This window comes from Phocoena phocoena, chromosome 3 (genome assembly GCF_963924675.1).
Source record: "Phocoena phocoena chromosome 3, mPhoPho1.1, whole genome shotgun sequence".
NCBI lineage: Eukaryota > Metazoa > Chordata > Mammalia > Artiodactyla > Phocoenidae > Phocoena > Phocoena phocoena.
In genome coordinates, this window is record NC_089221.1 from 60,210,192 (window position 1) to 60,282,280 (window position 72,089).

A 72,089-nucleotide genomic window follows, 5' to 3' on the forward strand; every position below is an offset into this window, starting at 1 on the left:
ACATCAAAACATCAGTTCTGTACCTCTAAAAAACAAATAAAACCTAGTTCTAGATAGGCAGAACTCTGTAGGCCTCAGCAGAATCAAACCTCGTCTACTAATTACCATATCTGTGTCAGCAAGTATTCTTGAACTTTGTTCAGGGATGCAGTTAAGCTACTTAGGAACAGTTTGATCCTTTGCATCTTGTTTTAAGATGTGTTAGGTGGGATTGGTTCAGTGCTCACCTAGGGTTAATTATTCTTTGTTACTGAGGCAAGCTCCTCTATATGCTTTACCCAGTGTCCCACTACTCATGAGGCTTTCCATTCTGGCCGGTGGAAAGAGGCATTGTTTCATGTCCTGTGTGAGCTTCAGGTACTGTTACCTCTAATCCTCTCAGGTGGTTCTTTCCGCCCCCCAGCCTCCAGGTGGTTCTTTCCCCCACCAGAAACCCTCCCCTTGTTTTCTCATATGCATGTGATGATCAGTACTCAGCTAAATCCTTGAGGGGATTCCTGGGCAGATTTCTATAGTTCTCTCTTTGTGGGGCATTCTCCTCTCTGGTACTCTATCCTGCAAAATGTAGCTGCTTTGGTCTTCTTGAACTCTAAACAATGTCTCCTCAATTCAGGAAGTCTGCTGGGTATCACCTGCATTTTCTCTCCCTTTATCACAGCTTAGAAACTCTCCAGGTTACAAGTTAGAAGCAGTCATAGGGCTCATCACATTTGTTTTTATTTTCCCTCAGGACGTCTGTCCTTTGTTGCCTAATGTTCAGTATCTTCAAAACTGTTTTTTTCATATACTTGGTCTGGGTGTTTTGTTGTGGTCATTATTTCAGACGGGAAGGTAAATCCAATCCCTGTTGTAAATGCATCTTGATTGGAAGTGGAAGTTCACAGTATTTTTTTAAGGATGGTAAGTTGTTTATTAAACAATAACATCTGGACTATTGGTTAATTGAGAATGTAGAGATAATCCAAAACTAGTTTGGCAATATGGCCTTATTTATAAAATCGTGTAGGTAGAGTCACCAGATCATGTCACTGGGGACTTTTTATGGCACAGATGTTGTTCACATTGTAAAGCAAGATTTGTTTAACCCTAACATCTAATGATCACAGCCCACAGATTCATGTTCCAGCTCAACTTTTAAGTATAGATGCACATTTGTCAGACAGTAATTTGGAGGATGTGGGTATTTGCAAAGTTTCTAGGTAATTCTGGTGCTCGGCCTGGTTGAATGGATCAGTACAGTGAAAATCATGGTTTCTCAAACTCAGCACTACTGACATTTTGGGGTGGACCAGTTTTGTTTCTGCCAGGGAGAGAACTGTGCCCTGTAGGGTGTATAGCAGCTTCCTGGCCTCTATCCACTAGATGCCACCCCTTACCCCCCGTCATGACAAGGAAAAATGTTTCCACAAATTGCCAAATGTCCCCTGGGACATTTTCAGCTGAAAAAACACTGGTGCAAATTAAATCTAGACCTTAACCTGCTGGAGAACATAAACTGTATTCTATTTATTTCTATATTCCCAGTACTCAGGAGAATGCACTCAATAAGTGGCAATGGAGCGAACAAGTGAATAAATGAATAGCGTGAATGAATGAATTTCATCAGTCCCTGTCTTAAAGAACAGATATTCTCAAATCTCACTGTTCTTAATAACTACTCTGATCTCATTAAAATGCAGATTCTCCAACTCCACTCCCAGAGAATCATTCAATATATGTGAGGTGGGGCACAGGAATTTTTATTTTCACAAGCAGCCCGGTGATTTCTCAACCAGAATCTGAGAAAGCTCTAAGTCTGACTACAATGTTAAAAAGCATTTATTAGAGGAAAAAAACCCCACTATTTCCCTTACACCAATTACAAAGTCTCTAGCCATTTCTATCTACCATACTCAATAAGCATATGTAGTTTCAAGGGCAGGTAAACAAATATTTGGCTCCTTCACAGGTCCAAGAATAATTTACTTTAAAAATATTCAACTTAACCTGCAACTCTCCATTATAATGCCTTTTACCACGTGATGTTTGCTTTGGGATAAAAATTAGAATGTCAGCTTAGAATTCAATCTGGCACCTTTTAACAAGAGGTCTGGGTAGAACCATCAACCAGGGTCTGTAATCAGAGCAGGTTCTTGAAGTGGGTTCAGTCTGCATCAGTCACTTCTTTTCAGAACTTGATTGAACAGAGCCGTTCAGTTCCAGAGTCAGATTTCCATCCAGGCAACCTCAAACCCAGTTTCTATGGTGATTATTTCATAGGGTTGTAGGGACAGGAAAATCACTTCAAAGGTAAAGATTTTAATGATTACCTATTTCTTTAAAAAATTTCAGTAAATTCTGTGTAACCAAAAAATACTTTATTTCTTAACATAGGCTACTGTCAAGAGACCCTATATAGGAAAGAATGTCTATATATTTTGGTTTGGTTCAATAATTTTCCAGCAAGACAGATTGCTTTGCTCAGAGGCTTGGTTTCCTTTATTCCTGTAAAATTCCTTTTAAAAAAATTCCACCTTATTTGTTGAAGGAGTAGGAATTGTTTGTTCACACACCCAAGAACTTTTGAAGAAGAAAGGAGCCTTGGAGCACTTCACAGACTCACTGGTCACAGAGCATTCTAGAATTAATGGCTCAAGGATTCAAAGAGGTAGTTGCCATCTACGAATTATTACCTTAACAATGAAAGGGATCCATTTGCTCTAATAATGATGTCATATGCATTAAGAAAGGATGCATTTTTTAGTTGTTTGGTCATTTATTGTGTTTATATGTATGATCTGTTGAATATAGAAATGACTCATCTTGAAATAACTTCTTACTAAATAGGTGCATATGTATAGAAGACCAGCTTTTACCTAATCAAATTAAGGATGCATTCTCGATATATATATGGCTCAGAGCCATCACTTTGCACAGTTCTGGGAGGCACCCTGTGTGTGGTTGGCAGCCCTCTTCTGATTGACTCTCTTAGGGCAGTCTCGCTTAGAAATATGCCTCCTTCTGGAGTGAAGACAGCCACTGGTCCTTTTGCTGGCTCCAGTATGGGGCCTTTCCATGAGTGATATTCAAAATACTTAACAATAAGCATGGTAACATAAATTAATATATGAATCCAATACTTAAAATTGTTTTTCTATTCTCTAAATCAATTAAATGATGTAGCATACAACTGCTCACCAAGCCAAATAAATTGTGCAAATTATTCATCAAATCATTCTAATATTTTGGAAATGATTCGTTGAATTTTAAAAATTGCAGGTGTGGTCTTTTGACCTGGCTGTTTCTGGCCAAATGGCACTCCTGTCTGAGACACCATCTGATGAACGGATTGCATCAAACTCTTCCAATAATTTCCCCATTAAATTGACCATCTTTTGGTCCCTGCCTCCTAGGGCTCTGTTGCAGTCACTGGGTACTTTGCCTGCTCATCACAGTTAGATGTACACTTGATGCCAGTGCTTTCCACACAATCTGCACTCAGAGAAACTCCTTCTCCAACTCTGCTAATGATGGCACCCACTTCCCATGTCACCAACCCCTTTGTCTGGGCTGAACCCCAATAATCTTGGCTGGCTCTGGAACAACAGGCAAGCCCCGCCTTCTCCCCGACTGCCTCTGTCACCTTGATCTCTCCCGCGCCTGCCAAGGGCTACTCCCAGACCCAGTTACCTGACTGCAGTTGGACAGTATCATCAGGTGAATTGCAGTTTCAGTAGGTATGAAATTGCACTTGTCTTTCAAGATGCTGAATCCTCTCCAAGCATCTACTGATCAAATAGCAATTGTATTCCAAAATTGCCTACCTCATAAAAGACAGCCTGAGGTGTTAATATATTCAAGACCTCTATTATTACCTAGGTCACGCTGCAGCAGGAGGCCCATTTGTTAATGGTCAGAGTGACATTCTACAACAATCAGCTTGAATGAATGAGCTGACATTTGAAATTATATTATTAATTACATCTACTGCTTAATTCAGCTACTGTAGTGTTCTTTTTGGTAGGTATAAGAGGACTTCAGTATTTTAGCAACTTACCCAGAGCCTTTCCCAACTATTTGGTTTTCAGTCTCCCAAAAGCTGACTTGCTTCCCTGAATTTCCTGAGATATTATATTATATGGACTGTATCCGCATAGCCCAGTCTGAGTAAGATAAAAGGTAGTTTATTCGTCAGTTCATAACACCCAAAGCAAATCTAGTGAAACGGAAGTCTCTAAATATATTTGCTTCTGTTTTTGAAAGGAGCCTCCTAAAATCTTTCCTTTGGGATGAGATGGAATATAAAGACATATTATTAAGTAATGTAATTAACTTTAAATATTCAAGGAACAGCTATTTTATTATTATTGACTAACTATTACATGGAAGAAAATAATGTGACTTCTCTAGGGGTAGGGACTATATCTTATTATTTATTCCTCTTCTTACACTGTATACAAGACCTGGTATACTACTTGTGCAAACCAGATATTTGAATGAATGAATGAATGAAAGTTTCTTTCTTAGGCTGGAAGTAGCAGGATTGAGCGTTGGGAGAAAGTGCTCCGAGGTGGAAATGGCCTGGGTTTTGGAGCCAGGCAGATCTTGGCCAGAATGCCAGATCTACCACTTACCTGTCATGTGGCTTTGAGCTTGCCACTTAACTTTTATAGGTCTCAGTTTAAAAATCTGCACAATGAGGGTTGTGTGATGGTAATAATATTTATATTGCAGAGTTATCATATAAATGATAAATAAGGCACATAAAGCTCCAGGTACGTAGTAAGTGATAGCAATGTGGAAACTTTATCACATTACCGGTCACTCACATAATTCCCTGAAAATATGAATCCCGAAGAGCAGTTGAAACTCTCTCCGGATACAAGGGAAAATATGCTCAATATACCCTGAACTGATGGCACAAGAGTAAGATGGGAATTAAAGCCTTTTATGTTCTGCATAATTCTTGAATAGCTTGTGAAATATCTCTGAGAAGATTAAAGCTTTCTGCAAGGCAGCTCAGACTACATCTATCACCTTCCCTTTGTATTAATGAAGAACTCTGTGACAGCTTAGAAGAATCAGACGATCAAGTCAATATACAGCATTTGCTTTGTAAATGCTCAGATAAGGACATGAGAAACTTCAATTAGGTTTCCTCTTTTCCAGGCAGCATGAGATACTATACAAAGCTTCATTTCTCAAGGGCTCTCATTTTAGTGTTTCTAGAGTGATATTGGCTATTTTTTTAAGCAACTGCTTTACACAGGGCTAGGCATTCAGGTCAGCAGAAGATATGGCCACACCCTGGGGAAAGAAATGGGACGGCTCTGGCCCCAAGTCTACTACCCAAGCTTGGTCAGCACGGGCTCCTGTCCTATCCTTTGCTTCCTGATTAGCCCTCAACAATGATGACAGGTTGATGCCTGTGACATGACTCAGTTCCTGAACTCTTGCTGTCCCAATTCTGGAAACACAGCTCATGTCTCCTCCCTGGGAAGGCTGACCCTCCAGGAGCATGTCAGATGACCAAACTGGAAAACCAGAGGTCATCTCATTTGTATGCAATTTATTACCTCTAGTTGGTCAAGTTTCAGGACATGGAATAGAAAACATTGAAATCAGAAGGGATCTTAACTGGTCCAACACCTTCCTTGTATTGATAAGAAACTAAGGGGTAACTATTTATGGGGGATCATGTCAGTGATTAGAACTATAGCCAGAGACTGAATCAGGAAGAAATAGAAAATATGAACAGACCAATCACAAGCACTGAAATTGAAACTGTGATTAAAAATCTTCCAACAAACAAAAGCCCAGGACCAGATGGCTTCACAGGTGAATTCTATCAAACGTTTAGAGAAGAGCTAACACCTATCCTTCTCGAACTCTTCCAAAATATAGCAGAGGGAGGAACACTCCCAAATTCCTTCTACGAGGCCACCATCACCTTGATACCAAAACCAGACAAGGATGTCACAAAGAAAGAAAACTACAGGCCAATATCACTGATGAACATAGATGCAAAAATCCTCAACAAAATACTAGCAAACAGAATCCAACAGCACATTAAAAGGATCATACACCATGATCAAGTGGGGTTTATTCCAGGAATGCAAGGATTCTTCAATATACGCAAATCTATCAATGTGATAAACCATATTAACAAACTGAAGGAGAAAAACCATATGATCATCTCAATAGATGCAGAGAAAGCTTTCGACAAAATTCAACACCCATTTATGATAAAAACCCTGCAGAAAGTAGGCATAGAGGGAACTTTCCCCAACATAATAAAGGCCATATATGACAAGCCCACAGCAAACATCATCCTCAATGGTGAAACACTGAAAGCATTTCCACTAAGATCAGGAACAAGACAAGGTTGCCCACTCTCACCACTCTTATTCAACATAGTTTTGGAAGTTTTAGCCACAGCAATCAGAGAAGAAAAGGAAATAACAGGAATCCAAATCGGAAAAGAAGAAGTAAAGCTGTCACTGTTTGCAGATGACATGATACTATACATAGAGAATCCTAAAGATGCTACCAGAAAACTACTAGAGCTAATCAATGAATATGGTAAAGTAGCAGGATACAAAATTAATGCACAGAAATCTCTGGCATTCCTATATACTAATGATGAAAACTCTGAAAGTGAAATCAAGAAAACACTCCCATTTACCATTGCAACAAAAAGAATAAAATATCTAGGAATAAACCTACCTAAGGAGACGAAAGACCTGTATGCAGAAAATTATAAGACACTGATGAAAGAAATTAAAGATGATACAAATAGATGGAGAGATATACCATGTTCTTGGATGGGAAGAATCAACATTGTGAAAATGACTCTACTACCCAAAGCAATCTACAGATTCAATGCAATCCCTATCAAACTACCACTGGCATTTTTTACAGAACTAGAACAAAAAATTTCGCAATTTGTATGGAAACACAAAAGACCCCGAATAGCCAAAGCAATCTTGAGAACGAAAAAAGGAGCTGGAGGAATCAGGCTCCCTTACTTCAGACTATACTACAAAGCTACAGTAATCAAGACAGTATGGTACTGGCACGAAAACAGAAAGATAGATCAATGGAACAGGATAGAAAGCCCAGAGATAAACCCACACACATATGGACACCTTATCTTTGATAAAGGTGGCAGGAATGTACAGTGGAGAAAGGACAGCCTCTTCAATAAATGGTGCTGGGAAAACTGGACAGGTACATGTAAAAGTATGAGATTAGATCACTCCCTAACACCATACACAAAAATAAGCTCAAAATGGATTGAAGACCTAAATGTAAGGCCAGAAACGATCAAACTCTTAGAGGAAAACATAGGCAGAACACTCTGTGACATAAATCACAGCAAGATCCTTTCTGACCCACCTCCTAGAGTAATGGAAATAAAAACGAAAATAAACAAATGGGACCTAATGAAACTTCAAAGCTTTTGCACAGCAAAGGAAACCATAATCAAGACCAAAAGACAACCCTCAGAATGGGAGAAAATATTTGCAAATGAAGCAACTGACAAAGGATTAATCTCCAAAATTTACAAGCAGCTCAATAACAAAAAAACAAACAACCCAATCCAAAAATGGGCAGAAGACCTAAATAGACATTTCTCCAAAGAAGATATACAGAATGCCAACAAACACGTGAAAGAATGCTCAACATCATTAATCATTAGAGAGATGCAAATCAAAACTACAATGAGATATCATCTCACACCAGTCAGAATGGCCATCATCAAAAAATCTAGAAACAATAAATGCTGGAGAGGGTGTGGAGGAAAGGGAACACTCTTGCACTGCTGGTGAGAATGTGAATTGGTTCAGCCACTATGGAGAACAGTATGGAGGTTCCTTAAAAAACTACAAATAGGGCTTCCCTGGTGGCGCAGTGGTTGAGAGTCTGCCTGCCGATGCAGGGGACACGGGTTCGTGCCCCGGTCTGGGAAGATCCCACATGCCGCGGAGCGGCTGAGCCTGCGCGTCTGGAGCCTGTGCTCCGCAACAGTGAGAGGCCCGCGTACCGCAAAAAAAAAAAAAAAAAAAACTACAAATAGAATTACCATATGACCCAGCAATCCCACTACTGGGCATATACCCTGAGAAAACCAAAATTCAAAAAGAGTCATGTACCAAAATGTTCATTGCAGCTCTATTTACAATAGCCCGGAGATGGAAACAACCTAAGTGCCCATCATCAGATGAATGGATAAAGAAGATGTGGCACATATATACAATGGAATATTACTCAGCCTTAAAAAGAAATGAAATTGAGCTATTTGTAATGAGATGGATAGACCTAGAGTCTGTCATTCAGAGTGAAGTAAGTCAGAAAGAAAAAGACAAATACCGTATGCTAACACATATATATGGAATTTAAGGGAAAAAAATGTCATGAAGAACCTAGGGGTAAGACAGGAATAAAGACGCAGACCTACTGGAGAACGGACTTGAGGATATGGGGAGGGGGAAGGGTGAGCTTTGACAGGGCGAGAGAGAGTCATGGACATATACACACTAACAAACGTAATAAGGTAGATAGCTAGGGGGAAGCAGCTGCATGGCACAGGGATATTAGCTCGGGGCTTTGTGACAGCCTGGAGGGGTGGGATAGGGAGAGTGGGAGGGAGGGAGACGCCAAGAGGGAAGTCATATGGGAACATATGTATATGTATAACTGATTCACTTTGTTATAAAGCAGAAACTAACACACCATTGTAAAGCAATTATACCCCAATAAAGATGTTTAAAAAAAAAAAAAAGAACTATAGCCAGTACCTCTGGTAGGTCATGTGGCTGTATGCCCATTCTTCTGCAGACTTTTATAACTTAAAGGAAACAGAAAAAGAGAAAACGGGTGTCACTGTTTAACTCTTTGCTACCAAAATTCAAGCTACATGTTCTCTTAAGAGTTAGTAATAGCATTTTTTATACAAAGGATAGTGTATTAAAATAAGTATGCATATGCTTACGTTTATTTATTTATAGCAAGATGTATACATCTACCTGCTTCTAAAAAACGGATTAACTCTTTTTTTTTTTTTTTCTTTTTGCGGTTTGCGGGCCTCTCACTGTTGTGGCCTCTCCCGTTGCGGAGCACAGGCTCCGGACGCTCAGACTCAGCGGCCATGGCTCATGGGCCCAGCCGCTCTGCGGCATGTGGGAACTTCCTGGACCGGGGCATGAACCTGTGTCCCGTGCATCGACAGGCGGACTCTCAACCACTGCGCCACCAGGGAAGCCCAGGATTAACTCTTTTAACTTTAACTTTTAACAGTAAAACACATACAACAGAATAGTTAAAAAATAAAGGTGAAATAAGTGAGACTAGTATCATGTCGACTAAGGAACACAGGAGATAATTGAGTCAGGAAACTAGAATCTGATAATAATTATGAGTATTAAATTACTCTGAGATTCTTAGCAGCCAATGCCAAAAAGGAAAAAGAACGGTTTAAAAGTTCAATTGTTACCTCTTTCAGTGAATCATTGCAGCTCTTCCAGTAAAGCAAACTGTTTCCTGACACTGAATTGGAAGAGGAATTTATTGCACTGGTTTTTCTTCAAAGGAAACTGAATAATACAACAGAAAATACCTTTGATATCATCAAGTAGAAGATACAGAAATGGTACCAAATTAAAATATTCACTTGAATAGAAGTGCAATATTAAGTCCTGTAAAGACTTTTTTGAATTACATTTGTAGGCTGGTATGAGGGAGTTGGCACAAAGATAGAAGCCCTGGAGAGAAAGAATGATGTGATCGGGAGGTAACATTTTAAATCCTGGACGTGTCTTTCGAAGCAAATGGGCTAAATATGAACATGTGCACCTACTAAGTGTGGAAGCCAAATTTCCCTCAGCCTCTGGAAAGCTGATGGCGTAGGAGTGGTGTGGTGAGAAGAGCTGAGCCCTCATTCACCCCTCTGTAACCTTGTAATGCCAGCTACCTTGAAGGTTGCAGGGATTCTGAACGCTACTCTTTTGGCCCTGTTTTTAAACTGAGAAACTAGGGATACAGCACAGTTAAAATTCATCTGCTTCAGGAAGCAGGTAAGTTGTGACAGCATAGCTTTCCAAAATAGTCAACTTTCTACTCACCTTAAGGAGCATGGTCAAGAACTCTCACCGTCACGCCTGGGGAACTGGGGTATGGCGTGCTGTTGGGCAGAGTGACCAGTGAGTGGAGCTGGCTGGGAGGAGCAGAGGGGAGATAGCATGTCTACTAAACAGCCCCTTTCACTTTGTGCCAGGATTCACAGGCCCATTCCTCTGGGGATTTGGGTGAGAAGACAAATAGAGTCCTATATTCTGTATATCCCAAAATTCAAAGTTATAGATAAACTAACCAAAGATGGATAAAATATACTCCATCTTCCTACCTTCATAAATATACCTTCAGAATATCAGACCAGGTTCTGGAAAATCAGGTTCAATTTTAGAACCTCAAGTTCTATGAGTTTTGCCCAAGTCCCCAGTCAGACCCCCTTCTCTTCCTACCTCCAGCTTTATCCTTCCTTGCAAAGGGTTCATTCACATGTGTGTGGACATCCTAGTCTGCATGTTCAAGCTCCTTTTATGCCTCCTTAGCCAGCTAAACAAACTGTAGCTTCCTGGGTCACCCCTCAGTCCAAAGGGTGCACAGAGCACTGGCAGAATTCACCCTAGGGAAGAAAAGAAGGATCCAGATAAGAGGATTGTGGAAACCCTGAAAGCAAGCTCAAGACATCTAGGAAGTTGATCTGGCTGTCCGGTGGGGATCTTGTCCTTCCTCATTGTTCTATACAAGGTCTTCCTAAAGCTGCACCATTAGTCGAAGGAAACAACGCTCACAGGTAGAGGAGGGTCTAGGGTCCTCCCCTATGGGAATTCCTCTCAAATCTTTTGTAGAAGACTTCCTCTGCTCTGCCTTTGCATCCAGGGCAGCTCCTCTGGCTACCTCTACCAGCTCCCTCAGCCCATGTTTCCACAGGCTCCAGCGTCCCACCTTGTGACCCTGGAGTGATGAGCCATGCCTTGTGTGGAGTGCAGCCCACCTACTCACAGCTACACCTGGTTCTGTCCATGGTGCTGCTCATGTGGTTGGTTACTCTGGATGTAATGACCATCTTGACTACCAGTCAGTTCTTTGGGTCTACCTCATTCAGGTGCCTCTTCTTAATAACACCTGAAAGATTTCTTTCTCTTGGGACTTTATGACAACAAATAAGTCCATTGAGAGGATGGGGTTCAAAGAGACCTGGGTTAGAAGCCCAGATCTGCCTTACTAGCTTTGTAAACTTTGGCAAGTTACTCAAACTCCCTAAGCTTCAATGTCCTCATCTGAAAAATGAAGAAGATATACTCACCCTGTAGGCTTAGTATAAGAATTAGATGAACCAATGTTTGTAAAATACTTAGCCAAGTGTGTGGCACATGGTAAATGTTTCATAAATGTCAAAGTTCTTACTACAAAAGTATTTCTAGGGCACCATTTCCCCCCAAATCTATACAGTTTCCTTCTAAGTGTGGCTTCTCAGTTTATCATTCAGGGCCTTTGGAAGTTGTCTTCATCCCTGTCTCTTGTCTGTCCCTGATGTGACTTTCCTGTTTCTGCCAAGTAAATTTCCATACATCCTCACAAGTGACTCACACTTTCCGGCCTCGTGGCTCTGCTCCTGTCATTACAGCTACAGTACGTTCAGCCTCTGAACAGCTTTCGGCATTGGACCTCCTCTCTCCAATTCCAGGTTTCAATTTGTGTCAAAACCTAGCTTAGTATTAACCTCTTCCAAAGAACCAGTGCCACTCTCCTTTACCACACGTGGAGGATTGTGTTTCCAACAATAGCTGTGATTGACCTCTCGGATCCAACATCATTTCTTGCAAAAGGGTTTTCCTACCCTTGAAACTGGGCAGACTCTGTGACTGCTTTGAACAATAAGATGACGTCAGATGTAGTTTCCAGTATTTCTGAGCCCACGCCTTAGGAGGACTGGAAGTGTCCGTATTTAGCCATAGAATACTCACTCTGGGTAAGGCAGATTACCTTGTTAGAAACCAGATCACCTTGAGATGACCATGTGATAAGGAAGCCCAAGCTAGCTATGTGGAAATCCCATTTGGAGAGACAGAAATGCCTGCCGAACCCCAGCTCTCACCCATCTTGGAGGTAAGCAGTTTTCATGATGGTCCCCAGTCATCCCCAGCTCCTGGTATTCATACTCTTGTGTAGTCTTTTTGAACTAGGATTGGTCTGCATGACCTTCTGAGAATAAGACATAAAAGACTGCAGCTTTCATCTTTCTCTCCCATCATTTGCTCTAGAGAAATTCAGCTGTCATGGAGCTTAGGTAAGTTGACAAAAGGCACTCACAGGTAGCAAGTAGTGAAACCCAAGTTCAAGTTCAGGCTACAGGATTTCAAAGCCCAGGTGATTAGACACTATACCTTCTACTTCTCCTAGAATTTATGAGAGCTCAAAATATACTTATTGCTGGGACTTCCCTGGTGGTCCAGTGGATAAGACTCCATGCTTCCAATGCAGGGGGCCCGGGTTCAATCCCTGGTTGGGGAACTAGATCCCGCATGCATGCCACAACTAGAGTCTGCATGCCACAACTAAGAGTCTGCATGCCGCAGCTGAAGATCCCACATGCTGCAACTAAGACCCGGCGCAGCCAAAATAAATACATAAATAAATAAATATTTTAAAAAATATACGTATTGCTTAGCAACAATCCCCAAACCCCACACCACTCTTGTACATGAGCCAATGCATGTTTCATTTTCTTTTCTTTTCTTTTTTTTGCGGTACGCAGGCCTCTCACTGTTGTGGCCTCGCCCGTCGCGGAGCACAGGCTCCGGACGCGCAGGCTCAGTGGCCATGGCTCACGGGCCCAGCCGCTCCGCGGCATGTGGGATCTTCCTGGACCAGGGCACGAACCTGTGTCCCCTGCATCGGCAGGGGGACTCTCAACCACTGCGCCACCAGGGAAGCCCGCACGTTTCATTTTCTAAGTGAAACTGCATTAGATTTATTACACCGCAAATCTTCATTTAGCGTAAGCCAAAAAACACAGAGTATAGTCACTTTAATTATTTATTTTTATTGTTTCCTGTGCTTTGTCCAAATATTTTGTTTCATTTCTTTATATACACATGCAGGATATTCCTTCTTCTATAGTATAAAATTTTTTTTTAAAAGTAGGAAAAAAAGTTTCATTTAATAACACCAGGCAGTTCTCTCTTTTGGCTCTGATTTCTTTCCTCTTCTCTCACATTTCTATACTGATATGTATTGAGAGGCTTAACTGCAATCTTAAGTCAAACAACACATACGTTCATCCACTGTGCCCCAGGGTGCTACTTTTGGACTAACGTGTTAACGTTCTTTTACGCTGCTAATGCCAAGGTTTTGTCGCTTTCAGCTGCATTGTTTAAATCTATTATATGTTGCTTTTATGTATGAGTGTTAATAGCAAGGTAACTTGCTGTTGACTTCTCAATAGCCTCCTATTTGCAAGTCACTAGGCCATGCTCTGTGGGAGCTAAAATAAGCTGCATTGAGGAGGCTTCCTGCCCTCAAAAAGCTTCAAGCTAGTGATGTTGATAAATCTAGCAGGCTTTCTTGGTGGGACAGCATGAGGGGTGAGAAAGAATTCATTCTTTCATATCCCAAATATTTTTGGAGCACCTACAATGTTGCAGGCACTGTTCTAGGCATTTGGAACTCATCTGTGAATAAAACAAATAAGTGTGTAGAGCTTATGCTCTAGTGGGGAGTGACAGATACTAAATAATAAACCTAATATATGAGAGGTATATTAGAAGGTGATGCACGTTACCTGAAAAAAACAGAGCAGGGTGAGGGAGAATCATATGTCTTCTTTTGATTGCTTCTCTATTCCAGGTGTGTTATAGGTGCTCCTAATCTTCAAAATAACCCAATCCTGTAACTGGAAAAATAAGAAAATTTGGGCTCAGAGAAATTAAGCAACTTTGATCTTTATAATTTGAAGGCCACATGCCACTATAGCCATGTTATCTCAGTTTAGAAAAGCTAAAATAAAGATACAAACAAAGTTCACTAGAAGGAAATGAGAAAACAGTGAATTCTTAAGGGGCTTTGTGGAATTCTAAAGGGGCTTTGTGGAAGGCTTCAGGGAGGAGGTGGCATTTGATTTGGGTCTTAAAAAATAAACAGAGAGGCTCCAGAAGCCCAGGTACAGGCTGGCCGCTGAGGCCGAGGGAGGCGTTTCTGAAGGGAAAGCCATGCCAACAAAGTACCAATGTATAGTGGATTAGAAATTTAAAAAAGAAAGCCAGGAGAGAGAGGAACTTCAAGATGGCAGAGGAGTAGGACATGGAGATCACCTTCCTCCCCACAAAGACATCAAAAATACATCTACATGTGGAACAACTCCTACAGAATACCTACTGAATGCTGGCAGAAGACCTCAGACTTCCCAAATGGCAAGAAAGTCCCCCACGTACCTGGGTAGGGCAAAAGAGAAAAGAAAAAACAGAGACAAAAGAACAGAGACAGGACCTGCACCTCAGGGAGGGAGCTGTTAAGGAGGAAAGGTTTCCACACACTAGGAAGCGCCTTCACTGATGGAGAGGGTGTGAGCTGCAGCTATCAGCGTGGACACCAGAGATGGGCATGAGACACTAAGCCTGCTGCTGCAGCCACCAAGAAGCCTATGTGCAAGCACAGGTCACTATCCACACCTCCCCTCCCAGGAGCCTGTGCAGCCTGCCACTGCCAGGGTCTCGGGATCCAAGGACAACCTCCCCGGGAGAATGCACGGCATGCCTCAGGCTGTTGCAATGTCATGCTGGCCTCTGCTGCTGCAGGCTCGCCCCACATTCCATACCCCTCCCACCCCCTGGCCTGAGTGAGCCAGATCCCCCTAATCAGCCGCTGCTTTAACCCTGTCCTGTCTAAGTGAAGAACAGATGCTCTCAGGAGGCCTACATGCAGAGGTGGGGCCAAATCCAAAGCTGAACCCCGGGAGCTGTGAAAACAAAGAAGAGAAAGGGAGATCTCTTCCAGAAGCCTCAGGAGCAGAGGATTAAATCTCCATACGCAACTTGATGTACCCTGCGTCTGTGGAATACCTGAAGAGGCAACGAATCATCCCAAAATTGAGGCAGTGGACTTTGGGAGCAACTGTAGACTTGGGGTTGGCTGTATGTGACTGACTAGTTTCTGATTTTATATTTACCTTTGTATAGTTTTTAGCACTTGTTATCCTTGGTGGATTTGTTTATTGGCTTGGTTGCTCTCTTCTTTTGTTTTACTTTTAAAATTCTTTTATTTTAATAATATTTAAAATTTTTTATTTTAATAACTTTATTTTATTTCTTCTTTCTTTTTTTTCTCACTTTTCTTCTGAGCCATGTGGCTGACAGGGTCTTGGTGCTCTGGCTGGGTGTCAGGCCTGAGGCTCTGAGGTGGGAGAGCCGCGTTCAGGACACTGGTCCACCAGAGACCTCCCGGCCCCATGTAATATCAATCAGCAAGAGCTCTCCCAGAGATCTCCGTCTCAACGCTCCACAAGACCCAGCTCCACTAAATGACCAGCAAGCTGCAGTGCTGGACACCCCAGGCCAAAACACTAGCAAGATAGGAACACAACCCCACCTGTTAGTAGAGGGGCTGCCTAAGATCATAATAAGCTCACAGATACCCCAAAACACACCACCAGATGGGGTCCTGCCCACCAGAAAGACAAGATCCAGCTTCATTCACCAGGAAACAGGCACCTGTCCCCTCCACCAGGAAGCCTACACTACCCACTGAACCAACCTTACCCACTGGGGGTAGACATCAAAAACAATGGGAACTACGAACTTGCAGCCTGTGAAAAGGAGACCCCAAACACAGTAAGTTAAGCAAAATGAGAAGACAGAGAAATACGCAGCAGATGAAGAAGCAAAGTAAAAACCCACCAGACCAAACAAATAAAGAGGAAATAGGCAATCATTGAAAAAGAATTCAGAGTAATGAAAGCAAAGATGATCCAAGATCTTGGACATCAAATGGAGAAAATACAAGAAACATTTAACAAGGACCTAGAAGAACTAAAGAGCAAACAAACAATGATGAACAACACAATAAATGAAATTAAAAACTCTCTAGAAGGAATCAATAGCAGAAAAACTGAGGCAGAAGAACGGATAAGTGACCTGGAAGATAAAACAGTGGAAATAACTACTGCAGAGCAGAATACAGAAAAAAGAATGAAAAGAACTGAGGACAGTCTCAGAGACCTCTGGGACAACATTAAACACACCAACATTTGAATTACAGGGGTCCCGCAAGAAAAGAAAAAGAAAGGGACTGAGAAAATATTTGGAGAGATTATAGTTGAAAACTTCCCTAATATGAGAAAGGAAATAGTCAATCAAGTCCAGGAAGCACAGAGAGTCCCATAAAGGATAGATCCAAGGAGAAACACACCAAGACACATATTAATCAAACTATCAAAAATTAAATACAAAGAAAAAGTATTAAAATCAGCAAGGGAAAAGCAACAAATAACATACAAGGGAATCCGCATAAGGTTAACTGGTGATCTTTCAGCAGAACCCCTGCAAGCCAGAAGGGAGTGGCAGGACATATTTAAAGTGATGAAAGGGAAAAACCTACAATCAAGATTACTCTACCCAGCAAAGATCTCATTGAGATTCAACAGAGAAATTAAAACCATTGCAGACAAGCAAAAGCTAAGAGAATTCAGCACCAGCAAATCAGCTTTACAACAAATGCTAAAGGAACTTCTCTAGGCAGGAAACACAAGAGAAGCAATAGACTGGCAATAACAAACTCAAAACAATTAAGAAAATGGTAATAGGAACATACATATCTATAATTACCTTAAATGTAAATGGATTAAATGCTCCAACGAAAAGACATAGACTGGCTGAATGGATACAAAAACAGGACCCGTATATATACTGGCTACAGGAGACCCACTTCAGACCTAGGGACACATAAGGACTGAAAGTGAGGAGATGGGAAAAGATAATCCATGCAAATGGAAATCAAAACAAAGCTGGAGTGGCAATTCTCATATCAGACAAAATAGACTTTAAAATAAAGACTATTACAAGAGACAAAGAAGGACATTACATAATGATCAAGGGATCAATCCAAGAAGAAGATATAACAATTGTAAATATGCACCCAACATAGGAGCACCTCAATACATAAGGCAAATGCTAACAGCCATAAAAGGGGAAATCAACAGTAACACAGTCATAGTAGGGGACTTTAACACCCCACTTTCACCAATGGACAGATCATCCAAAATGGAAATAAATAAGGAAATACAAGCTTTAAATGACACATTAAACAAGATGGACTTCTTTGATATTTATAGGACATTTCATCCAAAAACAACAGAATACACTTTCTTCTCAAGTGCTCATAGAACATTCTCAAGGATAGACCATATCTTGGGTCACAAATAAAGCCTTGGTAAATTAAAGAAAATTGAAATCACATCAAGTATCTTTTCTGACCACAACACTATGAGACTTGATATCAATTACTGAAAAGAATCTGTAAAAAATACAAGCACATGGAGGCTAAGCAATACATGACTAAAATACCAAGAGATCACTGAAGAAATCAAAGGGGAAATCAAAAAATACCTAGAAACAAATGACAATGAAAACACGACCACCCAAAACCTATGGGATGCAGCAAAAGCAGTTCTAAGAGGAAAACTTATAGCAATACAAACCTACCTCAAGAAACAAGAAAATCTCAAATAAACAACCTAACCTTACACCTAAAGCAATTAGAGAAAAAACAACAAAAAAAAACCCCAAGTTAGCAGAAGGAAAGAAATCATAAAGATCAGATCAGAAATAATTGAAAAAGAGTTGAAGGAAAGGATGCCAAAGATCAATAAAACTAAAAGCTGTTTCTTGAGAAGATAAACTAAATTGAAAAACCATTAGCCAGACTCATCAAGAAAAAAAGGGAAAAGACTCAAATCAACAGAATTAGAAATGAAAAAGGAGAAGTAACAACTGACACTGCAGAAATACAAAGGATCATGAGAGATTACTACAAGCAACTATATGCCAATAAAATGGACAACCTGAAAGAAATGGACAAATTCTTAGAAAAGCACAACCTTCCAAGACTGATCCAGGAAGAAATAGAAAATATAAACAGACCAATCACAAGCACTGAAATTGAAACTGTGATTAAAAATCTTCCAACAAACAAAAGCCCACGACCAGATGGATTCACAGGTGAATTCTATCAAACATTTGGTGAAGAGGTAACACCGATCCTTCTCAAAGTCTTCCAAAATATAGCAGAGGGAGGAACACTCTCAAACTCATTCTATGAGGCCACCATCACCCTGATACCAAAACCAGAAAAAGATGTCACAAAAAAAGAAAACTACAAGCCAATATCGCTGATGAACGTAGATGCAAAAATCCTCAACAAAATACTAGCAAACAGAATCCAACAGCACATTAAGAGGATCATACACCATGATCAAGTGAGATTTATCCCAGGAATGCAAGGATTCTTCAATATATGCAGATCAATCAATGTGATACACTGTAATAACAAACAGAAGGAGAAAAACCATATGATCATCTCAATAGATGCAGAAGAAGGTTTTGACAAAATTGAACACCCATTTATCATAAAAACCCTCCAGAAAGTAGGCATAGAGGGATCTTACTGAAGATAATAATGGCCATATATGACAAACCCACAGCCAACATTGTTCTCAATGGTGAAAAACTGAAACCATTTCCTCTAAGATCAGAAACAAGACAAGGTTGCCTGCTCTCACCACTCTTATTCAGAAGAGTTTTGGAAGTTTTAGCCACAGGAATTAGAGAAGAAAAAGAAATGAAAGAATCCAAATCGGAAAAGAAGTAAAACTGTCACTGTTTGCAGATGACATGATACTATACATAGAGAATCTTAAAGATGCTACCAGAAAACTACTAGAGCTAATCAATGAATTTGGTAAAGTAGCAGGATACAAAATTAATGCACAGAAATCTCTTGCATTTCTATACACTATTGATGAGAAATCAAAAGAGAAATTAAGGAAACACTCCCATTTACCATTGCAACAAAAAGAATAAAATACCTAGGAATAAACCTACCTAAGGAGACAAAAGACCTGTATGCAGAAAACTATAAGACACTGAGGAAAGAAATTAAAGATGATACCAACAGATGGAGAGATATACCATGTTCTTGGATTGGAAGAATCAACATTGTGAAAATGACTATACTACCCAAAGCAATCTGCAGATTCAATGCAATCCCTATCAAACTACCAATGGCATTTTTCACAGAACTAGAACAAAAAATTTCACAATTTTTTTTTCTTTTGTGGTACATGGGCTCTCACTGCTGTGGCCTCTCCCGTTGTGGAGCACAGGCTCTGGACACGCAGGCTCAGCAGCCATGGCTCACTGTACTAGCCACTCGCGGCATGTGGGATCTTCCCAGACCGGGGCACGAACCCGTGTCCCCTGTATCGACAGGCGGACTCTCAACCACTGCGCCACCAGGGAAGCCCTAAAATCTCACAATTTGTATGGAAACACAAAAGACCCCAACTAGCCAAAGCAATCTTGAGAAAGAAAAACAGAACTGGAGGGATCATGCTCCCTGGCTTCAAACTATACTACAAAGCTACAGTAATGAAGACAGTACAAAAACAGAAATATAGATCTATGGAACAGGATAGAAAGCCCAGAGATAAACCCACACACATTTGGCCACCATATCTTTTAGAAAGGAGTCAAGAATATACAGTGGAGAAAAGACAGCCTCTTCAATATGTGGTGCTGGGAAAACTGGACAGCTACATGTAAAAGAATGAAATTAGAACACTCCCTAACACCATACAAAAAAGTAAACTCAAAATGGATTAAAGACCTAAATGTAAGGCTAAACACTATAAAGCTCTGAGAGGAAAACATAGGCAGAAGACTCTATGACATAAATCAGAGCAAGATCCTTTTTGACCCATCTCCTAGAGAAATGGAAATGAAAACAAAAATAAATGAATGGGACCTAATGAAACTTAAAAGCTTTTGCACAGCAAAGGAAACCATAAACAAGATGAAAAGACAATCCTCAGAATGGGAGAAAATATTTGCAAATGAAGCAACTGACAAAGGATTAATCTCCAAGTTATACAAGCAGCTCATGAAGCTCAATTTCAAAAAAACAAACAAACCAATCGAAAAATGGGCAGAAAACCTAAATACACATTTCCCCAAAGAAGATATACAGATTGCCAACAAACACATGAAAGGATGCTCAACATCACTAATCATTAGAGAAATGCAAATCAAAACTACAATGAGGTATCACCTCATACCAGTCAGAATGGCCATCATCAAAAAATTTACAAACAATAAATGCTGAAGAGGGTGTGGGGAAAAGGGAACCCTCTTCCACTGTTGGTGGAAATGTAAATTGATACAGTCACTATGGAGAACAGTATGAAGGTTCCTTAAGAAACTAAAAATAGAACTACCATATGACCCAGCAATCCCACTACTGGGCATATACCCTGAGAAAACCATAATTCAAAAAGAGTCATGTAACACAATGTTCATTTCAGCACTATTTACAATAGCCAGGACACTGAAGCAACCTAAGTGTCCATAAACAGATGAATGGATAAAGAAGATGTGGCACATATAGACAATGGAATATTACTCAGCCATAAAAGGAAACAAAATTGAGTTATTTTGTAGTGAGGTGGATGGACCTAGAGTCTGTCATACAGAGTGTAGTAAGTCAGAAAGAGAAAAACAAATACCATATGCTAACACATATATATGGAATCTAAAAAAACCAAGGTTCTGAAGAACCTAGGGGCAGGACAGGAATAAAGATGCAGATGTAGAGAATAGACCTGAGGACACGGGAGGGGGAAGGGTAAACTGGGACGAAGTGAGAGTGGTATGGACATATATACCTTACCAAATGTAAAATAGATAGCTAGTGGGAAGCAGCCACATAACACAGGGAGATCAGCTCGGTGCTTTGTGACCACCTAGAGGGGTGGGATAGGGAGGATGTGAGGGAGATGCAAGAGGGAGGAGATATGGGGATGTATGTATATGTATAGCTGATTCACTTTGTTATACAGCAGAAACTAACACACCATTGTAAAGCAATTATACTCTAACAAAGTTGTTAAAAAAAAGAAAGAAAGCCAGTCTTTCACCATGTGTGCTTGGGGAAGTGCTGGCTAAAACGTCCTCCTCTGCTTCTCCCACAAGGCAAGTTTCTATTCATCCTTCAAGATTCCGTTCTATTCATCTCCCCTGGGTGGAGGCCCTGGCAGCTTGCTTTGCCCAGTCCCTCCTTTGTATCCACGTTGACATTTACGATGTTCAGGCACCTCTGAGGCTGAGTGAATGCATCCAGGCGACCAGGCCCCTTGATAGCAGAAACAGTGCCTACTTATCTCTGTATATCCCACAGAGAAGCCAGCTCTTAAATATTTGTTAAACCGAATTGAATTTAATTGAATTTGTAAGGCAGAAGTTAGAATCCTGACTTCTATTCTATTCTTGCTTTGTGACTTTTGGCAATTTTCTTAATCTCTCTGTGCCTCACTTTCCTGTAAAATAATGATCATGACATAATAGAGTAACTGTGAGGATAATGAAGCCTAACACATAGTTGATGCTCAAAAAAATCAGCAGAAAAGAGGAGGGGAGAGGATGATCATTGAGGGAACTCTGAGTACATGATTCTATGTCTGTTTCAAAACATTGACCATTCAGCTCAAGTCCACATGACTGTAGGAAGGTTTGCTATCTAGAATATAAAGCCATGAAAGGTTTCTGTACTGAATAACTTAGTTTCTAAAAGTCTATGTGCCCTCTGTAGCACAGAGCAGTCAAATAAAATGCAAAGAACATAAAGCAGTGCTTTCATAATAAGGAATGGAGCTGCCTAGTCAGCGTTTTTAAAATAAAAAAGCCTGTAGAGCCAGAAAGACCTCCCCTGAAGAGGGGGTGGCCTGGACCCAAGCTTCGGCTCCCCACTGTGCTCTCAGATGGTCTCTGGGCAGCATAACTCCTCAGATCTTAGGGAAGATCTGAATGTGGCCACCCTTGTTCATTCATTTTATGTGGCAGAGCTCGGCTGGTGACTTTTCCCATTACAGAAATTGGGGCTATATTTTCTCCAAGACTATATTTATGGTAATGCCTTGGCTCTCTCCCAATCCGTCTTCTGAACTAAGAGCTTATATGCATTCCACTGAAAAATGTAGGTTGTTTTTTTTTCCATTTTCTGACCTATGTTCTTCTTAAGCCTGATGGACTTTTATCTAATGTTTCTAATCATGGCTTTCTTTTTGTGTACTTTTGATTTAAGTGTAATGTACATACAGAGAACTATAAAAATCTAGAATGTACAGATTGATACATTTTCACAAAGTGAGCACATGTGAGTAACCAGCATCCCGATTAAGAAACAGAACTTTCCCACACCCTCGAAGCCCTCTCATGTCTCTCCTGGTCACTATCCCCAAAGGGACAGTGGTAATCCCAAGGGTAACCACAGTCTGATTTCTAATAATTGCGATGTGTTTTACCTGATTTGAACATTGTATAAGTGAAATCATGTAGTATGTACTCTTTCTTGTTGGGCTTCTTTTGCTCAACATTGCATCTGTGCGATGCATCCATGCAGTTGCCCGTGGTTGTACCTTGTGCATTCTCAGGTTGTGCAGTATTCCCTAGACCATCCATAGAGTGATTAGACCACCTTGTATCTATTCATTCTGTTATTGATTGCATTTGGGTTATTCCAACATGGAGTGAAAGCACTTAGCTGATTTCTTTAAAAACGATTTATGAAACTTGTATGTGATTGATAAGAACAATCATTATGATATTAATGGATACACTATCATTACAAGCAAAAGTCTAACTTAAAAAATATTGTACTAGATATCATATGATATTTGTCTTTTGAGTCTGACTTCACTCAGTATGACAATCTCTAGGTTCGTCCATGTTGCTGCAAGTGGCATTATTTTGTTCTTTTTTATGGCTGAGTAATATTCCATTGTATATAGGTACCACATCTGCATTATCCATTCTTATGTTGATGGACATTTAGGTTGATGGACATTTAGTGCTGCAATGAACACTGAGGTGCATGTATCTTTTTGAATTATGGTTTCCTCCAGGTATATGCCCAGGAGTGGGATTGCTGGGTTGTATGGTAGTTCTATTTTTAGTTTTTTGAGGAACCTCAGTACAGTTCTCCACAGTGGTTGTACCAATTTACATTCCCACCAACAGTGTAGGAGGGTTCCCTTTGCTCCATACCCTCACCAGCATTTATTGCTTGTAGATTTTTTGATGATGGCCATTCTGACCAGTGTGAGGTGATACCTCATTGTAGTTTTGATTTACATTTCTCTAATAATCAGTGATGTTGAGCGTCTTTTCATGTGCTTTTTGGCGATCTTTATGTCTTCTTTGGAGAAATGTCTATTTAGGTCTTCCACCCATTTTTGATTAGGTTATTTGTTTTTTTGATATTGAGCTTCATGAGCTGTTTGTATATTTTGGAGAGTAATCCCTTGTCGGTTGCTTTATTTGATATCACCTATATGTGGAACCTAAAAAAGGGGGTACAAATGAACTTATTTATAAAACAGAAGTAGAGTCACAGATGTAGAAAACAAACTTATGGTTACCAGGGGATAAGGGGGAATAAATTGGGAGATTGGGAATGAAATATACACACTACTATATATAAAATAGATAACTAATAAGGACATAGTGTATAGCACAGGGAACTCTCCTCAGTACTCTGTAATGGCCTATATGGGGAAAGAATCTTAAAAAAAAAAAAAAGTGTAGATATATGTAGTATATGTACAACTGATTCACTTTGCTGTACACCTGAAACTAACACAACATTGTAAATCAACTATACTCCAAAAATTTTTTTTAAAAAATATTATACTAGAGAGTAAACTCCTTGAAAACAACGTGTATATTTTAGTCCCCAGAGATTTCCCAGAGGCTGTTTCATGGTGAAGGCTGACATGCAGAGGGGTTCAGCAAACATCTGATGAATGCATAAATGAACTTTACAAATAGTCACATTTTATCTTTAGGTAAGAAATCTACCCACCAAAGAGGCCATCTTCCTATTAATGAGCTTCTGTCAATGTGGGTGTTACATCAAGGGCTGAACGATGGTTGGCAGGGCTACTGACAAAGGAATTTTACAGTGGGTTGGAGGCAGGTAAGATTAGATGATCCCAGTTCTAAGGTGCTAGGATTCTATTTAATATGTAGTAATTACATAAGTAATATTCCTTTGGGTTGAAACTCAATAAGAACAGGAGGAAACAAATTGTTTTATTTTTTGTTTTCTGGTTATTGGTTTTGGTGGAGTTTTGTTTTTGTTTTCTGTTTTGGGTTTTTTTTCTGCATTAAATACTTTCCCAGGAGCAGCAGAGGAAGCTGGTGTTTCAGTAAGTAGCAGCTTTCCCTATACATTTATTTTGCTTAATTCTCATGTTTATTTTGTAACAAAGGCTTCAGTAGTTATGTCACATGGATTTAGTGATATTATTTTTTCTACTCAAGGCAGAGCAGAATTCTCAGGCAAATAGTACATCATAACCCTAAAGAGCAGAAATTCAGGAGCCAGACAGCTCAGGATGAATCCTGCCTGGTTCCATCAATTATTAACTGTCTGATTTGGGGCCATTTATCCAGCCTCTCTGTGCTTTGATTTCCTTATCAGTAAACTGTGGCCAATAATGGTACCTACCTCATTGAATCATCATAGGGATTAATATATGTAAGGCACTTGAAATAATTCTTGATATATAGTAAGCACTCAATCGGTGTTTGCTCTTGTTATAAGTACCATCACTCACATTGTAGATATTGGTTAAATGCTGCACAGCTTATTCAATTAGTAGTCATTAAAATGTTTAGGGTTGAAGAGATGCTGTTAAGTGATATTATTTATATGGTCTCAACACAGGGCAAGGACCGTGATGTTCCTTTTCTTCCATGATAGAACACATGGACCTTTGGATGTAGAGAGGTTAGAGAGGAGGAGTATACAAAACCTGCAGAAAGATGTCACCGGCAAACAGTAGAAAGAATGCGCAAAAAAGTCCTGGGGATTGTCTCTAGGGGATCCCCATTGTCAGAGCTTTGGGGATCCTGACCAGAGGAGATGAGGCGGAGGCGAAAATGGAGTTCACCCAGGTCTGGAGAATGTTAAAATCTACATAGATAAGGCAGTGTTCCTTCACTCATTTGTTCATTAGCCAATCACCCATTCCTTTATTCCTTTTTTTTTTTTTTCCTGTAAAGGATTTACCACTTAGTATTCCTTCACCAATTCCTGATCAAAATCCTCCAGAGCATTTAAAACTCTGGTTTAAAAATATGTTTATAAGCCCCTGTTCTCATTGATTTTTTTTATCTGTATACACTGGAATTAAAGCATCAAAAGAAAGTGATCCATAACAATTCAGAATTGTACCAAGTAATAGAGTAAAGCCAAGATGAACCTTAAATTTGGAAATATGTATTTTTCTTCCCACTCATCAAATTTAGATAAGTTACTTCTTTAAAGGAAAGCCACAGGGAGGGAAGCATCTAAACTTCCTTGCTCCTTGTCTTGATTAAAAAAATATAATATGCAGGCTGGATCTCAAAGTATAAATACATATGACCACATGCAAATTTAAAATGTTTGTAGTTTTTTAAATTAAAAGCACAATCAACACAAAGATAAATTAAACAATAGAAATTTACAATAAATGTAACAAAAAAGTTATCTTTATGAAATATTCTCACAAATCATTAAGGAAACATGTAGACTTTTACTATTGGAGTAAGAAATTCATAGAAAATACCGTATAAGTGTTGAGTTAACATACCAAAAAATGTTTAACTGCAGTACTAATTTAAAAATGCCAATAAAAACAACAAAATAACACTTCTCTTTATCAAAGCAGCAAGCGTTTAAATGATAATACCCAGAGCTGTTGAAGATGGAGGATGTGAAGGTGTCAATCAGAGACTAAACTGGTACAATCCCAATAACCCCACTGTGGAAATTCACTTTAAGTGTTCAAACATCTAGTAAAGCTTAGTCAACAAAGATATCCATCACAACATTATTTAGACAGTGAGACATTTAAAATCACCCCAAATTAGCAGACTGATTATGTATTTTGTTCAACACAGTGATGAAAAATAATGCTTACATAATTTGCAATGTAATGGAAAGGAGTTCTGCAATAATGTTAAGTGAGGGAAGCGGGTTATAAAATACAGCATGATTGTAATTATGTAAATACCACGTTAAAAACAAAGTTTAAAAAATCTATAAATATCTGGGCATCACACAAAAAGGCAAATGAAATATATCAAAATAGAAACTAAACAGTTGTTTCTGGGTGGTAGGACTAGGTATAAGGTTTTCCTCCTTTCAGTTTATCTGTGTTTGTATACATTATCCAAATGATCTGTAATAAGGATGTTTACCTCTTATATTGAAAAAATTTTGGGTCATTGAAAATGTAAACGTGTAAGGAAAAGAAAATGTGGGAACTTTTTTTTTGTCTTGTCTCCTCCCAACCAAGGTTTCCCCTTGTGATAGCATCTTGGCCTGCAAGATCAAGTCTTCAAGCCATTCGAGGCCGTATTAAAAACTAAAAGGAAACCCCAAACCTTTTAGTGCTTGATTTTCTTGGACATTTTATTTTGTTCCAGTCAAGTCTGAGAAATTTTTAAAATTCATTTTCTAAAACATTAACTCTGATAGCAGTTATATAACTGATTAAGTACCTTTTGATTTTGAGATCACTATGCTTGAGAAAGCTTTAAGCATATTCATATTGAGGTATTGTGAGCAAGAGGTAAGATTCTCCTGTCTTATTTGTTATATGAGTTGCCCTCACCAAAGGCAACCTATCACTAGGAGGTAAATGAAGATGGAACTGCAATTTAAAAACGTAAAAGACTGGTGACTGGATTGTAAAAGGTTCTAGGCTGACTTCAGTGGAATGATGGGCTCTGTGAGTCATCAAAATCTCCTAAAGATTCTGAAGCCCCAGTGCAACAGCTACCAGGAATCTGGGACCTGGGACCAGGAAGAATGCATGTCTATTGTGTTTCATCCTTTTCAGCCCATCTGACCGCCAGGGCACTAGTCCAGCTCATCATGCTGCTGACTTCTCAGACTCTCAAAGTAGCGTCCCAACCAGAGGTTCTTATTAAAACTCAATCCCTACAATTTCTCCCTTTGAAATCTTCTTTCTTCCAACAGACTCTAATTCTAAAGCAGCTACTACTTCAAAATAAAATACAAGAAATAAATTCTGGCTAGTGTAAAAATGCTTATTAACCTTTCTTGGAGAGTTTATGTTACTATAAATTAAATCATATATTATACATAATATAATACTATACTATTATAATAGTATATATTAATACTATACTGAACTATTATAATCATATGTATTAAAATATACTAATTTTAAAATATTAGTCCCAGAAAAATAAAACATTTGAGTGGAATTTCAGGCATTGTTTTTAACCAATGGGGGAGAGATTTTAGGACTTCCTACATATTCCATATCACACTCCATTGACTTATAAGGCTGGCCTAGGCTGGAGACTGTACAAGATATTTTAATTCCTAATTTTTTAATATGGGCCAAAAAAAGTAGAACACTCAAGAATTTCAGATAACTATCGTGGATTCTAAAATTTATAACAAGCGTCTGTGCCTGAAGAAAGATGACCTTTTTTGTTTCAGGTGTCATTTGTCTTTTCAGTTCCACACTTGAGGTCATGAATATATGTCACATTGTTCAACAGAACTCCCCAATTGACGCGAACTCTGTGATACAATGCTAGTCTCTGGAACTGAAATGAGAGAAATATATTTTAGTCTGGAATGTACCAGCCATCAGATCAAATAGCAGATATTTTGATTCTGTGGTTCGGAGGTCACATATTCAGTCTTCAGTCATGGACCGGGAGAAAGTTAATTGATCAATGAGTGATGCTGTAAGGTTGATCTGTTTGCATCTGTGCCAAATCAGTCAAAGACCAAGTGTGACATTTTCATTGTCCAAAATCATTTTGCAGGAAATAATTTTACAATGGCTTTGTCTTTTACAGTCTAAAAAAATAGATTACCATAACCAGTTCTGGTCTGGAACTATCGTTTTGTCAAATACGCACAGTTTTTGTTTATTTGTTTGTTTTGTTTTTAGGTAGTTCAGTTGTGCCTCTTTAATACCCATTCTCTGTTAATGTTGAGGTGTGCTTCAATGAGGCGGTTTGTGTTATGAAAAGATCACTGGATTCTGAGTCCATACCAGCTTTGTGACTCGGGCACGTCCAAACTTCTGAGCTTGAATTTCCCACGTCTATGAAAAGAAGGTCCTACTATCTTCCCTACAAACCTCATAGGATATGGTGAGGATCAAATGCAATATTACCAGTTAAGATACTATAGAGATGGAAACTATTAATCATAATTAATGAGAAGAAAAAAGGTGGAAGGAATTTTTACATAAAATTAGCTTCATAGTATAACCAGAGCTGCAGTCCTACACTCATGTTAAATGTAATAGGTTTTAATTTTGCTTCTGCTGCTAACTAGACATGTGACCTGGGACAAGTTATTTAATCTCTGAGACTCAGTTTCCCCACCTGTAATGCATATCAGTGCCTATCACTTAGGGTTTTTGTGAGTGTCTGGGACTATAATGAAAGTAAAAGTATAGAGCAATGTGACTGGCTGAAATTACTTTTATCATTATTCTGGGTTAAGTTAAAGTCTCACTAATTGGTCTAATAGTTTTGATCAAGGTTTATGGTCATTCTGGAAGATTATGGCAAACAAAAAAATATTTTTCCTTGAAACAAGGTTAATGTTTATGAGTGATTTGAATTATTCATTTTTTTCTTTTTGCTGTATCCTTTAGAGATATACTTTATAAGGACTATTTAAGGATTATATCTTTCTTTTAGGGAGAATATTTATTTTCGGTTTGGTTAAAATTTGTTCCACACAGAAGTATTGTTATGGCATATTTGATGTCTCATCTTGCTTGCATTTATTTTTTGGATAAATCAACTATGAGCCAGGCATTATGTCTGGCTTAATGCCAGGAGTGCAAATGCAGACAAGAAATTGGCTATGGTGAGAAGAAAGGTACTAAGGAGAGCTCTGAAACTGTCCCTTCCCCTGAACTACCTCCATTGACATGACCATGAATAACCCAGACGTATTCTGAGTCTGAGGTGAGAATTATGCCCTGTTCCAAGAGGAGCCCATTTCAGATCTTTGATCTATCCTGGGGTACACCAGATCCCCTCCATCAGTCCTGAGCTCATTGCAACACTTGGGCGAACTACTGCCAGGACAACTCCAACCTAATCATCTCCTGTCCAATCCTATTCACACCTGAAGCCAGCCCAGAGCCAAACCAGGTTTATTTGTTGTAACTGTCATGGCTAATTAAATTCTCTTGTCTATGGAGCAACAGCTTAGAGGGAAGAGAAATAAATATTGGTAAAGACATACTTTTAAGTGCTTATTAGAATACAGACACAGATTGTGAACTTCCTAAGAGCTGAAGGAGAATATTCCAACAAGCACTGAACATTCTATTTTTTTATTACGAAATTAAATTTGAACAGAATAAATTGGAAGATGATTTGCCTTATGAGTGTGACTAGAAGTTGAAATTTGATATTAGTATTACAAAGCAAATCTAATCACAGTTTAAAATATAAAAAAGAGTGCTTCAAGATCACTTCAGAACACTAAGATAAGTACATGTAGATTTTAGAAAACTGTATTATAATATTCTGACTAATGATCAAGAGTGGAATGTTGGGTTACGTAAGTGTTTTCTATTATTTTTGTTACGAGAACAAATAACTAAAATTATTTCCCGTATTATTTTCTAATAATTTCTCAAAGCCTAGATTTGTCATCTTTACTCCAGCAAGGAGCTTAGCTTGGTTCCAAGAACAGCCATGTCAGAAAGAAAGAGATAAAACACTACCCTCCCTCCACCCCAAATTGTATTCTGGGTAAGAGTTATATCTTAATGTAATAATAGACCTTACCTTCTCCCTTTGTACTCTTATCTTTGGGATAGAGAATCACTCACCATTATATTCATCAGCTAATATGTATTGAGGCCCTGCCACATGCATGACTTTATAGGGTACACAGAGGCATGGAAACCTGACCCTAAACTTTATGCTACTGTATTCATTCACTTGAAACTTTCTAAAATGGACATTGTGATATAAATATACATCAAGAGAATTGCAAAAAAGGGTCAAGTAATCTACAGAATGATATCCATGTCAAATGCAAAACAAAAACAATATTTTCTTTATAAGGAGTTGTATATATTTTGGTTCATTTTTTATACCTTCTTAGTATATGAAACCAGGAAAGAATGTTGAACTGAAATAGTTCAAATGTTCCTGAGTTTTCTTTATCCCTGAGGCAAGTAACTTAATGGTCCCTAAAATATTTATAAAACCTGCTGTCATCTTTGTCTAACAAAAACCAGGGAAGTTTTTTATTTGATGCAATTTTTAGAGTATGAAAGAGGGGGAAGGAGGGAGGGGTCGGATCAGTGGTTATGTGAGTTTGGGCATCAGGGGTTTTATGTACCTGAAAAAAAAAAACTATGTAATTTCCCTGTGTTCAGTTTCTATTACTGCTTTACAGTGACTTGGCAAAAATTCCTGAGAAGTATGAAAGGCTCTTTATTGAGAACCATGTCACATGCTGAATTTGAAGATGAAAGTAACAAAAGTAATATTACATTTCTTACCCTGGCAGTCAGCCAAGTCATTGGAATTGCTTTTAATTAAGCCCAAATAAGCTTTTACAGAGGTACAGAGAACAAAGCAGTATCTCCTTTGAATTGCGTGGGCTTTTCTGACCATGAAGCAGGCATTCAAATTTACACGCTGGGAGAAAGGTGAGAGTCATCCCACTTCTCCCCCGCTCTGCCTGAGTCATCCCACTTCTCCCCACAAGGTGAGTGCTTCCTTCACACCATGTAGTTTCCTTAACTCTCTGAACACCTCTCCCAGCTCATTAGAATCACCTGCTTTACACTGGATGCTAAAACTAGTCCATGCATCATCAAATGCGATTGCCTGTATCTAATCAGAAAGTGACTGTCCCTCCACAGGACTCCTCTCCTTCCCGGAGCTGATGAATAGTTTACCCCTATTGAATTGTCTTGCTCTGTTGCCTGTGTATTTGTGAGATTCTTTATATTTTGTGTTCCTACCCCCCACCTCGCTGCTTCCCGCCCCCCAGGGAGAAGCTAGAAATTCTTTTCCAGCTTCCCTTGCAGCAAAGGCACATGTATGTGTCCCAGGTTCTGCCAATCCCAGGATATCCTTATGAAAGGCTTCGATTCAGAAGAAAAGAACGTGGGAGAGCAAACACTAGGGTAGCCATTTCCAGGCAAAGGCGATGGTGAAGGTTCTGACCATCCATCAGTGGTGGCATTATGGTATCAGTGCCCCATGTTGGTGGCCATGAAATTGTCACTGGAGCATCTTTTAGTGCGGTTGGGACATTAATTCTCAGTGTGTAGACTGTACACCTGATCCTTTGGTGGTTCTCTCAGACATACTGTGAGCTACCTAATCTCCTTTAATAGATTCTTTTTCTCATTGAATTGTCTCATACTCTTTTGTTTACAACTAAGAACTCTGAGAGATATAGGGATGGACAATTTTTTTTAAATAACAAACAATTTTATTCAACACTGCAATTTTGTAACCTTGCCTCTGCCAGAGATTTGCATTTAATTCTTAAAGGATGTATTCATTTTTTTCTTTACTCTGAGTGTTTCTAGAGCACATTTGAAGGAAATATAAACAATTTTTAAACAGTTATATGTGATATCCTGAGAGTGATTCAGAAAGGCAGATGTAACCCTGGATGCTTCTGAGTGTTCTTAATCAAAACATACATAAACAATAGAAAAAGAATAAAGTGAATAGTGACAAAGGAGTGAGATGATAAGGAAGGGAAATGACAGAATAGTGTGAAGAGTGTTGCAGCATAAATATGACTACGTACACTCCCACTCTACGCTAGTATCAATATTTTGCATGTTGCATGGTAAACCCTAACCACTGCACAATGTGGAGGGGAGATTAGAGCTAACACTAGACTTCAGGACAGGGGAGGAGAACATGGAATAGAAATCTGAGAAAGGACTGGAAGAGAAAGCAGACCATAAATCTTAAGGTAAGGGCCTTCTTCAGAGACACCATGGAGCTCAGGCCCTGGATGTGGGAGGAACTGGGATACTGCCTTCAGCAGGGCTCCTCCCAGGGTGCAGGAGCCATCCTCGAAGTGTGACCTTAGCAAAAACAAAACAACACAAAAAATCAATATGTGCATTACACCTATTATGTGAGTAACTGTTTCTACTTGGGGTGAGTCCCCTGGCTTGGATCTCTGTTTTAGTTTTGCAAGTGGCATGTCACTTTCTCCATTATCATCCTCCAAAGCTTTTATTAAACACTCCTCTCTTGGGGGGTGTTTCACTAGGTCCTACTCAGAGCAAATAAGAAGGAAATTGTTCCTGCCTACAAGGAGTTTACAATTCAGATCTCAAGGAGGGCCTCATAGTTTCCCTCCTTCTGCTAACCCCTCATAGTAGAAACCCCGTTTGTTTCTTGGCAGGAACTAGATGGAGATGGTTAGAAGGTTGAGATCAACCTTTCCCAAACCTTTCCTCCTTTAAATATCAGTGTTCTGAGAACATCAAAATGCTCTATTCACTGGGCTTCGCTGGTGGCGCAGTGGTTGGGAGTCCGCCTGCCGATGCAGGGGACACGGGTTCGTGCCCCGGTTCGGGAAGATCCCACATGCCGCGGAGCAGCTGGGCCCGTGAGCCATGGCCGATGAGCCTGTGCCCCGCAATGGGAGAGGCCGCAACAGTGAGAGGCCCGCGTACCGCAAAAAAAAAAAAAAAAGCTCTATTCACTGTTAGAATTTTGTTAAAGTGATTTTAAGATAAAACACAACAAAATTCTAAGAATATTGTGCTTATGAATAATCGAAGGAACAACATGGAAAACTATCTTCACCTCTTCTTTCTCTCATAAGTATGATATCTAAAGGAAACCAAACCTTGTAATTTATTGCTGTCTTTGACATGCGAAAGGTTGGTTTTGATGTTGTTTATAGGTCTTACTTGATGTCAAACTTTAAACTTCACTAGAAAAAAAATTCTCTGAATGTTTTGGTCCCTCAGAATTATTGTTTATAATATAAAAACAAGATTTTAAGGAGGAACAAAATAATGATCTGAATCTTCAGTGTATGTAGCCTCAGCAAATGGATATATTTATGGTTTTTGAAATATAATACTATCTCTGGCTTAATAAAATTCTTAGAATATATTATGCAACAGTAACCTGTGACTAACAATATGAACTGGGATATACTTTTTTAAAGTAAAACGTTTAGGCGTTCTGCATCCAGGCCAGTGGACTGAATATCTGTCAGAAGACAGCAAACCAGAAATCTTAAAAATCAGACATGATAAAACACTTGACCCAGCTCAGAGGCATGGAGATTAAAAAACATAGAGGGAGGTACAATAAGCACGGTCATTACATCTATTTAATAAGCCGCCTGTCTTCTCTGAACTTTAAAATTTATTTTTTCTTAAATATTTCTTATTTTTATGACAAGTATGGAAAAATATAAAATAATGAACATTTCCTTCATGTAATTCTGTTAGACATATAGTATATGTAGTTGAGATCATACTGCATATACAGTTTTATACTCAATATAATTTAAAGATTTCCCTATGTTGTTAGAAACTGTTCACTTAGTATCACTGAGTGATAACATTCACATAACAGTGAAACATTTGTATGGTGTACCCAGGTGTACTATAGCATGCTAAGCCAGTCTTCTATTGTAAGATATTTAGGTTGTTTACAGTTTTGTGTCATTGTAAATAATATTGCATTGAACAACTTTGCGGGTAAGGTTTTCTGTGTTTAGGGTTCCACCTTAGGTTAAAGTCTGAAAGGGGATTACTGCATCAAATAGCAGGGATGATTTTACAGCTCTTGGAATGTACTGAAAATTGTTTCCTTAAACCCGCAAAGAGCAGCACCAATTTAAACCGCCATCAGAAAGGACGTTTCTTTCTTTCTTTTTTTTTCGGTACGCGGGCCTCTGACTGTTGTGGCCTCTCTCGTTGCGGAAAACAGGCTCCGGACGCACAGGCTCAGCGGTCATGGCTCACGGGCCCAGCCGCTCCGCGGCATGTGGGATCCTCCCGGACCGGGGCACGAACCCGTGTCCCCTGCATCGGCAGGCGGACTCTCAACCACTGCGCCACCAGGGAGGCCCCAGAGAGGACGTTTCTATAACCAGTGTTCTGTGTCTCATTTTCGTATGCTCCGCTCCTTTTTAAAAAATAACCAAATTGAGGTTCACATCAAGTTGTGCTGTGAGAAAAAACCATGCACAACTCTTTTTGTACAGGTGCTGTTGAAGACATGATCTGTCACTTACTGACCCTTTAAAAAATCATAGGGGAGAAACTGCTCTCAGATTTGATTGCCAAGGAAAACTGTGTCCCTAGTAAATAACTGGTGTCTGTAATCACATGGAGCCCTACAATTCCCTGTATTGCCTTCTGTATTTGGCAACCAGGGATTTCAGAGGTCAGGCTGTGGCTCATCTTCCAGTATCACGGAAGGCTTATTGTTCGACCTTATTTTGGCTTTGATTTGATTTTCTTACCTTAAAAATAATTTTTATATCATTATATTTTTTAACTGCTTTAAATTCTTAACATAGGTGTGATCTAAGGTAGTTAATAAATAATTTTCATATAAAATATTTTATGATGAAAAATACATTGTTGCTTTAAACTGTATTTTATTCAGTAATACTAGTGAAATTGAGTATTTGTTCATTAACCATTGGTAATTCCTCCCTGGCGATTTCCATTTATTTCCTTTTCCCATTTAAGGCCTAATTTATTTTTTAAAATGAAGTATAATTGGCTTACAACATGATATTAGTTTCAGGTTTACAACATAGTGATTCAATATTTTTATACATTACAAAATGATCACCATGATAAGTCTAGTTGCCATCTGTCACCATACAAAGTTATTACAATATTATTATGTTCCCTCTGCTGTACACTACATCCCCATGACATTTATTTTATAACTGGATTTGTACCTCTTAATCTCCCTCACCTATTTCACTCATCCCCTGCCCTCATTTTTTTCCTTAATAATTTGTATGAGTGTTTTGTGCATTAAGGCTATCAAGTCTATTGATCTTTTTCATATTTGTTGCAAGTATTTACCAATTTTCTTTCTCATGCTATTTGTGTTGTTTTTTTTTTTTTTTTTTATAAATTTATTTATTCATTTATTTATTTTTGGCTGTGTTAGGTCTTCGTTTCTGTGCGAGGGCTTTCTCCAGTGGCGGCAAGCGGGGGCCACTCTTCATCGCGGTGCGTGGGCCTCTCACTGTCGCGGCCTCTCTTGCTGCGGAGCACAGGCTCCAGACGCGCAGAGCTCAGTATCTGTAGCCCACGGGCCCAGCTGCTCCGTGGCATGTGGGATCTTCCCAGACCAGGGCTCGAACCCGTGTCCCCTGCATTGGCAGGCAGACTCTCAACCACTGCGCCACCAGGGAAGCCCTATTTGTGTTGTTTTTAACTTAAAAAAATTTTCCCTTGTTATTTAATCAAATCTCCACAGCAGGCTGTGGAAGCACTCATTGAATTGGTAGTAGTATTATTTGTGATTTATTTAAAACACTTATATGATAGGGTCTGTTTTGGCCATTTGTTACGCTTCACCGGCTTTACAAATTATTCTATGCCAGTGCCAAACCGAGTTATTGTACTCAGTTATTATGTGTGGGGAATGGGTGCTCAGTATTGTTCTTTTACCAAAAATGTCTAAGCAATTCTTACCTATTTTATTTGTCTGGGTACACTTACAATTGTTTTGATAACATTTTCCAAATTCCTTAAGGATTTTGTATTTTATTAAATTTATATATTGATTTCGGAAGAACAGACATCTTTACAATATTCAGATTTTCCATTCAAGAATATGTGTCTCCATATATTCAATTTTTCTTTTAAGTATTTTAGTATAACTTTGTGATTCTATTCATGTAGTTCCCACGATTTTTTTGCTAAGTTTACTCTTGAGTGTTTTATGTTTTCTGTTGCTTTTGTGAATAAGATTTTTTTCCATTATACTTTATAATAGTTATTGCCAATATATAGAGTAACTATGGACTTTTGGATTTTTATCTATATTCATTCATTTTGCTGAAATTTTTTCTTGATGTTTATACATGTATAGTCAACATCTGTATATAATGAGAGTTTCTTCTTTTTTCACATGGTTATGTCTCAAATCTTCAGTCCATACTTTTATTCCATGAACAGTGCTTGTAAAACCAAGATAAATAATGGTGATAATGGGCTTATTTATTTCATTCATGATTTTAACAGGAAGGCCCCCAGTATTTCCCCAATAATAATATGGCTGTCAGTTTGATATAAATATATTTTTGAGGATGTATTTCTCTATACTTAGGTTACTAATGAGTCAAGAGTGAGTGTGAAACTTTAAGGATTAACGTTTCAACATATATTGAGATACAATCATAGGATTTTCTTATGTGACCATATGATTATCATTAACACATTTCTCAATACTGGACTATACTTTCATCTTGGTAAAACCTATGATGTCATGGTTTGCTTCCCCTCTTTGTTGTCATTGTGCCAAACTCAGTTTGCTGGCAATTTCTTTAGAAATTTTGTGTCTATATTCATGACTGAGATTGGTCTGTAGTTTTTGCTCTTTTTGTATTATTGCTGTGAAGTTTTTTATATCACGGTTTCCTAGTTTCATAATTAATCGGACAGCTTCCAATTTTTTCCCTTCAAAATAGTTAACATAATAGCAATTATCTGACCTAAAAAGGTTGAAAAAATAATTTTGTCTATATTCTTATTTATTTAAATCCTGAAACACTCCAAGAACTGGGGAGTTTTTCCAAAACCTGTATAAGAGGATAAAGTATAACTAGGACAAAATAAACCCTTTGTATAGAAGGGTCATAACTTTTACTAATACTAAAAATTGAAAGAAAGTTTCCCTTGTGATTAATTAGAGGCTGTGCTGACTGACCTAGTGACCAAAGCCCTCACCATCATTCCCTCCCAATCCCCGCCACACTAATGAGACTGTTTCTTATAATATCCTAATATGTAGGCTGATGGCATATCATCAAAGTACACTTAATAAAACTGGCAAACTACAATGAAAAGTAAAGTACAAAAAAAAAAGGAAAACCATCACAGGTATGTAGCTTTCCCAGATGGTCTGACGTAATGCAAGTATAACATTCAAAGTATCAAATGGATGCATTGCTGGTCTTTAGGCCCTTCCTAAAAAAAAGTGTTTTTTGTTACAATTGAGCTCTTGATAAGAAATGAGCAGCTATATACTATCCAAGCATCACTCCTAATTTCTGCAGCACTTAAAGCATTTTTGGCAGGAAATCTGAGCATAGGACCCATATCATTTTAATTTTGCCTCCATGGCCTAATGAATTATACTGTACCATCAGAATCTGAGCTTATTAAAACCATGGTTCTTTAATAGAAAAAAAAAAGAAATGAGCAGCTATAGTCACTTTCTGCCAAGAATCTGGGGTACGGATTTTCTATATCGTCACCATATGCTTTGAGACTCAACCAAGGAGGGAAGGGGCTGCCGTCTTCTTACAGGCCATGTGTCTGACTTGATGGCTGCCATGTGTGTAGGCAGCTCCCCTCATCCTCGTGCCTGGCTGGGGCTGCAGAACAGCCCTTGCCTTGGGTCTCTCCACCTTCACTCTCTACTTTCCAATCAAGCTCCCACACCCCTGAGTGCCACTCAGCTGCCCTGATGTGGAGATCTCTTGTTTTGTCTTACACAGAACCCCCTCCTCTCTGTTCCTCTGGGAACCGCATCGCACTTTCTTTTTCCCAAATGGCCCTGTGAATCCCAGTGGGCATGTGCCTCACGCGCCCATTCAGACTCTCCTGAGAATCCCAGGCGAGTCACAAAGAGCTAAAGGCAGAGGCAGCTGGAACATTTCGAAGACAGAGCCCTAAAAGAGGCTTCTCAGAGTTCAGCAATCTTGTGGCTCCTGTCTTTCCCACATCTGGCTCTTCAGTTCTTCCTGGGATTCTGACTGACTTGTTTTTCTTCCAATCTGGTACTTTTTTTTTTTTTTTTTTTTTGCCTAAGTTGCTCAGCTTTATTTCCTATGGTTTGCAGACTCCATGCTGTCACAGGCCTCATACCTGGATTCGAGCTCTGTGAAGCCCCTTTGGAGCACTGTCTCAGTTGTACTGTCTGCTGGCTTGTCACGTTGGCTGCATTCCTGGGAGCTCTCAGATCACCCTCCATGCCCTTCAGCCTGGAATCTAGTCCTGCCTCACATCCAAGACCAGCCCAGGGCCCCAGAGCCTCAGCCCACACCCAGGATGCTAGGCTTCTCTCATCCTGGCAGAGAAGACCAGGCATAGTGCCCTGAGTTTCTGGGAGACTTCACCAACCTGAACTCTTTTCAGATCTCTGCTGCCCACCTGCCCATGTTCTAAGCAGAGTTATGCCAACTTGCTGCCCTTGCTCTAAGGATTCTCAGCAAGTGCCCTGTTTGTGCATAGGTGTTTCCAGATAAAAGGAAGAGGAGGTTCCCTCACCTCCCACCATAGAGACAACTGTGCCTTTGATCTCATGCCCAGGCCTTGTTCTACCAGGCAAGTGTCTACTATCGCCAAGGCCAAGGCCCTCTGTAAGGATACAGATAGCAAGTTGTGACAGTGGCCCTTCAGTCTCCTCTTCTTTCCTGATGAGAATGATGATGTCCTTTACAAGTAAGAATACAAACACCTGCCTTCTCCAGGATTCTGTCTTAGCACAATCACCTCTAAGACCACTGACCACTCCCATTGATCACTAAGCTCTTTGTCCCAGGGTGTCTGGATCTCGTCTTCTTCTGGAAAGGTGACTCATGGAAGGTGACCTTGGAAACTATCTTACCGAGATGAGATTTGGCCTGTGTGTTAAGTTGCAGCCATCTTCTGGTCTTACCTGCCTGGGTGATACGCCAAGGAAGTCTCTTTACTGAGCATTCTGAGAGCCAGTGTTCTGGAATATCCTCTACCCACTGTACCATGTCTGCATCACCTCTGGAATAACCTAAAGAAATGTATTTTTGAGATTTCTTCAATGGAAATCCTGGGCCAACTTCTGCTCTTCCAAGGGGTGCCTGAGCCTACATCCCTAGAAAGCCTTCAGAAATGGGCTACCTCTTTTGGAAGCAGGAATTTCACAGCATTAAGGTGACATCTGAGGTAGAGTCAGAGGGACAAGATGGAGCCACCATACTTTTAAGGCATCCACTAGTAACCCGACTCTGCCTCTCATGGGATGAATGAAAGGGGGTGGAAAGAAGCTTCTTCCCCAGCACTTCAAGGAGCATGGAAGTGCCCTGTAGCCCCAAACACTGAACTTTTAGTAAACTGTCGCTTAGTCCTAATGCCAAAATGAGACTTCCCTACTCCCTCCCTTGGAATTGATAATAACCTGGGATCATCTTGATTTTACTTTGCATCAGTCGTGAAGGTGGGAAGCTACCTTCCTGGGATTTGCAGAGAACCCCTAGCAAGTGTGTAGGAAGCTTCACCTGATCCCTCACGTCCTGTTATTAAAGAGCCTATAGTTTTGGGCTGCCATCAAATACAGAAATGAGCTCAAGTTGTATCATGGGAGATCTAATGTCCACATAGGATGCATTTTTATGCAGGAAATGGTCAATATAACACCCAGAAAACTCTTCTTCGGACTGGGAGTGGAGCAAAAAGATAGTTCGTTCTTTAAATATTTTTATCAGCAGGGAATGGATTTAGTCTAGGTGTAGAGAAAGAGAAAACATGAATTAGACCAACTATTAATACCAACATTTTCCATCAACATTCATGGTGTTGCTATCTCTTAAAATACAAAGCCATTTGTGGCCCAAAGTTGGTCAGCACCAATACCTATGAGTCATGCTAAAAACAGAAGTGAATCTAACTTCCTGAAAGCATGCTACATACATTTTAAATAGCTAGATCATATGGGGGGAAATCAGCATGTCTATTATTAAAAAGGAAAACCCAAGTGTTAGAACACTAATTTGGAGCAGGAAGATTATGCAAGACAAATTCTGAACATGAAAACAAGAATTCTCCCTGGAGCAGGAAAATAATTTAATAGAATTCAATGTATTAACAAACCTGTGGTCGAATGTTAAAAAGGAAAATCCAGCCAGTGATAATATGGAAGACCCAAAGGGAATATTCATATTCGAGCTATAAATCGTTTGGATACAGATAATCCAGAGCACTTGCTATAGAGCTTAGAGCAGTAACAGAAGTCACTGAAAGAAAAAGAGAAGGAAAATATTTAGAGAGATTCCTCTTGCCACAAAGTGGGCATCTGTGATTTTTTATTCTAAATTAAAACACACATGAAAACTGTAGGCATGCTAGAGGTTTCTCAGGGTATAGTAGCGTTGTTACTCCTCCAAAGAAGGCACTGCAGAATTGAAGCTGTCAGTGTTGCATGTGCAAAGACCCTTGATAAGTCTCACTTTGGAAAGAGAAGTTCAAGAAGGAATGTAGAAAGTTGATTAATTGTTTGAACAATTATTCAAAATAGCACCTCTTATATACAAGACATTGTGTTGGGGAAGTTTGTGGGCTTTCAAAGGGGGCTGGAGGAAATGAGGCAGAATTACTGAGACGCAAGCTGGTCAGTGATGCGGGCCATCCATGCAGTTGAACTTAAGAGCTATCAGAGTTTGGAGCTGATTATGGCTGGCTTTGCATAGGAGGCTGTCTTAGTGTGGGGTTAGGGTGTGAGTACGTGTAGTTTACTGAAGAGGTGATCCTGTGAAGTACACTGAGCAGGCGGGGAGATGAGACAAGGAAGGGAGGAAAGTCAGTAAATTAATGGTTAATAAGTTGGTTACCACTATGGGCGCCTGGGCGCCATCCCACTCTATGGAACAGTCCTCAGAATTGTCCCTCCGTGCGGCAAGAACGCCAAGATAAGTACCCATCTACTCCCACCCTTCATTGGTTGAGGGTTCCCGGGCCCATTGTGCAAGCACCAGGGTGGCTGAAGTCACAGACTGGCAGAGTCATCCTGGCCCCTTGGTCATTCGGTGCTTGCTCTGTGCCGAAGGCGCTCTGGTGGGAATTGACATGAGACACATACGGGTAGGCTGAGGCATTTACACTTCATTTGAAGGCACTGTGCAGTCATTGAGAGCTGTCTGGAGCCGGCGAGTTGCCTACTCAAAGCAGTGCTTCTCCGGGCTGTCTCCGAACCCAAACTGGGACCCCTACAATGTCGTGTGATGTGGCTTCTGATTTCTCTGCCCCTATTCAGGTATTGGGGGCTCTTCGTCCTGGAACTGAGACCTCAGGAACACAGCCTCCCCACTGTGTCTTACCAGTAGTCACCTGCACCGAGGCTAGACGTTTTCTGAGTGACAAATCTACTTTATTCTAGACGTGCAGATACCTATGGGTACAAACTGTGTAGAGGGGGACACTTATGGGCCCATGGAGTATACCTAGGGTAGAGCCCTGAGCAGCTTACAGTTTCCTTTATCTCTTTCCTCAACAAGAAAGGTTTCCAGACATCAAATTCTGCCTCTTTTTACCAAGGGATGTCTCCTGTGGGCGTTTCCAGCCCCTTCCCCATCTCTACACTCACACAGACTCCTAGGTGACACGCTGCCTTCCCCTCTGCACCACCAGAGGAGGTTAGAGATCTCTTCAGCTTCTTTTTTCCTGACCCTGCCTGGGGCAGCACCTTCCCTGGCAATCTGAGCAGAAGGTCCTTCTGGAACTTGAGTTTTCACTGAGCTAATTTTTTTCATTTTCAGGCTTCCATCTGGACTCCTAAATTTTCCATTTCGCTTGTTAAGATCCTGAAGCCATTAAGGCTTTAAGCAAATGTTTGCCAAACAGAACCTATGATCTAGGGACCAACAGATGGAGACGTCCTTCTTGTTTTCTCAATAGAAATGAACTTGACACACAGCTCAATTTAATTCAGCAGACATTTGTGGAGAATCTTCCATGTGCCAGATACTCTTTTAGAGTTGGGAATAGTGTAAGCGTAAGAATGCTTTCAGTTTCGAGGAAGACTTTCACTGGAAGTTGCTTTTTAAATATAAGGAAATTCACTACTACACAACAGAGGTAGGGCTGTTCCAGGTGTGGTACAGGGCTCTGGCTCCACTTCTCTGAAATACACTTGGTTCTTATATCCTTCATGTGTTTTGTCATTAGACTACCTCCCCTGCATGACTACAGGATATTTGCAGAAGTTCTATATGTCACATTTAGGCATGATAATGTCTAAAAATAGAAATGAGACTTTTGTTCTTCATTCATATTTTCAGAAGTGAGGAAACCATTCCCAAAAGCTCTCTAGAAGTGTGTTCCCTTCACATATTGGCCAGAGTTGTGTAACATGTCTATGCCCAAAACCAATCACTGGAAAGGGGAAGGGGATTATGTGACTGGTTTGGACCAATCAAGATGTACTGAGGCCAACCCCTAAAGCATGTGGCCATGTGAAAAAGCCATGTGAAAAATGGTGGTTGCTGGCTCACTGCAGGGGTCAGGGGTCAGAGTAGGCATCCCTCTCTCTGGCAGCAGGAGGAAGATGGTGGTGGAGCCGTCTGGGAGAAAAGATGTGGGCTGCTGCTGCCATGGAATTTCAGTACCAATAATGGCAGAATGGACTGGATGCATTGTCCTGAGGCCCAACAAGCTTCAGATCTACATTTGAATGGATGCAACCTTGAAAGAAATGACTAGTAAAAGAAGTCTACCCAGAACCTAGAAAGAGGGGCATATACTTCAATTTTGTAATTGTACAGATCTTAAAAGAGTGGCCATCAAGTAAAAAAGATTGGTAGTGTCATGTCTAGCAGAAAGGGAACTTAACAATTCATGAAGCTGCAGTCACAGAAGTTCAAAATAGGAGGTTATTTGGATATAGCAAAAACTCCTCCAAATCAGGCACCACCTCCTTCAGGGCACATGAGACCATATAACATTTTATTTACTATTTCTTGAATTTATTTTTCAGTCATGATTAATATAATAATTATTATATTATTAATGTAGTAGTCATAATAATGACTACTACCATTAAGGCTTTAAACTCTAAACAAATTATAGATTTGGCATTGTGATGGTATGAATTTTAATAGAATTCAAGCCCTTCTGTAAAATACAAAGAAAAGTACTTAGTAGTCTGTGTAAAACTGTGTTGTTAAATGTAGGTATGCAGTTAAAAAACTGGTGGATCCCTGAATAAAATCAGGGTTCTTTAAGGAGGGATTAAGATGTGTATGTGTGTGTGGAAGTTGGATTGGATGTTGGTAAGGCAATCAGCAGAGTTGGATAGAAGGTTGATTTGGTGCCTTTTCAAATAGGATTGGTCATTCCTTATAGTTTCCTATTGCTTACAAATATTTTTAAGCTTGTCTTTTATTTTTCTTCAAGTAAAATAAGAATCGTGACCGATAATTCCAACATTTGAAGTCTTTTTTAAAGGAAAGACTGAAGTTTCTTCTGTTACATCTGCTGACTCTCCCTCATGGTGCCATCCTTCCTTGTGTGTTCAGTTGTGTGCTTCTGATTTCCATTAAAAACTTATTTGAGGGAATTTTTTTGAAGGCTAGGAAGAAGGAGAGCTCCTCCAAAAAGTATGTGCATTTCCTTTTGCCAGTGCCCTGGGAAATTACCAGCCCAATATTAAATTGAATTCACAGTTTAAAGAAAATTTGGAAATTTTTTACTTTTAAGTAAAACATTCTAAAGCACAGAGTCCCCTCATCAAAGCTTGCTCAAGACTGAGAGTACTACTGGTTGGAATGAACATCTTTGTGTATATTAAATTTGCACGGATTAAGGCAGGATTACAGTTTAGGCAGTGACCTTAAGCAAGGAGCTAAAATTGTCAGGAAAGGTGCAGAGTGACCTGGAGGTCTGAACATGAAATCGACATTTAAAACTAGTGGGTAGGGCTACCCTGGTGGCGCAGTGCTTGAGAGTCCACCTGCCGATGCCGGGGACACGGGTTCATGCCCCGGTCTGGGAAGATCCCACATGCCGCAGAGTGGCTGGGCCCGTGAGCCATGGCCGCTGAGCCTGTGTGTCTGGAGCCCGTGCTCCACAACGGGAGAGGCCACAACAGTGAGAGGCCCGCGTACCGCAAAAAAAAACCCCAAAACAAACAAACAAAACTAGTGGATGATATAGCACAGGGAACTATATTCAATATCTTGTAATAACCTGTAATAGAAAAGAATCTGAAAAAGAACATATATACATGTACACGAATCACAAACATATATACATGTATACCTGGAACTAACACAACATTGTAAATTAACTATACTTCAATTAAAAAAAAGTAATGGGTGAAATAACCTGTTGGGGTGAGATTCAAAGCTGTAGGTTTTAGGGAGAAGGGATGAAGAATGTTCTGGAAGCAGCAATGAGGAACAAGAAAGACATCACCTTCCTACCTCCTGACGGTGATATAAGAACTGGAGAAGGAAAAAACAGTCACCACTTGAGAGGACTGCAGGGGAGCAGCCTCCTGGGGGGAGAACGAGGCTCCCATGAGAGCCGGAAGTGAAGGGAACATTCAGAGAAGAGGCTGAGGGTAAAGGACATTTTGCTAATGGTGGATTGTGCATTCCATAAGGCCTAGTCAAGGGTTTCAGGAATTGGGTAGGGAGAAAAGGACAAAATACAGGATGTGCTGAGCCTTATAAGCATTAGAATGTAGGGGAGAGAAGTGCACTTGGAATTCTGGGGCTGCTTGTGACAGGCTTTAAGGGCTTAATCAGATTAATATTAGGTTCAAGACACAGAGTGTTGGGAAAGCTCTGAGTATTGGGGGGTGAGAAGGGTGGGTGTCTATGCCTCGCTCTTGATTCCTGATGATGAAAGTAAGGAGAACTGGAAAGGTGTGGCCATGCTGCAAGGGTGTGAGGCTCTCTCTAGACCCTAGTTCTGGAAGCTAGGCTTCCTCTGAGCTTGCAGGGACATCATATAGAACTAGCACTCCATGGCACAGCCTTTGGAAAACCTCGCTCTGGTTACTAAAAGGGGAAAGGGGACTAACATTTATTCTTTGGCCACTATGTGCTAGGCACTGTGCTTCTTGAATATGGTATCAAATTTAATCACCATGGCTTCTGTACTTAGTATGAATTATCTGTATTGAACCCATTTTGTAGATGTGAGGACAGATCTTTGATGCTCCTTAGGTGTCTTTATTAGCTTGCTTTCTAGCATCACAAGCACCCACTACACAGAGGAATAAAATTCCTGATTTGTAGGTGTGTAGTGATTTTAGAACACTGGGATTTTGTGGGGACAAGGCACGTGTCCCTTTTACCCTTTATCAGCTCCTGCAAAGCAAGTGTTTTAAGGCGAGAAACATGTGCTTATAATGGAGGTATGAAGAAGATTGTTCTGAGTGCCTGATCCAATAGGCCTGGGGCCAAGGGGTACACCAGGTAAGACCTAATAAGGAGGACGGCCCTGGAGGGCAAGCCAAGGAGCCTCTGCACACCATCACTGTGAGCAAATGTGTGCTGTGCTCCAGAGACACAACATGAAAATACCTTCCTCCAATACAACCTGGTCTTAAATTGGCCATTTCCTGCAAACACACAATCAGGAATTTTCCTGTAGGAGCTATTATCTTCAAGTTCATCAAGACATGAAAACTCAGCAGCAAGAAAATTTATAGACTCCTTTAAATATCTTCCATGGACAGCACAGGGGAATGATTTAAAGGAGAGAGAGCATAACACAGAGCCTGTTGATCATTTTTAAGATTTGTTTCATAGTTTTCTGAACTATCACTGGAGAAATAATCCATTATAGTGTGACATTTGGGGGGAAGTTCTCAAGAGGGTATCTACTTGGGAACCCAATGAATTACCAGCACATTTTGCAGTTGAGAGCTCAGAATTTTATATACATACATATATATATATATAATATGTAGGCAATCTGGGAAGATTTATGATTTAAAAAAAATTTTTAATTTTATTTCCAATGCTGGATTTATAGGCACTCCTATGAGGCATATTTTCCTTCTCATGGTAACAACAATAATTTTAGCCTACATAATTAAATAATTTGTTAATGTAGAAGGATCCATGGTATACAAATGAGTATGATCTTCAGGTTGCCTGACCACTTTTCAGCAGCACACACGGTCGCAAACTGCAAAGTCGCTTTTTTTCTTAACATCTTTATTGGCGTTATAATTGCTTTACAATGGTGTGTTACTTTCTGCTTTATAACAAAGTGAATCAGTTATACATATACGTATATCCCCATATCTCATCCTTCTTGCATCTCCCTCCCACCCTCCCTATCCCCCCCCTCTAGGTGGTCACAAAGCACCAGCTGATCTCCCTGTGCTATGCGGCTGCTTCCCACTAGCTATCTGTTTTACGTTTGGTAGTGTATATATGTCCATGCCACTCTTCGTCCCGGCTTACCCTTCCCACTCCCCATGTCCTCAAGTCCATTCTCTACATCTGTGTCTTTATTCCTGTCCTGCCCCTAGGTTCTTCAGAACCATTTTTTTTTTTAGATTCCATATATATGTGTTCGCATACGGTATTTGTTTTTCTCTTTCTGACTTACTTCACTCTATATGACAGACTCTAGGTCCTCACTACAAATAACTCAATTTCGTTTTTTTTAATGGCTGAGTAATATTCCATTGTATATGTGCCACATCTTCTTTATCCATTCATCTGTTGATGGACACTTCGGTTGCTTCCATGTCCTGGCTATTGTAAATAGAGCAGCGATGAACATTTTGGTACATGACTCTTTTTGAATTGTGGTTTTCTCAGGGTATATGCCCAGTAGGAAACTGCGAAGTCTTTAACCAAAACAAGACCCAGGCAGGCTTTCAAACAGCAGTGCAGCAAGTGTAGGTTCCATGGGACACGGGAATCATAATTAAAATTCTAGAGTGCCCAAAATGGAGAGAAGGGAAAGTTACAGGCCAAGGATTGTATTTTCTTCCTTCCATAGTATCAGACATAGTGGCACAAACCAAGCCGGAAAGCTCACATTGCAACACTGCTCAGGGTGAACCGCCTCATTCCCACCACCCTCTCTGGGCAGCAGGCTGCCCAAGGTGCCAGATACCTCCTTCTCCCCGCACATGTACACGTAATATTTATATTTATATCCACACGTCCGTCCATTCAATCATCCAGGCATATTTACACGAATAGAACACACTGGGAGATAGTGTGTGTGTGGTTTCTACCCACGGCAGCCTGCATAGGCGCTGCGCTTTGTCTCGCTTCGGGGCACCCGTCATCCGAGCAGTGATCGCGGGGAAGGCACCTGCCTGTGCGGCCGCTTCCCACCCCGCTTGGGTTCCGCCTGAGCGCGGAGCTGGCTGGGTCGGGGACTAGGGGAGGCTCCCTTCCCGCAGCGTCTAGGTGGCAGCGCGGGAGGTGGTGCTGAGGGGGCTGTGAGCGTGGGAAGGAGGAAGGGGCGGCGGCGCCAGGCCCGCGGGGGGCAACGCCCTCTCGATGCTGCGAGGTTGCCCGGGGTAGGTCAGGGGATGCGGGCGCACTTTATCCCAGATCCCCTTGGGTGGGGCCTCTTCGAGGCGGGTTTCTCCTGAGCCGCCGAACCCAGCCGCTTTGAAATGGGGGAAGCTCCAGCTGGGGTCTCCAGCACTGCGAGGGGCGAAATGTTCCTAAAAATACAAAATTCCCTTGGCTATTTAAAAAGAACATTTTATTAGGTAGTTTCCCCCCAAAAGGCCATTTCAAATGTCTGCTTGGGAGTCCGGCTATCTGGCCCTACCTGGCATTGGGGTGACGCGAAGCGCCAGGCAAAGTTTCCACCTGTCTGCTCCTGCTGCGCCCCAAGCCTTGCCACGACTTGTCTGTCAGCGTGGCGGTGGGGAGGAGGAATAGGCAACCTCGCCCAGCCTGGGGGCTCCCAGGAAGCCGAGTCAAAGTTAACAGGTCAGTCCCAGGCCCAGAAATAGGAGGCAAATCCTCTTTCCCCTGGCACTAGCCGGGTCCAGCACTCAGAATTCCTTGTTGTCCCACGGGACAGACTCGAGGCGCCGCCCGCGGGTGCGCAATGCATAGTCACACCCAGTGACTAATTAAGAACTGGGGCCCTTTCCATCATTCTGCTGCGAACACGGAGCCCTGACTTCTCCAAAAGTACGAGAGACTTGGGGGTGGCCCTACCCACCCCCATCCCGCGCAGCTGCAGCGCCTCTTACCCCGACTTCCCGGGGCGCGTCAGCCCACCCAGCAGCAAATCGTGCGTAGCTCGCGCCTCCCACGCGCGCAGTGACTCCCTCCCTGCGCGCCGCTAGTACTCGCGCCACGCCGTCTCCGGGCACTGCAGCACCGCGGGGGAGGAGGCGAGGCGGCGGCGGAGGAGGAGGTCCGCGGAGTGCGAGCCCCGAGCCACTTTCTCGTCCCTCCTCTCGCCGCTCACCCGCTCGGAGGAGTCACCACTCCGTGCGCTGCAGGAGAGAGCGACAGACGGAGGCGGCCCCAAGGAGCGAGCCAGAGCGGCGGCCGCCGCTGAAGCGCTGACACCATCCTGGGCAGGGGGTCCCCGGCGACTGGAGCGGTGAGTGAGGCACCTCGGCAGCGTTGGCGGGTTTTCCCAACGCAACTTTATTTCCTTTCCGGACCCGCTGGCCGGGCGCTGCAGCCTGGGGAACTTTTCGTAGCCTTTTAGAAGAGCAACTTTGCCCCACCTGCCCCCGGGGAAGGGGTTGCAGGTGCCAGGTGCTGCCCGGCCGGGCGTCTTTGCTGGAGCAGGACCGGGGAAGTCTGGGGTAAAGCAGATGGAGTGACCCCGGTTGCCCGGGATAGGTCAGGGGATGCGGGCGCACTTTATCCCAGATCCCCGGGGGAGGCAGGTAGGCAGCCGCGGGGATGTAGGGGCCACGCTCGCCTTCTGTAGGGACCTCCACCATCCTTTGCTTGCGTGGTTCGACGGGCAGGGCGAGGCTGCTTTAAAACAAGCAGCTCCTAAACCCTGGCCGGCTATCAGACCTGTATCCCCACCCAGTCTTGGGCTCAACTTTAAGCCGGGAATCCCTTTGCAGACGTGCGGATGGCGGGAGGGCAAAGGCAGCCGCAGTAGGCGCTGCGGGAGCCTAAAAGAAACATCGGGGATTTAAAAACTTCCACATAAATCCCCGAAGCCCCTGCCTAGCGTCTACGAGAGCACAAGCGAGGGATGGAGAGCAGGGAAACCCGCGGGGCTGTTTGTGAGTGTCTGCGCTTGCCTGCACTACGCCTTCATTCAGTAAAAACCTATTGACCATTTACTGTGGCCAGGCGCAGCGAAATAGACTCACTGGCGTGAGGCTCAGCGGGGAGAGGGGCCATCATCCGTAAACAAACTAACTACCCAAGTAATTTCAGGTGGTGAGGAGGGCTGTGGAAGTGATCACCCAACCCAATTGACCCTTTCTCTTGGCGGGCTCTTTCCCCTCCTCCTGGGTTCTAGAACTGGGAAGACTTTTCTCTCGAGTGCCTAGGGGACCGCCCCGGGCTGGGCCCACTAGGACTGCGGAATATGGTGATGAACTTGGCAGGGGGCAGCAGGCACCTCGCCGCAGATGCAGAACTCAGAGCCTTAGTGTGGGCGTGCAGGGACCTTAAGCGTCCGGCGCGCGTAGGCGGAGAGGGAGGGCTGAGTCCCAGGGGCTGGAGGTGCTGCCTGGAAGGCTGGAGCCGGGGTCGGGGGGGGGAGGTGGGAGCGTGGGGGGTGGGGGAGGGGAGGGCGTTAGCGTCACTGGCTACGTGTGCGAGTGATGCAAATGCAGACCCGGGGGCGGGGGTGGGGGGTGGGGAGGCGCTGGAGTCTCGGTCCGGGAGCGCGCGCGTGTGCGTCAAAGGCTCTCGGGTGATGGATGGCCTGCAGCGCACCCAGCACTGACAGCCGCTACCCGGCGCGGCGGGGGGGGCAGGGCGGGACCCGGCAGACTGCTGCGGGGGCGGGCGGCGGCGGCGCTGGGCGGCTACGGAAGCCCCACCGGGCCGGGGTTGCGGGTGGGCAGGAGGCTCCGCAGTGCGCCGCAGTGCCGGGAAGGCGCCGCAGCGGCCGGGCGCTCCCCGGGGACCGAAAAGATAGGGCGTCTTTCAAGGCGTCACCACAGGGATTCCCTGATGGTCTCCTCTCTCCTTGCACCTCCTCCCTTCATTCTTAGCTGACTGACAGCTGTAGAAAGAAAGTTGTTTCAGTTTAATTCTGATCCTTAATCCTGGAGGAGGATTTGGCATTAATCTCTTTGACATACACTCATTTTCAGTGGCACGTTCCGAAAGGCCTCGTGCTCGCGGCAGGTTTTCATGTGAAAGCTTCGCTGTTGAGGTTCTTCAGATATCGTAATGCTAATCCATTCCTTCGCCATTCTTCAGTTTTGTCAGGAGGCCTGGCCTCTAAGTGGAGCTGAGAAAGGCTTGCAAAACGATGTGTCGCATTCCTCCTTTATAACCTAAAAATATGTTAAAAACAGTACTACAAATGCATTCCATGGTAGAGAATAAAAAGCCCAATCCATGTTTCATTCTATGTATTAACAAAAAAGAAGGACCCTACTTTCTGGAAACCTAATGGCAGAGCTTTTTCTACTGGTTTTCCTGAATGAGCCCACGTCTGCCGTACGTGTGGCAAAGGGAACGAAGAGGGATAGTGGGGTGGGGTTAAGGGAGAAAGGAGGAAAAGCAGTTATTAAAGAGCTCACAGACAAAGATCCTGGTCTCATTTTCCCAAGTATTATGTTATGTCACCTTATGTTATGGGCAAGTGACTTACCCTCTTGGGTTCATCCTCCCTGTTTGAGAAATGTGAAAAATAGCTGAGACTAGCTCTTATTAAAAAGTTGTTTTGGGGACAGAAGAGTCTCAGAGAGTTTTGGACGTACAAATTCTCTATGAATGGAAAATATTATAAATCAAAGTCCCTTTAAGGAGAAAGAAAACACTTATCTTTTAAAAAATTCTGGAGACTTCCTTGGGCACTGTTCCTTTAACGAAACTTGGCCATCAATGTCAGCAAATGCAGACAATAGACTTTTCCTAGCAGTCTAATATAAAATCGAATGCCATTAGCTGCTGGCTCTCTGGAGAAGGGGGGTGGGGGAGAAGCTCTGGATTACATCTGAATGTTTCTGGTGATGTGGTAGAGAAATCAAATTTATTTTTCATGACCCAGTGACATATAAAAGTAGCTTCTCTGGTGTGAGCAGCAGACTAGCCGACAAGCTTTTAGGTAAAAGTCCTACTCATTATTAATGCTGTCATATTCTGTAAGTGTGGAAGGTCCCTCAGAGAACAGGATGCAGTTTCCACCCTCAAGGCGATTACCGCAAAAGGCATTGAAATCTGCAGTATATTACGTGACCACAAGTACCAGAAAATCCATTTCCTATAATTAGGGATATTAGCTCTTCTTCTGAGGGAAACTTGTTGATGACATATTTCATGAATGAAAACATCTGATGTGTCAAAGTGCCTTCCTAACCAGATCACTATGTTGTTTTTCATGTTACTCATGCGTAATGGTAGATTTCTGTGAAGTTAAAATGTCCTTTTTATTCTATGCGGCCGCATCAGGGGAAGATCTGTGATTTACCAGTGCTTCTTGGCTCTATGTTGCTGAGGTTTCTGTCTGAGCCACAGTTTACAACATGTATATCATTGCTCGTTTAACACAAACTCGTTGTTTAGATGAAGTCTGTTTGTAAACCTAGGAGAGGCAGCTCCTCACCCCCAGCCCGCTCATGCAGTTTTGGTCCAACATCGGTAAATTATTTTTGGTTTTGCTTTTTAAATTCCAGCTTTACTGAGCAGCCATTGCAAAATGTTGCAGTGGGTAGAATTCGAAGCTTCTTTCTTTTTGACACAGCTGAGATAACAATGGAGGATGAAGTTACTGTTTTAATTCTGGCTGAAAAGATGTTGTAAGAGGGTATAAAGACACCATTTAGTTTTATCACAAACACCCCTTGTAATTAGGAAGGGTCAGTAGTGGTTGCATATCACGATGGCTTCCCTTATTGGGACGAAGTGACAAAATGAAATGGATGGAGGGGGTGAATTGGATGGTTTGGTCCTTTCTGGTGCTAATATTCTTTTCCTCTGTGAAATATAGAAATATATGATGAGTTATAGTTTAAATTTGAACTTTTCTTATAAATAGAATATAAGAAATGTTTTTTTTTTTTAAGAAATGTTTTTGATTAACTCATACTGAAATTTTACATGGGGCTATGGGCTTTGTTTTTGTAGCATAATTAGTCTATTAGATTTTGTATTATGCCATGAGAGGTATGAGTTAAAACGTTTTTAAAAGACCAAATTTGAAAAATGATAATCTCAGCTTGACGTAAAGTGGATATTCAGATCAATTTAACGTGACATTTTAAATGTTTTCTCTTGACTACCTAACGCACACCATGCCTGCTGTATCTTTTCCTGTGAACTGTATGTGATACAAATGATTAAGACCAGACACTGAGAACTATATTGATGGGTTTTAGTCTTCTTATAGCACTTGGGCCCTCTTACAGTTCAAGAGCACAATGAGATTTATGACAAGTTAGACTAAGTGCTTTCTCCTGTCATTTGCCACTGTTTGAAAATCTTACGAACTAGAATCCTAGAATAGCCCAATAGATCAGGGCGCTCAAATAGTCATGTGTATCATACTTTCCAGGGGAGCTTGTTCAAATGGAGGTCTCTGAGCCCCATCCTAGACATTCTAAATGAGTGGTTTCATGGGTGGGCCTGGAGTATGCTGTTTATCAGGCTCTGCCACGTGGGTTGGATGCTGTCGTTTGGGGACCACAGTTGTAGGAACACTTGAACTAGTACTGGGCAGTGCAGCAAGGACCCAGAAAGCATGGGCTTTCTAAGCTATGTTGTTCTCTTTGATATTTATGGACTATCTACTTGAAGCTCTCAGAGAAATCACATTCTAGCTGGCAAGGAGGATTCAAGATGGCTAACTTCTTTGGTAAGTCAGAGGCAGAGTGAGTGAGATAGGTGTTTGGGAAGGACTCTGTGGAGAGAGATGGGCATAGGCAGAGCGAACATCAAATGTAACCGGTCAGTCCAGTGGCATAAAGACTGAAAACCTTAGCCTTCAAAGCCTTCAGGGCTCTAGGGGGTCTGGCCCCAGCTCACTTCTGTAACCTCATGTTACATAACCCCCAAACCTCTCCCATCCTAGCAACTTCAAACATCAGTCTTCTGCTCCCATGGCAACCTATCACCTGCTCCAACATGCCTTTGTCACATTAATGCTTTATGTTATTCAGATTTTAGTCCAGTCTTCTCTTTCTGGGGAAGCCTCCCAAACCTCTTTTGTGAGGTTAAAATTCCCTCTCCCATCACAGTGTACTTTTCCTTATATATAAGGTTGTCAGAGAAAAAGGGGATGTTCAGTTAAATCTGAATTCATTTTTAACATAAATGTCTCAAATATTGCATGAGACATATTTATATTAAAACATTATTTACTGTTTATATGAAATTTAAATTTATCTGGGCATCCTGTATTTTTATTTGCTAAATCTGGCAAGTCTGTTTATAAAGCTCATTAATTTTACCATTTCCCTTTTTTTTAAAAATGAGATTCTTTCAGTAATATCTATCTCTCCTGACTAAACCGTTAAGCTCCAGGAAGCCAAGGACAGGATTAGGGAGAGGTGGCTGTTTTGTTTTGCTGTTTTCTCCCCGGTGTCTGAAGAGCTCAGTAAATGCTGTCAGATGAATTAATGAGCTCTTTGAGAAAAATGGTGTAACCATAGACAAGTTTCTTAACTTCTCAGAGCCTTAATTTCTCCAGCTGTGAAAAGGTAATTTTTATATCTACTTTTTAGGATTGTGTGTGGAAGTTAAATAGGGAAAATATACATAAAGCGCCTAGCGTGTTGCTTTGTAGGCATCGTGCATTAAAAGGTGCCTTTTCTCTTCTCCCAATGTTTGTCTTGTAAGATGAAAGGATTCCATTTTAATGTATGAAATCCTCCTTCCTTTTTATTATAATGCAATCCTGAATGCTTCTGGAATATTTACCAAATGTACAGTACTCTGGGGGTTCAGCTATGCAGTTATAGCGGTGCAGCCATCTGTGGAATGGTGACTCCTGAGGCTGGCTTCATGGGCCTGTGGCATGTGCAGTCACACAGGGTCTCACACTTGGAAGGGCCTTTTGTTTGATTTATGCTCTGCCCTCACCTTTTGAAATTCCTTGAACAAGGTCCCCCATTTTCCTTTTGCATTGGACCTTGCCAGTTATGCTATGGATCCTGGTAACCTGTGCACGTTTGCATTTAGCACATGCATCGGGAGCATTATATTTCGTCTTTATAATGGACCCTGGCAGCTCTCATTACTCAGAGAACTTGTGATTTTCCCCAGATACATGGCTTATAATTGACCTGATTATGACCACCCCGTGTGTCCACACTTTTGACTGAGCATCAGGAGCTTTGGAAGAACTAGCCTTAGGTCTCCTATTCTTAGGTCACCTCCGTGGGCCTTCCCTCCCCATAGCTGCTCCTGCGATTGCTGAAACAGGATCTTGAAGTTCTAGGTCTGCCTTTGTAGGAAAATCAGGACCACCAGCAGTTAGTTTAGATACTGTCTCCTCCAATATTCAGGTTTTTAAATCTGCAGGTTCACCCAAGATAAACAGTGATCTTGGAAGGTTGAAACTTTACTAAGAGAAATATCTGAGATGTTTGTTCTTTGCTCTAAATTACTCAGATGAGTCACATAGCCCTGGAGCCTCTGCAGGAGGGAACAGCCATGCATTTCGGCAGTGGGTAGAGAAGGTGACCCACTTTGTCATTGCAGGCTCTGACTAGCCTGTTTTAAAATACACTCATCTTAATATTACTTTTTAATAGTTCTAAGCGTGCCATTTTTTTCTTTATGCCATTTTTGTGCTTATGTGTGTTTGTAGTTAAGAAGTGACTCCAGTGATTCCACGGGGCCATTCTCAAGTTTGCCCTCATACTGTTATTATTTTTAACACATGACAGCATGCACCCAGTTCTTGCACACGAAACACAGTATGAGCTGCATTGAACACACAGATCATTTAAGTGTGAAGAATATTATTTTTTGAAGTATCCAATTAAATCTGCAGCCTGGGTTTCCTATTGGCCACATCCGTGTAGAGGTAGAATTAGAGGCCCACAATAGCCTCTACAGTCATTTCTCCAGTTCTATTCCTCCCCCAGTTGTGGATTCCCAGCCTTCTTTAAAGATTTCTCACTGTTTCTTTGAGTCCTCAGGGGTCACTCCTGCAGTCCTTGTCCCTAGTTCCCTGCAGCAACATCACTGCAGTACTGCCGAACCTGCTTCCCTTTGCCCAGGACGTCCTGGCTCCAGTACCGTAGAATCTGCTGATGCCACCGTGCGCTCTTAATGTCCCTGGGGAGCTTAGAGAATGTGTGAATGCTTGGGGGCTGGTGAAAGGACACTTGAAGTGACACAGTGTCCTGTATTCACATTTACTTGTCCCCACTGATGCTGGCCCATTGTCCTAGGGTTATAAATAGTGGGTCTGAAATTGCCTTTCGCTTGGGATGAGCCCTGTCCTGGGAGACGTCTTAGTCGCTCCCTTTTAGACATACTGAGAGGTATCAGAATATTCAGATGAATCATCAGAATTTTGTAAGAATGTTCATGGCATCATTATTTGCAATAGCGAAAAGTTAGAAGCAACCTAAATGCTCATCAGAGGATGGTTACATCAGTTATAGTGCATTTAAATAATGAAATATTACACAGCCATTGAAATGAATGAGGTGAACCTATACGTACTGGAACTATTTTGAAGCTATGTTATTAATTAAAAATATAGCAGTTTATTAACCAGAATAGTTGTTATGTCTCTATTAAAAAATGAAGGTACGTTAAAAAGTCTGGAAGGATGAAGACCAAACTATTTGGGGTAAAAGATGGAGAGGACCTGACACTTTTACTTGATACATTTCTCAATCATTTGAGTTTTCAACAATAAGCACATATTACTTTTATAATTAAGGCATCAGTAGAGGTGGTGAAAGTTAATTTCAAGATGTCCCTGTGATGCTATTTCTCAAAGGTATTTAATAAATATAAATATGTCTCAATTAATGTTTAGGTGGTAGAAAGCAATGCCAGTTTTTCCTGGATACTTTTCTAGTCCATAATATCAGTAAGGTAATCAAAGTTGTGAGAACATAAATTAGTTTAGTTATGTTCCATAAAACTGTTTTCATTTTGAATGAAAAAAGGCAGATACCTATAAGCGTTTGATACATTGGCCCTTGAGAATGACTGCTCATTGCTGACCTAGGTTGTTAAAGCTGAGGACCTCCCTCCTCCCGCCACCCCTGTTCTCAGTAAGTCTTATGTGTCCAATAGCTATCATAAGCCTATATTAATATGCTGCATGTTTTGCTTTGAGGGACATTATTTATTCTACTGTGACTGTGTATTTGATGGGACTGGAGATTGGCAGTTTTTTATCTTCTCTTCTCATGGACCTGGAATGTCCTCCCTCCCACCACCTCTCCTCCTCCCCTTCCCAACATCTGCACATTGGTCTACGGAAAAGGCTCCTACCCGTCCTCCAAGCCTCAGCTTAAAACTCACTTTTCATGACCCTCCATGGCAGAGTTCGGGCCCCTTTCTCGGATTCTCCCAGTCCCCTTGCAGCCACACTGAAGCAGTGCTTCTCACACGGTGTTATCGTGGCCTCTCTACAGGAGCTTTCCTGAGTCCCTTGGCTCATAAGTCCCTAGACTCTGAGTCCCTTGAACTTCAAGGAAAGAGGCCAAGTCATGGGGATCTTTGTAACCCCTGGCGCTGGACACATAGAGGCTAAAAACCTTTTAAATTATTTTAGAATCTTTTTTATGGCAGTGTAATACACAGAGGGAAAAGTGCGCATATTAAAAGCGGATAGCTGAATTGATCTTTATAAACTGAGTGCATCTCTTTAACCAGCACCCAGATCATGAAGGAGATTATTCCCAGTGCCCCAGAAGCCCCTTGCATGTCCCTTCCAGTCATAACCCCTTCTGCTATCCTGACTTCACTCCTCTGGAGGCGCCTAACACAGCTCTCCCTGTCTTGCCCGGATGCCCATTTCATTCATGCCCGTCGTCTGGGAAACTGCTTGCCAGAGCCTTACCCCTGCCAGTGGACATGAGCATGTCATGGCTCCGCTGTCTCTAGATGCCCAAACTCCCACTTCACAACATACCAGAGTCAGAGAAAATGGTCCCTAATTTGTTCCACACTATTAGCTACGGGACAGCTCCACCTGTGACCCAAGTCTAAGTCCCTCATGGGCAGTTCTGTCATTTGATCTCCACTTTTATCAGATTGGATAAGGTTCCTTCCGTTTCTAACTTGTTGAACTTTCATATGAATGTGTATAGAATTTAATGCTTTTAAGCCTCTGATTAAATACAAAATCATTTCTTTTTAATAGATAAAGACTCCAGGTTTCTGTTTCTTCTTGTGTCAGTTTTGGTAAGCTGCATTAAAAAAATATATTAATTTTATCCAGATTGTCAAATTTATTGCATAGTTACTTATAATCACCGCTTTGTTTTTATTTTGTGAACTCTGTGATTCTTGTATCTAATTGTATTTTCTTCATTGCTTTGACTAGTTAGAAGTTTAGTCAGTTTTTTTGTGTAGATTCTAGAAACTTTACGGAGTTATGTGGTGTTATATGAAGATCTTAAAAAATATATATGAATTATTTGAAATGCATCCCTATGTCATTTGAACCTGTAATCATTGCCTGTGGTTATATGTAATTTTTAAAACTCATTATTTTTTCTATTTATCATTGAATAACAACCCTGAAAATTCAGAACATTAGTAAGTAGAGTGACAGATATATTTAATTACTTTTCAAAATGTCTAAATGTTAGAAGCTAGGTTTGTAGAAGATACCAGTTCCTTTGAAGGCAGAAATGTTGACAAAAATCAAATACCCATGGGCCTTCTGTGGGCCTACTGATTATTTAATGCTATCCTTGTTTATAATCTGAAAGGGTAAATGAACCACGATTTGAATTTTGATGACAAGGGTTTTATTTTGCGACAGCCATGGGCCTTAATCAATCCTCATTTCATCTCTGCCTGCCTTTACATGAATCTGTCAGGCTGTGGCAGACTTTGCCTATTCTGTCCTTCAAGGGTAGGAGAGTGAGCTCCTGAGATACCTGTTGGTGTGGTTCCTGTAGGACTCTCCCAATACCATACCCAGTGACTCATACAGCTAGTGACTCAGCATTGTGTGTTTATATAGCACCAATTAACTTCTACCTTTTCCATAGATCCCACCCAGTCCTTCATTTTCCCAGTGTCCACCTATTCCCTGTCCAACATCATGAATTTCTCATTCACTTTTCTATTTCTCCTTTAACCATACTTGCCCCTACTGCCTGTGCTGGGTGGGCAGGTATTTGCCAGACATTTATTACTATGTCATGCTGCCTTACCGCCACTCCAAAAGTTAGTAACTGAAAGCAATAATCATTTCTTTTCACCCATGCCTCTGTAGATTGGCTTGGGGCTGGCTGATCTAGGTTGAGCTTTGCTGGGTTTTCTCTAAGTTGCAGATTAGGTTCAGGTTTTTAATCCTCCTTGGAACAGTTGGCTATCCAGTTCATAGTTTTCTGCATGGAGATGGCCGAAGTACGAGAAAGGTGAGTGGAAACGTGATGCCTCTTAAGGTAGGCTCTGAACTGATACCTTGTCCCTTCAGCCCACATTCCATTGACCAAAGACAAAATACATAGGACAGTTACACATAACAAAGCACTGGCTCACATACTGCACAACTTTCCAGTGTCTCAATAGATACCCATTTCGGTGAAAATTTTGTTTCTAGTACTTTAAGCTGAGACCTTTTTTCTGTTTTATATATAAACACAAGTATTTTTATGTAGTTTTTATATACAGGAGTCAAACTACTTATAAATCAAGGGAAGATTTTATTTTGTTTTATTTAAAATCTTACCAAGAGTTGTTCATCATTTCCAAACATCACATCACCAGTAGTAACAAAACACTAGTTGTGATATTTAAGTTGCTAATAAGCTCACCTATATTTGTCTACATTGGTGGTTTTCGCATTCATGGTGATTCTACATTTAGAAGCAAGCATCTCTTGGGACTTCCCTGGTGGTCCAGTGGGTAAGATTCCATGCTCCCAATGCAGGGGGCCCTGGTTCGATCCCTGGTCGGGGAAATAGATCCTGCATACATGCCACAACTAAAGATCCCACATGCTGCAACTAAGACCTGGCACAGCCAATAAATAAATAAATAAATATTAAAAAAAAAAAAAAAAAAGAAAGAAGCAAGCATCTCTTGTCTTCATTTTATATTCTAAAGTTGTTACACTGGGACATTTACGTATTTATAAACATTATTATTTGTTTGATTTCTCCTTATTACTGTTAGGATATATAGGTATTTTAAATTTATGTGTGCAGACAGGTTATTTCATCTGAAAATTATTTAATAAGGCATTGCAAAATATATGGTGTTAGTAGGCGCTGTTGGACTGCTCTAAATTCTCTATATTAGCACTATGTGTAATAAGACAATTTATATTCGGGGGTGGGAAGGGGCAGGTTGTAACACAGGGAGGGCTCTTCCATCTTAGCACTGTGCCTGAAGGGGACATGCGCCTTCTGTGATGGTTGTCACATTACTCTCTAGCAGTGTTTGTGAAGGGAGGTGAGTGTGAGCTGGACCTGCCTACAGAAATGGTGCGTCCATAGAGAATAGACAAGCCTTTATCATAGTTCTGCTTCTGAAGCTCACCCTAAATTCAGGCAGTCTGGGGATTTGGACCATGAAGGCACTGTGTTTTTACCGTGCCGCTCTAACCTCGATCAGTGATGGATAAGACCGGGGAGGCTTAGAGGAGAGAAGAAACAGACGTGTTCCGAGATGGCTGTTCCAACAACCATAGGGGATGCCCAGTAGGAATCTGGTGGTTTCTTTCTAACCCTGTTTTAAAAATACTATTATTTTCTGAGGCCACGGCCAGACAATGGATTCTGTGGGAGTCCCCTGCCAGAGTCTTCTGTGTGTGAGAGTGGGAGCCTCTAAATTGCTTCCAGAAGAGACCGACAAAAGAGGGAGTGAAAACTTGGTGACCTGTTTTGGTCCATAGGTCAAAGGTCTGAATATTTTCCGATCAACTGAAATTGATGTAAGGGTAATTCAGAAGGACTAAATCAGAAGATGTGGAAAAAGCGACGCAGGACTGGATGATATATGCCTCTCTGTGTGCCTTTTACTCTAGAGTTGGAATATTGATAAGGGCATCACACTCTATCTGTGGCGAGCACAGGACATGTTGTTAGAGCAGAGCTCACGTCATTTACTGATAAATACATTACAGCTAATTGTTTTCCCAGGCGTCCATTACTGCGAACCTGAGTATGTAACGATCGCGTCTGCCTTTTGGAATACAGACGTGTGTGCGCAAGAAGGTTTGATTACATTCAAAGGCAGTAAGTTAAAAAAAAAAAATCCAAACCTGTAAAAGTTAACAGACACTTCCCAGCAAATCTGAGGAGAAAACCAATGATTAATATAATTGAACGTGAGACCCAGGAACATAGGCCATCTTATACTTGCAGCTTTATTTAACATCCGGAGGATGATGTGATACTACTTAAGGGCTGCTATGAGCCATATCCAAAGATGTCTTGGGACAAATAATTAATTCATTTACTCCCAACTTCTTGGCATTATACACTCCCTTATTATTACCGTATTACACAGTGCTGTGTTGATGACCACATCAGACATTTGGTGTAGCATCGTATTCCATTTAATAAAGCTCCTAAATAAGATGGAGAATAATGGTTCATGCTATGTCCAATTGCTGGCTTAGAATGTTTTTCCACTTAGTAGATGGTTTTGGAACTGGATACTGCAAAATTTTAAAAATCAGACGATGAATTATCTTTGCCCAAGATTAAAGTGCAATAAAGTGTGGATCTGAGCTCTTGGGGCTCCCAGAGGTGCTTTTGAGGTTACTTCTGCACCTCCTGCTGGCCGTGTTAGCTGGTATATGTGTGTCTCTTGGGGGAGTGTGTGTGTGTGTGTGTGTGTGTCTCCATTTCCTCTTGCCCAGTGGTGATGGGTTGTGACATCTTCATTCAGGAAACCATGACAATGTTAAGTGCCTTCTCAGGGTCTTCTGATCACATTGTGCTTTTCTGCTTGGAGGGGTTTCCTCCTTCTCATGAAAGGTATCTAACTGCTGATTTTCAGTCTGGCTGATAGATGACAACACAAAATGCTCTTTCATAACAGTTTTCACCGTCTCTTTGTCATTTCTCAATGGCAGCATTGGGAATCAGGATGTCCAGTTTCTTAATGTGACAGCTTGTCACGCCAGCCACTGCACTCGTCCTTAGCCTGAAGACTATTTGGGTTTATATTCAAAAGAGTTCAGCTTACCTTCTAGTAATAGTGAGAGGGATTTATGATGATCTTTTCTGATCATGTGAGATTTTCCCTCTTTTCACTCAAGCTGAATTTTTCATTCAAAATTTCAAACTTAATTCTGAGAACCAGGGTATATTTGTATGTGTATGTTCCTTAGCCTAACAGATTTCTCATGTCTTAGAAGAGATAAAATTGGGAGAGTTGGTGATCAGATATGAATTCTAACTCTTAGTTGAATTTTTTTAATGTGCTAAAAGTCTCAAAATGTACAGCTCTTTCAGCAGATAGGCCATAATATTTTATTTGTAAAATGCTCAGTGAATATTTATAATGTCAATCAACTGTAAAATCAGCAAATGTTTATTAGCTTTGTTAAATATTAGGATAATCAGAAAAGGAGGTGCTTTAGGTAAATCATGGCATTTATTATTTAGTCCTGATCTTAGAAAAGCTGCCTTTTACCTCAACTGGAGGTCAAGCTTGGATATTTATTTATTTGTTTATTACCTCAAAAGCTACAATATGCTAAATGAAATAAATGCAGGTTCACAGTATGTAATGGAAACTAGCATCAAAACTACGTTTAAGGGCTTCCCTGGTGGCTCAGTCGTTGAGAGTCCGCCTGCCAATGCAGGGGACATGGGTTCGTGCCCTGGTCCGGGAAGATCCCACATGCCGCAGAGTGGCTGGGCCCGTGAGCCATGGCTGCTGAGCCTGCGCGTCCGGAGCCTGTGCTCCGCAGCGGGAGAGGCCACAACAGGGAGAGGCCCGCGTACCGCAAAAACAAAAAAAAACAAAAAACCCAAAAAAACTACGTTTAATCCAATTTAGCCCCAGTTATTGCCCTTAAAGCATACTCTTTCTTATGAGATTCTAAAAGGTACTGGAGTTTATCTGGAGGTAAGAAAACAGATAAGTTATTTAATAACAGTCTTTAAGTATTTAAAAGGTTAAATGCACAAAAGATGGTGCCTACGTTTTCTTAACAGGAAACAGGAGAAAATAGACTTGAGTAGAAAATTGAATGAAATAGAAATTTCAATTCAATTTCAGTCAACAAATCGATCATCCCCCTTGTGCAGGGGATATGCTATGCTCATTAGGAAAAATGAGATGTGATGTCAAACATACAGACCTTGGAGGGATGGCTCTGACAAGTTACATAGACGTCCTGTAAAATAAACAGTGGGAGTCCAATGAAAGCAGTCCTAAACTCCATGGTGGTTTTAAGGCAGCAGAAGGATATTTGCCTAAGGCGGGGTTTCTCAATCTCAGCACTATTGATATTTGGGCCAAATAATTCTCTTTTGTGAGTGACTGTGCTGTGCATTTTCGGGTGGTTAGCAGCATCCCTGGCTTCTACCCACTAGATGCCAGTAGTATTTTCATCTCCAGTTGCCGAAACCAAAAACATCTCCAAACATTGCCAGACATCTCAGGGTAGGAGTAGAGGGCATTGGAAATCACCCTTGTTGAGAACTATGGACTTAAGGAGAAAAGAAAACCTTCAGAAGCCATCGTTTTTGAGATGAATCTTGAAGGGCAGGTGGGATTTTATCAGGCAGAGAGGGAGACGCAAGGTGTTTGAGGTAGAGGTGGCACATGCTGGAGGCAGGTGGGGAGTGGCAAGTGATCCTGTGGATCTGGGAGAGAGGCTTGTGAGGGCCAGAATGTCAGCAGTGGTGGGAGATTGAGCTGCAAGGGTGAGTAGGACTCCTTGAAGGTCAGAGGCAGCGGTTTGGGCTCAATTTGAGCAGGAAATTATGGTTATTAGAACTATACATTTAGAAAGGTGAATTTGAAATCAGGTGTGCAATGGCTTAGAGGAGGAAGAGCCTTGAGGTAGAGATGCCAGTTAGGAGTGGTCAGTTTCAGTTACTTCATGTAGATGAACGCCCGTTCTTCACTGCAGGTATTTACTGCACCTGTACTAAGTGCTAGGCCCTGATCCAGCTCCTGGAGGTAGAACAGAGAACAAAAGCAGATAAAGTCCCTGTTCTCTTGGAACTTACATCCCAGAGTGGGAGAAGACAGACAATAAGCAAAAATGAAACTGTCAAAATAATCTTACAATGCTGTCTAAACCCTATGAAGACATTAAACGGTTGATGTGATCATCGGTGATTGGAAAGTCTGCTAATATTAGTGATAAAAACTTATTATTACAATGAACTAAGACATGCTAACAATTTTGTTGCAAAGAAATTGCATTTACATCATCGTTTACTAGGAAGTTCATCCCTAGGTGGCTAAAAATAGAGGTAAAATAGAATGTATTTCGTCCCTGTTGACATATGAAAGTATCTGTTATGAAGAATATCTCTTTGTAAAATTAATCCTTGGAAAGGGATTTTACTTGCACGGCCACTGGAACATTGGACAATTCCTTTTAAAACATTGGACAGATTACAAGGGAAGAAGAAAGAAAGAAGGCTACTAACATTTGCTGGGTTCCTAGCACACACCAGCCATGCTTCTAGACATTTGTTATTTAGTTTTTATCATGTCCTAAGTCCCGGGCACCATTATTCTCTCACTTGGAATAATGTAGCAGCTTGCTAACAGGCCCTTAACATTTGCTGAGTTCCCAGCACACGCCAGCCAGGCATTTGTTATTTAGTTTTTATCATACCCTGAATCCCGGCCACCGTCATCTCTCCCTTGGAATAATAGAATAGCTTCCTAACAGGTCCTTTGGCCTTCAGTTTTGTCCCTTTTCAATTCTTTATTCAGAATGACCTTTGTAAAACACAAAAAGACCATGTCCATTTCATATTAAAAGTCTCCAGTGGCTCCCCGTGGCCTTGAGTTCAATTAGCAATTTCTTACTAGGGCCACAGTGAACTACCTTAGGTCCTGGTGGCACCATGCTCTCCCCCTCCCTCCTCTGAGCCTTTCACCTGTCTGGAGGCTCTCGCCTTCACCCTTCACCCCACAGCTCGCCTAGCTAACTCTCACGCATCCTTCAAAACTCACCTAAAGGTAGCTTCCTTGGGGAAGTGTTAACCTGGTCTTCCCAGGTGTAGTTTAGACGCCCTTTCAACATGCAGCCGAAACACCTTCTCCTTATCCAGTGACAACACTCGCTGCTGTTTGTGAATGCTCGTTTCCTTGTCTTGATTCTTGAAGGTTTATCCTTGTGGACCTAGCAGGTGACCCAGGGCCTGGCACAATCAAGGAATATTTGTGGAATGAATCAGTAGAGGGCAGTGCATTAGAAATGAACAGGCCGAAGCTCAGAGAGCATATGTTACTTGCTCAACGTCACAGAACTGTTAATAATGGATTCATACCTGTGGGGCTTCAGAATTCAGGTTCTCTGCATATACCAGGGGAGCCTGTGTATTCTGTGGAGCTCCGTAAGAGCATTATAGAGACTCTTTGGCTTAGATGGTTTACTTGTAGCCTTGCTGAGAGGTGTTCAACAAATGTTCATTATTAATCAAACGGGAAGCAAGACCCTGACTTTAAGCAGTCTCTTTCATCCGTGTGCTTCTGTGATATCACCAGCCTAGGGCTGCCAAGGCTTGAGTCCTCTGTGTTCATAGCCAACGGAGGCTTAGCATTTGGAAGAGCTAGATTTTGTCTTTCATTTGTTTGACTCAATATTCTGTTAGACGTTTACACAAGTGCTTTTTGTTACAGCACCTGGTATGCTTCATTCCCTGTCCCTTCCAATTCTGTCACAATGTCGGTCTGCAAAACCATATAAGGATGTGTGAGGAAGCTGTGGAGTATGTAAAAATGCATAGTTGAAACCACAAAAATATTCACTATGTTGTCTAATGGATTTGTAAAATTACAGCACCTTTGATTCATTATCTACCATTCTTTGTTTAGTCCTCATGCCTATTTATAGTCACTGGAACACAAAGTAGAGAGGAATTTTGTGGTATTATTCACCTGCATCTAAGCTCATTCGTAATTTCATGACTTTAGTAAACAGCAGCATGTTTTTCTCAGGCATGTAGAAACTTAGAGGACAATTACAAAACAAAATGTTTCAAATAGTATAATGCTGAAATTCCTTTTGAATTTTAATGCCCCTCTGGTATGTATCTTAAATGGGTGTGTAATGATTGTAGCAAAGAAACCTAAAGTTCTCTTCCTTCAAACCTGGGCTAATCTCTGGAGTTCTTGCCATAACCACTGCTGCCAGCCTAGATGGGTTTGCATGTCAGCCTGTGACTTATAAGCTTCTTCACTGGGTAGGTGTACACTCTTCTAGCAATATGCTAACTACTATAGTAAGTTGGATTAATAGACTAATAATAATAGCAAATATTTATTATTGTCTGGGTGCTCTTTGTTATAGCACCTAGACTATTTTCATACACAATCTCATTTAACCCTCACAGTTCTATGAGATTGGTACAACTAGATTCTAATGTGTTTTCTGGTGATTTCTACTAAACATTTGAGGAAGAAATAATGCCAATGCTGCATAAGCTCTTCCAGAATATAGCAAAGGTGGATAAGCTTCCCAAGTCATTTTATGAGGCCGACATTCCCCCCCTACTAAAACTAGACAAAGACATTACCAAAAAAAGAAGCTTCAGACCAGTATCCTTCATGAACATAGACAAAAATATCTCCAACAAAATACTAGCAAATTGAATCCAGAAAGTTATAAAAAGAATAATATATCATATGACCGTGTTTATTCTGGTAACACAATGCTGTTTCAACATTCGAAAAATCAGTCAATGTAAATTATCATATCAACAGTCTAATAGATGCAGAAAAAGTATTGGACAAAATTTAGCATCCATTTATGATTTTTAAAAAAACTCTCAGCGGACTCCGAATAAAAGGGAACTTCCTTACGAAAGACATCTACAAAAACTTACGCTTAAGATCATCCTTAATGATGGAAGGTTGAATGCTTTTCCATTAACACTGGGAACTAGACAAGGATGTCTGCTTTAACCACTCCTAGTCAAAATTATATTAGAAGCCATAGCCAGTGCAAAAAGTAAGAAGAAGAAATAAAAAGCATGTTGCAGGAAAGGAAGAAATAGAACTGCCTGTTAACAGATGATATAGTTATCTACATGGAAAGTACCAAAGAATCCACACGAAAAGCTACTAGAACTTATATACAAAAGTCAGTCATATCGTTAAGTATGAGCAATAAGCGGTTGGAAATTCAAATTTAAGAAAACAGTACCATTTATAATAGCACACAAAAAGAAATACTTAGCTATAAATCTAGCAAAATATGTTCAATATCTTTATGCTGAAAACCACAAAGCACTGATGAATGAAATCAAAGATCTAAATGGCAAGCTATACTGTGTTCATGGATTGGAACACTCAATATAATAAAGCTATCCATTTCCCTCAAACTAATCTATAGATTCAGTGCATCCCAATCAAAATTCCAGGTAGATTTTTAAAAAAATATACGAATCAACAAGCTGACTCTAAAATGTATGTGGAAAGACAAAGGAACTAGAATAGCCAAAACAACTTCGAAAAAGAACAAAGTTGGAGGATTCATACTGCCTGACTTCAAGACTTACTCTAAAGCTATAGAAATCAACAAAGTGTTGATTTGTCATATAGACATATAGAAGAGTGGCAGAAGAATAAAGAGTCTAGAAATAGATCCATACACATATGATCAATTAATATTGGTAAGAGGTACAGAGGCAATTCAGTGGAGAAAGAATAGTCTTTTTAACAAATGTACATAAATCTTTGGACATTTATGTGCAAAAAAAACCCCCCAAGCTCTTGATCCATACCTTACAGTATGAACAAAAGTTAATTAAAAGTGGATCATATAAGTAATTGTAAAACATAAAATTATAAATATTCTCTGAAAATTCTCATAAGAGAAAATGCTTGTGATTTGGGGTTAGGAAAGCATTCCTTCAATACGAAATCAAAAGCATTGTCTATTAAAAAAAACCTTGACAAATTTGATTTTATCAAAATTAAGAACTTCTGTTCAGACACTATCAAGAAAATGAAAAGAGAAGCCATAGGCTGGGTGAAAATATTTGCAAAATTTTATCCAATAAGGGACTTGTATGCATAATGTATAAATAACTCTCAAAACTTAGAAATTAGAGAACAATCCATTAAAAATAAATGGGCAAGTCCATTCTCTATGTCTGCGTCTTTATTCCTACTAGTGGGAAGCAGCCGCATAGCACAGGGAGATCAGCTGGTGCTTTGTGTCCACCTAGAGGGGTGGGATAAGGAGGGTGGGAGGGAGACTCAAGAGGGAGGAGATGTGGGGATATACGTATATGTATAGCTGATTCACTTTATTGTACAGCAGAAACTAACACACCATTGTAAAGCAATTATACTCCAATAAACATGTTAAATAAATGGGCAAGATATTTCAACAGACACTTCACCAAAGAAGAGTGTGGATGGCAAATGAGCACAAGGAAAGATGTTCAATGTCATTTCTCATTAAGGAAATGCAAATTATAACTACACGTGTGCCTGTTGTTCATTTCACATACACAGATGGGAACTTATTGTAACATATTTTCATTCATGGGAGATTAGAACAGGTATGGATCAAGGTTCATACCTACTAGAATGACTAAAGAAGGCAAGCTGACAATACTTAGTGCTGACAAAGATGCAGAACACTTGGAACTCATAACATTGCTGGTGGAAATGCAACAGGTACTTTGGAAAAAAGTTTGGCAGTTTTTTATAAAATTTAGCATCTCTATACAATCCATTGGTCCCCATCCTTCATATTTACCCAAGTGAAATAAAAACTTATGCTCACACAGAAAACTGTATGTGGATGTTTATATGGGCTTTCTTCGTATCTTCAAGGGTTGGAAACAACACAGATGTCTTTCAGGTGGTGAATGGATAAACAAATTGTGGTTCATCTGTACAATGGAATACTACTCATTAATAAAAAAGAAAAGGAGCAAACTACTGATAAATGCAACAGAGATGAATCTTAAGTGCATTATGCAAAGTGGAAGGAGCCAGATACAGAAGCTCCATACTGTGTGATTATATGACATTCTGGAAATGGCCAAAAATGGTTGCCAGGGGTTGAAGTTAGGGGAAAGGCTGACTACAGATGGGCTTGGGATGTTTGTGGTAGAACTGTTCTAGATCTTGATCGTGATGTGTGGTGTGTTTGTCAAAACTTGCAGAACTCTAATATACTCAAAAGGGTGAATTTTATTGTATATAAATTATATCTTAACAAAAGATTTTAAAACAGTTTAATGCGTCTCCTTTCCAAGTTGTTCTTCCACATAATCTGGATTTGTTTCTGACTTGGTGTCCCTGCCCTTGGCACCTCCTATCCTGATCTTCAGTAACTGATTTTCTTCCTGGTGCCCCCCTACCCCACTGCCCTCTAGATGGACTCTAGTTCCTGCTAATTGACACAGGCTCCACCAAGCACTGTCCTCCTCTGATCAGTTGGGCAGAATTGACTTCCCCAGAGCGAATTCCTAGCAAACCCGTGTTTTGATCTCATTACACTCTGCCCCACAGCCAGCGAATGGCAGTTTCTTACTCCTTACCTGCCTATCTAGAAGAGGATAGAGTCTTTCTACCTTTTTTCCTTGGCATTTGTTTGCTTCCACAGGCTCACCCAAGCCACTGAATGATGGTGTCCAGTTTTCTTGTTCTTTATCTAGGTTTTTAGTGTACACAGTGTGCCTATTGTCCATTTAGCACATACAGGGAGGGAAATTTATTGAATGGTGTTTTCATTCATGGGAGACTAAAGCTGAGATTCTCCTAATAGTTCTGATAGTTCCAAATCGTGCCCTTTCGGCAACACCGTAAACGTATATTAAGTGTAAAATAAATAAACGTACCTATTCTTTTGCAAATTCTTTTCCCATTTAGGTTGTTAAATAATATTGAGCAGAATTCCCTGTGCTATACAGTAGGTCCTTGACACATGTATATGTATGACTGAATCACTTTGCTGTACACCTGAAACTAACGCAACATTGTTAATCAGCTATACTCCAATATAAAATAGAAAGTTAAATAAAATAAAATAAATAAAAAACAGATGAAGGGCTTCCCTGGTGGCGCAGTGGTTGAGAGTCCGCCTGCCAATGCAGGGGACACGGGTTCGTGCCCTGGTCCAGAAGGATCCCACGTGCTGCGGAGCGGCTGGGCCCGTGAGCCGTGGCCACTGAGCCTGCGCGTCCGGCGCCTCTGCTCCGCAACGGGAGAGGCCGCAGCAGTGAGAGGCCTGCGTACCGCCAAAAAAAACAAAAAAAAATTAAAAAAAACAGATGAAGATCAAACAGAAATTGAGCTGAATGTGTTAAAAGTAGTAAGTGTGTAGAGAAAAGATTTTAATTTAGGTCTGTGTGACTACAAAATGCATGCTTCTGTTGTCATACTGCTAAATAAAAAGATTTGAGATTTAAAAATAATGATAAAATAAAATGAATAAATGTAGGTTTGTCCTCAGTCAGACCTTATACCAGATTCTAGTAAAGATAAGCCATACTAAATACTAGTGACGTAAGAAAAAATTAATAAAAGGTTAAAAGGAGAAGATTACTACCACCACTTTCTGTTTGCCTTTGAAATGGAAAATGGTTGACTTGCTGTTTTAGCAATGGAATGTCTCTTTCCCACTTATTAGTGTTAAACAGGAGCAGAATTTAGTGACTAGCGAGCCCAGGTATCATGTATTCTTATAATTAAATCTTTTGGGGAGGTTGTAATGGATGTGTTTTGTAGCAGATTTTAATTAGGGCAACCATATAATTTATTGTCCAAATGAGAACTTTTTTAGTTTAAAAGGTGGTGGGGTACTATTAATAATTTATTCTAGGATACCAGGTGTAAACTAGGACTGTCCCAGGAAGCTGGGATATGTGGTGACCCTAATTCCGTGGCACAGATAGTCTATACAGGTATTCAATAATTATTCATATTCACTTTTAACATGGTTAAGTAAAAGTGTCTCTATAAAGCAGTTCATCCATTTTTATTTATGAATTGTACATTGCATACTGCATTGGGCATACTCAGCCACAATTCCTGATCTGTACCTGTAATTCTTTTCTCTTTGTACTCAAGGAGCTCTGTCAGGATACAAATGAATGTGAATATTGATCCGTTAGGGCAGTGCTTCTCAAATTTTACCATGCATACGAATCACCTGAAGGTCTTGTTAAAATACAGATTCCGGTTCACTAGGTCTGGGTGGGACCTGAGCTTCTGCATTGCTAACAAGTTCCCAGGTAGTGCCAATACTGCTGGTCCACAGACCAGGCTTTGAGAAACCTTTAAAAGTCCCTGGCCAGCTTGGGGACTTGGATTGTTGGTGACACAAAGCACCTGAGTGCTAGACACTCAAGTATTGAGACATTAACATGGAGATCTGTAGATTCATAGTAATTAAATGTTTTGGTCCAATAAAAATAGTGGGAAAAAATTCACTCTACATTTCTTGACTCTGCGATCTGTGCAGCCACAGGCAGGTAAAACCATTCATTGCCTTTCTTTAGTGTAAGAAAGCTTGAAAAAAATAGGTGTATTCTGCACAAAAAAGAAAATGGATTTTTTTTTTTTTTTTTTTGCGGTACGCGGACCTCTCACTGTTGTGGTCTCTCCTGCTGCGGAGCACAGGCTCCGGACGTGCAGGCTCAGCGGCCATGGCTCACGGGCCCAGCCGCTCCACGACATGTGGGATCTTCCCCGACCGGGGCACGAACCCGTGTCCCCTGCATCGGCAGGCGGACTCTCAACCACTGCGCCACCAGGGAAGCCCCAAGAAAATGGATTATTGCAAGCAGTCTCTGTTAAAGTAATTTTACAGAAAATGTTTTCTTACTTCAGATATTGAATAAGAATATAACCTCTTTTATAACCTTACATTGAAGGTTAATAACTATCACCAAATAGAAATGGTTACTTAACACACATCCCCCCCGCAAAGAGAACATAGCAGAAGTCCTTTTTTTCCTTTCTTTAGATGATTTTCAGGTTTTACCAAATGTAGTGATTTTCTTTTGTGATATTAATCAGCAAGCAACATACTATTCCAGATTAAGATATTTAAGTAATACCCATGGTTACTGTTTCTATATATGTTCTAATGGAATTCTACTTAGATGAATTTCCCCACACCTTCTGCATTTAGCAGAAGCTCTTCTGGATGGTTTTGAGCTTGAGATGTATCACAAATGTAAAAAATGAAATTTCTGGACACGCAGAAATAATACAAAGAAGTCAGCATTCTACTTCCTCACAGAGCTAAATTAGATTGATGGCCTACATTGATTTATTACGTGCATTCTTCATATTGTTATCACCGTTCATCA